We start from the raw sequence: 72,089 nt of genomic DNA, 5'->3' as shown, positions 1-72,089 counted from the left end.
CAATTGTGATCAGTTAAAAGGTAAGACTGCAAGAGCCAGCCTGGGTACACAGAAAAGTAGATTCAAGAATGGAAGCCAAGAAGAAGAGACAGGACCACTGTAAGCAGACATAGTGGAACTTAGTCAGAAACTTGATCAAGAATCTAGGCAGGAAACAGAGGAACGGCCCTGGATTTGTCTCTATATCCAAGATGAGCATATGTCAATATGAATGAAACGTGTCAGAGAGAAGCATCAGTATGTACAAGGCCTGCTTTCCAGTTTGCCTCCAATTTGCATTACAATAGCTTGAAGCATTACAATAGCTTAAAGAAGAAAACCTCTTTCATTTGTATGCTAAAGGAGTTGCTGGTTTGGCTTCTATACCCAGTTTGAGGAATGACCCCAATTGAGGCAGAGATAGCCTAAGGGATCTGCTGACAAAAGAGACAAATCTCCACTACCAGCATGGAAGGAATACTTAGAATTTGAGTAAAGTGAAGTAAAAGTTTCTGTAGTGGAATAATACTAGGGGACGGTCTGAAAAATTAGCATGCTCACAATAGCCTCAAGCAAATATATCTAATACTGAAGTGTGGCCTTCATGTGTGGATATCAAAATCTGAGGGTCAGGGCCACTTCGACACAAAGGAGGCTTTTCTGCTAACATGGGGACCCCTAGGTTTAGACTTACAGAAGAATCTGAAACCTTTTAAAAAGTATTAGGGAGTTAAAATCTCCCCCAAATGGAGGAATGTTGTCTATGCATGTGCACTCCATGCACCTATGTTCATGAATGGTTAGAACTGGGCAGGGGAGGAGCAACAGGAACTGCCATTGTTTTGGAAGCCTCCGAGCCAGTGAACTGAACAGGGAAGCAATGGATGTGGAGGGTGATCTGCCTCCTGCGAACTCTTTTGTGCCCACCACTGAGGCAGACTCAGGGCTACCATCCCCCAAATTTGGACTTGCCAGGCTCCAGGAAGCTAGCACAGCTTCCAAAGCCAATACCAGCCAATACCAGCTACAGGAAAGAGCCCACAAGAATTGACTTTTCCCTACTCCATTGTAGGTACATTGTGCAGTTCTTCTGGCCAAGGAAGCCTCTTCTTTCATTTCACTATTAAATGGAGGGGAATTCATATTCAAAGAGTACAAGGGTGATTCGTATTCAAAGATTCAGCAGCTATTCTCTGTCTCTCACCCAAATGCTACAAATGTCTAAAGCTTCCCTCACCTTCTGCCACATTCTTAAGCATCATTCATATTACTCTCCTTTTTCAGGACTGCTCGTGTAAGGGGAAACACACAGAGACACAATTTTTCTTTTCTGTAAAAGCTAAACAAAGTCCACATAGCTACTGGCACTTGCTCCTACCAACTTTTCAACTTTAAAAATAAATGACTTTGTTCATCCACTTTTCATTTAGAAAAGCAGTGGCAGGGGAGGGGGAGAAGGAGGCGCAGAAGAACAAAGGGGAAGAATTTCCCTTTGAATTTCTCACAAGTTCTCACTTGTATAGCTATAATATCCAACACTAGAATGCCTGTGTAAAGAAACAAACATTTCAAGAACCACATGTCTTGCAGAAATGTTCTTCTCTAGATGAAGAAGATGAGAAGTCAAAGTGGGAAACTAGGAAAGTAATGCAGGCACAATAAATACCTTTGACCAATGCCTCTGAACAAGGTCTGATTCTGTAGGCAGTAGCCCGAACATACAGGCAGCTGATAACCCAAAAAGTAAATAAAGAAAGGGTTAATTCCTGTGACTAATTCCTGGGAGATGCAGATGGATGGTTCAGCCACGCCAAGGGAGAACGTTGATTTCTCTTGGAAGCTGCTGTTGTCTTCAATGAGAGCAGATTAATGTGTGATCCTACCCCTTTGACTAGTTCTTGATCTGGTGTTAATGGACAGAAACTCTTTCCTGGCTCTTTCGTGACTTGCACACAGAAGCTGAACCCCACTCCTCACGATGGAAAAAGATAATGACATGCCAACCTTAAGGCTTGATGGAAACCGAAAAAACAGGTGAGATCCAGTTTCACTTTCATGACCATCATATAAAAAGAGTCCATGATGTGAGCTCAACTTCTTCCCAGTGTTATAATTTGCCTTTATTACCTACAAATTGAACACTGATTCAGGTATCAGCTTTCCCCCATGCTTCAAAAAGGGCCCCCTTTTTTGGTTTGCTAAAATACCTTTTATAATTTTATAAATCCCTTTTACCTTTTAAAAACAAGCAAACTTTTTAAAAGGGTTCAAAAGCGATTTGGAAAATAAGCTGTGATGATGTCACACACACAAGCCATTCAGGCATTGTCCTCAAAGGAGCCTGCATCATTCAAGAGTCTGCATAAAGAACAGTGATTCTGCCTGCCCTACTATCACAGTGGTATGTTTGTATACTCCATTGAGTGTAGAAATATATAGCTGTGGATTATGGCAAGCTCAAACAAATACTTGTGCCACAGAGAGAAATACATTTCACCTTAACATACCTGGTGTTAAGCGGTTGAAATGTTAGGAGTAAAAACTACCAGACCATGGCCAGAAAACCCACAACTCATTTGTTGCCATGAAAGCCTTTGACAAAGCATCAAACAAATACCATTCAATGGCATAAAATAAAACATCTCAAATGCATTAGAAAATATGGGATTTCACTGGATGGATACCACACTGAAGCTAAAAGTTTCCTTTTATTTTGTAAGTTTCTCTGTGATTCAGTGTTAAGCGCGTCATGATACAAGAAAGTTTCAGGTACGATTGTAGTCTTTCAAATGCTGGAGCAAATCCATTTTCTCCATGCAGCACGCAATATCAGTAGATGATAAATAAGGAAGACTGATAACTCTTCATAAATAATTCTTTCTTATATTTGAGTACGAAACCATTTCTATGCCATTCTGTTGGTTTAGAAATTTGTACTGCCACCACTCCCACCACCCCATAATAAACCAGCAAATATATTCCTCTTTAATTGAGTTGACCAAGGAGGTACTTCTTCCTGACTGAAATATTGTTTGCTTGTGGATCTTCCAGCTACTTGCTGTTTCTATTTTTGACAATTTATTGGAAGCTGAACATTTCATTTGCAGCATAATACTTAAAGGATGATTTGGTTCAGCTGTAAGCTTACCTCTGTCAAATGAATTTTCTGTATTTCCCAATTTAAAGGTTTATTGTTAGTATGTAAATCTGCTTTTCTAATAAATTACTATCCCAGGAACTTTACGACAAAGCAGAATTAGTTATGTTTGGAGAATCACTATCCCTTCTTTTCTAGTGTAAAACATGTTCAATGGCGTTGACCTGCTTTTCTAGGCTATTTCAGGCACACACCTTGTCCACATATTGATTCTGCTTAAAATTAACCACTGTTATACCCATAAGATATAATTATGTACTCCCACATCAATAAATATGTACAGTTCTAGAGACAGTTTGTCATATTTCTGGATCATTTTCTATGCTCAATTTGTAACTGGTTCTGGAAATAATTGCAAAAGTGGCATTTAATTAATTGAGAATGTGATTGTATTTAGTGATAATTCATTTTTTTAAAAAATAAGATGTATGCAAAATTGGTTATCTATTTTCTTTCAAGTTTAACACCCCATAAGATTGTAATGAAGAATTTAAAGTAATCACTACTGTGAATTTGCCACTGTGGATAGATTATCCAACATTCAAAGGCAGCTACATAGATTGCACCTGGGCCAGAAGGTAAATTCATGAATCAGTGGCATTCATCTTCATAAATGACTGGATTAAATTTCAGTTTTAGGACAATAATGTGAACATGCACAATACAGAATGCCCAGTTAGCACCAAAATGTTCAGCTTTGGAAACCTGGCAAACCTACTGGGCAGGACTGGGGTACAAGCAAGACAAGTCATGCAGCATTCTTGGCACAAAGTGAAGGTTAAAGGGGGGACATGATAGCTATGTTTAAATATTGGAAGGGATGTTAAGTCAAAGATGAAGGAAACTTGTTTTCTGCTGCCTCAGAGACTAGGACACGGAGTAATTGATTCAATGTGCAGGAAAAGAGATTCCATCTAAACATTAGGAAGAACTTTCTGTCAGGGCTGTTCAACAGTGGAATTCACTGCCTCAGAGAGTGGTGGAGTCCCCTTCTCTGGAGGTTTTTTTAATAGAGGCTGGATGAGAATATGTTGAGAGTGCCTTGATTGTGTCCAGCATGGCAGGGGGTTGGACTTGATGGCCTTTGTGGTCTCTTCCAACTCTATGATTCTATGAACACAATTCAAAAATGTACAATTTTTGACAAATACTTTCCCCCCCCCCCTGTCAGTTTGGTTGAATGAGTGCATGGAAGAGGGGAAGGGGACAGCTGTAAGAAATATGTGCAAGAGTAAACAAATGGAAAGCATGGATAATACTGAAGGTTCCAATTTATTTTAAGTGTTCAAAGGTATCTCTCATAGTTTGTGATCAAAATATAGATCAAATAAAGGAGTGTTCATCACTGATTGGTGCCTCAGAAGAGACTTTGATGATAATATACCATCTTCTGTACTAGTACACTGAGATAAGAGATTGCCTCAAAAATGATTAATACAATTTTTAATATTTTTCCTTCTCTTCATTAGTTGTTATTGCAGTAGATGACTAGAATATAAATATGGGCTTATCCTGACTAGCATTTACATAGATATAAAGACTGCTCATGGAGTGTGATTTTCCCAATCATGCAGGAGCTTGAAATTGAGTTCCTGGGGTGTAGAAATTGTGCTCTGGGAACAGAAGTGATTTTCTTCAGGGGAATTTATATCAGTCATCTGGAGATCAGCTGTGCTTCTGGATCTCCAGGCTCTACTAGGAGGATGGCAACCTATATTGCATCCACATACTAGGTAGATGGGATCCAGTCTATTTTGCCCAAAGAGAGAGGTAACAACTGCTTGTATTTCAAATTTAAACATGCTTTCTGATTTGCATGCAGGGCAATAGTCTTTAAACAGCCTTAGAGAATGGTATACAGCAGCAGTGTTTTGCAAGGTCAGCTTCTCTCCTAGATTCCTTTAGAAGAACATGTCATTCTATTACCATATTACATCTAAGAGCCAAAGCCTATGATAAACAGCCCCACATAATGTATCTGCAACTGGAATGCACCACCTCAGCCCACTGGTGCAGATTCAGTTGTCTGAATTCTCTCCTCTGCACATACAAATCTGTCATGGCAGGTAGAAGATTCCAACCTAGGTATCTGCGACTAAGAGGACAGTGCAGATCTGTCTAAAGCAGCATGTGTTTACATTCAGAGTGAGGCACAAAGACCTTGGAACAGAGAAGCCACCTGATTGGTTGAGATAACCCTGCACTCTGATTGGGTAAGCAATTTGATATCACAGAGCAGGAGAAGGACATCTCTATGTGGAGAACAATTTGAAGTGCTACTGGACTTTGAAGTTCCTTGTGTGAACAACTATCTGCCTTACCTATGCTCTTAACATACTATCTCTGAGGAAATTAGTGGCAGTCAGTATGTGAATCTGGCTTGCTCTACAGTCTGTGAGCTGTGTGAAAGCAATTATACACAGAATGAGAGAAGTGGTGGTGGAGTTTATTAAGGGGCCAAGCAGAAGGGATATATATATATATTTGTTATCTAGTATCTCTTTCCAATTATTTACTCTCCTAATTCATTGCAGTACAACAAAGAGCCATTTTGTTCCTCCCCTCTGTCTCTGTTCTGTCCTGTTTCTGACCTGTTGAATATAGGGAGCTGTCTCCTTACCCATCACTGCTGAGATTATTTGGGAGGTTCTGCTAGGAAATCTGGACAGGTATACCCAGGAGGTTTCAAATTTGAAGCAGATATATTTGAAGCAAATTTGAAGCAGACTGCAGCTATATTGGTAGAAAACGTGAAATGAATTAGACAGAGCATGGCACAAAGCCTGTTTGTAGTCACATCAAACATTAATGGGTGGCAAACAGAGCAATTTCCTCTACAGTCATTTTCCCCAATAGAATTTCATCAAAAGGGTTTGGGGCTTTTTTTGGCACCTAGAATGGGGATGGTAGCTCACTGGGGCATTTGCAAGATTCATTGCTGATAAAATCTCTCAGGCCCACTCTGAATGGGCCAAAAAGCATGGGTTTAGAACAGTAAAAAAAAAACATTTGGGGGGAACTTTGGACAGATCCCACCCCTAAAATGAATCTGCCCCATGTTATTTCCCCCATGGTTTTTTTTTGAGAATTGTGCTATATGGGAGTCTTTTGAAAAAACCCTGGGTTACAGCTGCTTGCAAGTGAATGGCTGTGCAGGAGGTGCTTTATCTACCTCCATTTTCCTTTTAAAAATTTTTTTACAGCTTACATCTGCCTAACAACGCAGGTGCAGATGGTTGTATCATGAGACATCAGTATGGCTGTAGGGGTTCATTTGTGCATGTCTGCATAGCTATACATCAGTAGGAAGTAAATTTTAAAAAGAGACGTGTTTCCGTGTGAAGGTGCGACAGCAACCTGCATTGTTTACATGGGCTCCAATCGCAGCCTGCACAGATGCAAATGTGAAAACAGGAAGTTGGGTTGCTTTATCCCAACTGCAACTCACTATGCATTTGCTGTGCAGAAGGGGCCTCAGATTTTCTCTGATTTTGGATCCTTTTTTTAAAATCCATTTTCTCTGATTTTGATACAATTTCAAAAAGCAAAATGATGGGCAGCCTGCTCAGCAGGTAATTCGGAGAGGTGATTTAGGGAGGTTACCCCCTTCCCCCGTATCATCATCATCATCATCATCATCATCATCATCATCATCATCATCATCATCATCATCATCATCATCATCATCATCATCATCATCATCATCATCATCATCCTTATTATTATTATTATTATTATTATTATTATTATTATTATTATTATTATTATTATTATTATTATTATTATTATTATTATTATTATTATTATTTTGCTGCCAGGTCAAATCACACTTATGGCAATTCCTAGTGGGGTTTTCATGGCAAGAGGCATTCAGAGGTGGTTTGGCACTACCTGCCTCCTTGGAGGTCTCCCACCAAAATAGTTGCAAAGGTCAACCCTGCTTAGCTTCTGAGATCTGATGAGATCAGGCAAGATGCTTTAGAGGACTCCAGTTTGTTTGTATACACTCACACTAACATGAGAGTGACTTCACAACAGTGAAATCCCATCCTATGGACAGCTGCATCTTTTTCAATGGAGAGTATAAAAGCAGCTCGGAGACAATTTTTGGTCAAAATACTGTCCAAAGCTAATAGAGTTAAGAAGTTCTGTTCCCAATGACCTTCCACAGCAGATTGCAACTTCTGTTTTGTAATTTGTTGGAACCTCTGTCATGAAATCAGCAAAGAAAAATTACTTTCAAGTGAGTAGCGTGTGTCTACTCCTTTAGCCTAAAGGATGGATTCTTGAACAATATTAGGAGACTGCTTTCAAATGGTTACGTGGAAGCCCTGCTCTGGGCAAGGATCCCTCCCCCTCTCTCTGTCTCTTTTCATTTTAATGCAGTGTGTCACAGTGGAGTTTGAATCCAATGTACCCACAGTAAATGTTTTGCTATCAAGGAAACTCAGCAGAGATCAGCGCAAATGCTAACAGAGAAGGTGGCCTCAGGAAAGTTAGAATATTTCTCTCTCTCTCTCTCTCAATATGTAGTTGCTGAAAAACTTTATGTTCTTAAATAGAAGAGAAGGAAGAGGAGGACCCTGCCTTGCTCTCTTGTAAGGAGATTCAAAGGGGTTTACAAACTCTTTTCTTTTCCTCTCCCCACAACACTTTGTGAGGTAGGCAAGGCTGAGAGAATTCTGAACAAACTGTGATTAGCCCAAGGTCACCCAGCAGGAATGGGGAAAAATCCAGTTCACCAGATAAAAGTCCACCATTCATGTATAAGAGTGGGAAATCAAACAGTGTTCTCCAGATTAGCATCCACCTGCTCTTAACCACTACACCACACTGGCTCAAACACTTTCTGAATAATCATGCAAATGACTTTTTCTATTTCACTCTGGAGAATGACACATGGATTCCAACCATATGGATAATCTGTGTGGTGTAGTGGTAAGACTGTTGAACCAGGATCTGAGGCCATTTCTGCACGGCCACGCTCAGGGGGTGCGTCGGCGTATACGATGCTAACGCACCCCCCCAGGACCGTTCGCATGGACAGTCCCAGTAAGGGCAGGGAAGACAGCACAGCGCTGCGCAGTCGCCTGAACGCCTTACCTTCCCTCCGACCTTCCGGCGCGTCATCCAGGCCAGGGGACACGCCCCCCCCACTCTGCACGACAGCTCTGGAGTGGCAGGGCAGGGGGGCGTGTCCCCAGGCCTGGACAGCACACCAGAAGGTCGGAGGGAAGGGAAGGCTTTTGGGAAAGGGGGGATGGTGCCTTCCAGCCACTGCCATTCGCACGGCAGCGGCTTCGCGCCACTGGGGGGGAGCAAGGGCAGCGCTGCTGCGATGCAGCAGCACCCCCCCATACGAACAGCTCCCTAGGGACGGTGTTTTTGCTGTCCCTAGGGCTCTGTTTTTGGCCCGTGCTGAAAGGGCCTAAGAGACCCAGTTTCAGCTCTACACTGTGGCATGGAAGCTTGCTGGACCACATTGGTCCAGTCATACTCTCTTACCCTAATCTATTTCACAAGGTTGTTGTGAGGATAAAATGGAGAGAAGACTGATGAAAGCCGGTTTGAGTCCCAACTGAAGATAAAGGTAGGGTATGAATGCAGTAAATAATATGAAAAGAGTAGCATTTTAAAGATTTATGTCTTACTACTTTGAAAGTCTTGACAATCTAAAATATCATACATATACTATTTTTAACATAATCAGGTCATTTTAAATGCCATGTTTTATGTTTTTGATAGAAAAATGTCAGAATTGTACAGAATATTTTCTCGTGAAAAGCTTCTTTTCCAAGAACAAAAATCCCTTCTTTGGTGTTGTAAATAGGCTGCTCCTCCATATCTAACCCTCAGGATATAGATAATAATAATTTTCTTGAATGATTTCAGAAAATGAAAGATTACGGAATAAAAGAGACCTGGCCTGCTCACCTTGTCCCTTTATCTTAAAGACAGCTAGGCATGCCCTGAGCTTTGACTCAGACACAGTCTCCAGACATACTTATCTTGCTCCACATCCTTGATTAGACAAAAGGCAAGTCTTATTCTGTAGGCATCAATGGACATGGTTGAAGTTTGTGTTGAGCAGCTTTTCACCTGTGGAGAAGAAGCCACCGAATTGTACATGGTCAGGTTGCTGCGTTTTCAGTTGTTGCAGTTCTGGTTGTTAGCCTTTCAACCACTTGCTGCAGTCACTGTTATTTATTTTTAAAAACCTGAATTCAGCATGAATACACTGTTATGCTATTTCTAGCATTAAGCAATGTCCCTGAAACTCTAGTGGAAAGCCACCATTAGTGCCTAGAGATGCCAGTCTTCAGATGGAAACTGGGACTCCCCAGAATTATGGCTCACCTTAAGAGATCAGTTCCCCTGGAGAAAATGGATGATTGGGAATGTAGACTGTATGGCATTGTACCTCACTGAGGTCCCTGTCCTCCTCAGGCCATGTCCTCAAATCTCCAGGAATTTCCCAGTCTGGATCTGCCAATTCCCTGCTGGTGGCCAGAGGGACCTGACAACCTACTCATATTGGTCAACCAATGGGGAAGTAGATCATAACATGCATACCCCAAGGCCAGGCAAAGATACTTGAATAGTAAGTATCAGGTTCTGCTTTTTTTGGCAGTTGAAAACTTGGATTCCTTAGATATTGCACCAAGGAGTTGATATAGTAGTTGAGGCAATTCTCAGGGATCGAAAAATTATTTTTTTCCTCTTTTTACTTCTGTGTGTTTCCCCACCAAATATGACAGTAGCAGCAAGTATAAACTAATCAGTAGCAAATTTCATCTATGTACAGTGTGGATTTCAATATAAGGCTTCAAAATCCATAGCATCAATTCTAATATATTGTGACTCTGCCATGAAATTCCATCCCACCCCTTTTCAGTGGGGGTAAAATTTCCATCTAAGGTGTAATGTTGGGTCCTTTCTGCACGGGCGAGCATGGGTGCACTGACATAGTTGCAGTCAATGCACCCCCCAGGGCCGTTCACATGCCACCCTGCAAATGGCCTCAGTGTCCCAGTGGCCTGTGAGCTGCCTTTGCGTGGGGCTCGCTGCTTTTTTCCTGCTCTTACCTTCTTTCAGCTGTCATTGCTGTAGAGAGGCCAGGGGACATGCCCCCATAGCTATGGCAACCCCTCCAGGGACAGAGGCCAGGAGGCGTGTCCCCTGGCTTCTCTACAGCGATGGCAGCCGAGAGAAGGTAAAAGCAGGAAAAAAGCGGCGTGGGGAAAACACCGCCTTCCACCCGATGCCGTTTGCTTGGCAATGGGTGGAAGGTGCTGCTTTTAAAAAAAACTCGCTCATTGAGGGAGTTTTGAAAGCAGCATTTTCACGCTGCTGGAGGGGGGCAAGCATGTCGCAGCTGCACTGCAGCAGTGGCAGCTGTGTGAACAGCGCCCCAGGGAAACAGCCACAGACAGACAGACAGACAGACAGACAGACAGACAGACAGACAGACAGACAGACAGACAGACAGACAGATAACAGAGTTGTTTAGATTAATCTTTTTTAGACGGAGACTTCAAGACTAGTCTAACATGGCATTCCCTGAGGTTTTAATTTAATGGACCATTAAACAGCACTTTCTAAATATCCTGTTTTCAAATACAATGTTTGCAACACAGAAATAAATGGAGGACATGAAAAATAACTGGGAAAAAGGATTATTAAATAACATTCAAAACTTTGATGATTCCCATAAAAATATCATGGGCTGAAGTCAGCATGCATTTACATGCAAGACTAATTGGATTCAACGGAATTTATTCCTCAGTAAGTGCATTAATTATTGGGATGTTATCTGCAGCTCATTGGTCACCTATATTTCTACGGTATGCAGCATTAGCAACAATGTTACATTAATAGCTGAGGTGTTTTTTTCTTTTTCCATCTGAGTTACTTAGCCTGAGTGTCTGTATTCTGGCACTGTTTCTAACCACGGACTAGAGATAAGAACATAAGAAAGAGTCTGCTGGAGCAGACCAGAGTCCATCCAGTCCAGCACTCTGCTACTCGCAGTGCTATTATTGAGATTGCCCACTGCAGTTGGATTATTCATCTTTGGCTCTTTTGCAGGCCTCTTGTCTGGTGTCTCTCTCTACATAAGAACAAACCTGCTGGATCAGACCAGAGTCCATCTAGTCCAGCACTCTGCTACTCGCAGTGGCCCACCAGGTGCCTTTGGGAGCTCAAATGGAGGATGTGAAATCAATGGCCTTCTACTGCTGCTGCTCCCGAGCACCTGGTCTGCTAAGGCATTTGCAATCTCAGATCAAGGAGGATTAAGATTGGTAGCCATACATCGACTTCTCCTCCATAAATCTGTCCAAGCCCTTTTTAAAGTTATCTAGGTTAGTGGCCATCACCACCTCTTGTGGCAGCATGTTCAAAACACCAATCACACGTTGCGTGAAGAAATGTTTCCTTTTATTAGTCCTAATTCTTCCCCCCAGCTTTTTCAATGGATGCCCCCTGGTTTTAGTATTGTAAGAAAGAGAGAAAAATTTATCTCTGTGAACAATGTCTATCCCATGCATAATTTTGTAGACTTCAATCATATCCCCCCTCAGACATCTCCTCTCCAAACGAAAGAGTCCCAAGCGCTGCAGCCTCTCCTCATAGGGAAGGTGCTCCAATTCCTCAATCATCCTTGTTGCCCTTCTCTGCACTTTTTCTATATCTTCAATATCCTTTTTGAGATGTGGTGACCAGAACACAGTACTCCAAGTGCGGTCGCACCACTGCTTTATATAAGAGCATGGCAATCTTTGCAGTTTTATTATTAATTCCTTTCCTAATTATTCCCAGCATAGAGTTTGCCTTTTTCACAGCTGCCATGAATTGAGCTGACATTCCCATGGAACTATCAACTAAGACACCCAAATCCCTTTCCTGGTCTGTGACTGATAGCACTGACCCCTGTAGCGTGTATGTGAAGTTTGGATGTTTTGCCCCTATGTGCATCACTTTACATTTTGCTACATTGAACTGCATTTGCCATTTCTTTGCAGAGATGCTGCAAATGGGAAATTGCTTGAGTTTTGTGGATCCATTCAGATTGCTATAGACGTGGTTCTCAACCTGTGCGTCGGGACCCCTTTGGGGGTCGAACAACCCTATCACAGGGGTTGCCTAAGACTCTCTGCATCAGTGTTCTCCATCTGTAAAATGGATAAATGTTAGGGTTGGAGGTCACTACAACACGAGGAACTGTATTAAAGGGTTGTGGCATTAGGAAGGTTGAGAACCACTGCTATAGATGAACATTCAAAAAATGAACAGCAGCCTCTATTATAAAGTAGAAGTTGGGTGAGGAAGTAATGTCTCGGGTTCACAATATCAGCAATATTTGGTTCAGGGTACAATTTAATGTGTAGAGCTCCTGTATCCTGCCTATTGCATTTCTGACAGTGTGCTTTTTGTCAGTTTTCAGCAACACTGTGAGTCAGCAAGATACATGCGGATTCAGTAGCAACCAGTTGGTGCCATGTTGTCCAAAGGATAAAAGAGGAACTAGGCCTAAATAATTGTCTGAAATAAGTGAGACGTTATGATATGTGACTATACTGCTCTGAAGGTTTTTATTTGTGTTTTTGGTTCTTTGTTCTGAATATTCCAGATAGTTTTATAAATAAATATGTTGTTGATATATACTGCGATGTCTTTGATTCATTATGCTGTTCTTCCCCTGCAGCCAGTTTGCATACATGTATCTTTGAAGGTGAAGAAATAAGAAAATCCCCACATTTACAAACACAGAAGTTGAGATAATTACTTTCTACAGGCACCCTGGGACCATTGCTGAGTTTAGTCTTTTGCTCCCTACCATGGGTTAATAAAAAATCCTGCTGGCCTGTTTCTCCAGCCAGCCTCTCTGCTGGTGAGAAAGAGAAGGACGCTTCCTTTGACTCCTCAACAAGGCTATGCTGGGGATCATAGGATCTGCATCAACAAATACCTTGTATGGTGGGGCTGTAGTAAGGAAGGTAATAAAAAGAGATTGAGCAAAGTGTGGGGGCTGGATCTCCACCTCATTCTTAAGGGAATTTACAGTACCACCTTAAGCAAGCTCAATTATTTCAGTGAACTCTGATTAGGATAGTGAGACCTGCTAGGAATTATTCAAGGGGCTTTTTGACTACAATTCAAGGGGGGGGGATGGAACCTTGGAAGTAGTGTAGGATTGCATGAACATGGATTGCTACTCTGCAATTATCATAGCCCGTGATGTGTTTTTAAATGAATATCTTACTGAAAGAACTGTGGTCCTAACAGACACCGTTGCTTTTCAGATGGGCAGTCATCTGTGAATTTAATTTGCGTTAGATTTACATCCCAGTCCTTGATCCCAGATGTGATACATATGAGCGAATGCTGCTATTAAATATGCAGCATCTTGCTCATCGGTTCAGACCTCCCTAATTGTAACAGGGTATAATTATTTAAGTCAAAAAATGTTTTGGTAAAATTCTGTGATGATAGCTTCAGAATACTTCCCTTCAGAAAATAGGGACTATGATTAACAGACCTCTAACCAAGTTTATATTTATGCCATTGATTATAGTTGGAGGTTTCTGTTTTAATTAATTTTAACCCAGTATGGATATTCATTCTAATGGTGTTGGTTTAGTGGCTAAGAGCGGCATACTCTAATTTGGGGAACCAGGTTTATTTCCCTGCCCCTTCATAAAGCCTGTTGAATGACCTTGGACTAGTCACAGTTCTCTCAGAACTCTCAGTTTTCTCTATTTCATAGTGTGCCTCTTGTGGGGAGAGGAAGGAATCGTGGTTGTAAGCTGCTTTGAGACTCCTTTGGTCATAGAAAAGCAAAGTATAAAAACAACTCTTCTTTTTCTGTGCATGTACACAAGAAATGAAATTACAGTAGTATGCCTTCTCCCTTCTGCATGGTGTTAGGAATATATAAATATACCCTAGTTCCTTTAATTTTGTTTTTATATGTTACTTTTGTGAGCCATTTGTTTTGCTGGTGTTGTCAACTCATTTATTTCTTTATGCCACTTATAAGCCATTTATCCTCTGCTAAAGCACAAATAACATTGAAAAATGTGTGCATTTTACCGAAAAAGATTTGGCAGGAAGAAACAGAATGGTGCAAAAATGAAAAATCACTGGCTCGGTTCACAGTGTGTGGAAGCAAAACTGAAATGGGGAGCTTAAGAATCAAACCAACAGGGCTGAGAAAGCATCCTGGGTTGTGCATACAATTGAAAATTTGCATAGGGCTGTGTCAAAGACCCATCCTCAGCCTTTTTTGTGGGGAGGTGGGGGGTACATTTCTGAGAAGTGTGGGCTCTTAGCCAGAAACTCCAAGATGTAAGAAAAATTAAAGATTTATTGAAATGAACTTGTCAAAATACAAAATTAAAATTACAGTGATGCATGAAAGACGCAATTAGACAAAAAATCCCAATAAAGACTAGCTTCTACATACCACACTGAACTCTTACAAGCAGAAGGTACTTAGATGTTTTGTGTATACGTGCAGAGTTCCAGTAGTGTTGTGTGCAGAGTGGAGGAGAAAGGGAAAGATAGATAAGTTACCAGCTAACACTCTAGGTACCAATTTATGGATTTTGCTGACTGCAACAGGTGACCATTGAATGACCAATGAGGGCCTACTTTAAACAGAACTTTCAAGATCTCTTTAGCTGTGAGCAAATTCCCAACTCCCATACCAAATGAAACTTCCAGTGTTTTCATAGTAACTTTTTGCAGCTGGATCCCAATTAGCAAAGATGGCACCATCAGACTGAGAGAGCACACAGTAATTTTGAATAGATAAGAACTCACATAATGAGCTAACACCTGCATTTTGAACTCTAGTAATTATCATGAGAGAAGACTTAAGATTTTTTTAATACTTTCAGCTTTCAAAATGGACTCTCTTTTGGTGGGTTATACAAACACTTTACTGTTTATATAGATAATGGGAACATGGAGGGGCTGAACCTACTATCACAACAATCCTCACATGGTTAAAGCAGGAGTGTGCAACAGACAATCCAGGGGTCCAGGCATCCTATCATCACAGCCTGCACTACCCTTTATTGTGTTGCTGGATTCCATTCCCTCAATTGGCTACAACTCTGATCAGGGTCATAGGGACCATATCACCCTGGCTTGACCTACTTATACTGACTCACAGTTTGTTTCTGGGTCCAATTAAAAATGCTAGTGTTAACCTTTTAAGCTTTGTACAACTTGGGACCAGCATGCCTTAAGGATCTCCTACTCCTATGTGCACCTATGCAAACACTTATGTTGTCTTTTGAGGCCCTGAATCAGGTGTCCCTGTCTTCTGAGGTTAGACCCAAGCAACCCAACTCGGTCATGATGCCAAAATTATGTAACTCTTTCCAGAGGGATATTTGTCTGTCTCCTTCTATCATTGACTTCCTTCAGTCATAGAAGGCTTTCTGTTTTATCTGGCATTCCTTCAGCTATCCCAAGGATGCTCTTGCTCTGTGTTTTAATTGGTGCTTTTGCATATGTATGATGATTTTGGTTTCAGTTGGTTTTATGGTGTTTTAATAGTGTTTTATGTTTAATTGTTAAAAACCCCAATCAGGCAGAAATTTGGAATATAAACCTAATAAACAAACAAGACAGACGGACGGACGGACGGACGGACGGACGGACGGACGGACGGACGGACGGACGGACGGAAGGAAGGACGGAAGGAAGGAAGGAAGGAAGGAAGGAAGGAAGGAAGGAAGGAAGGAAGGAAGGAAGGAAGGAAGGAAGGAAGGAAGGAAGGAAGGAAGGAAGGAAGGAAAGAAAGAAAGAAAGAAAGAAAGAAAGAAAGAAAGAAAGAAAGAAAGAAAGAAAGAAAGAAAGAAAGAAAGAAAGAAAGAAAGAAAGAAAGAAAGAAAGAAAAAAAGAAAAAAAGAAAAAAAGAAACTGTGTTGTCAGATCAACTGGGCACAGATAAAGTGGTGCCACGAGAGATGAATGAGAGTAGATCTTAGGTAAACTTCAGAGAGATGCAGATATCCAGGATAGTTATTCTCAAGAAATAAATGAATAGTTGTCAAGGGAACCACTCTATTGCTAACCTCTCATAAGATTTTTGATTCTCATGAGAACCAAGGAGCTCAGATGAAGCATTCACTTCTTTATGTGCTTTATTTTGGGAGGGCTGGGGTGAATTGATGAAGACACACTGCGTGTCTCCTGATATCAGAGTTAAAACAGAGAAGAAGGCAGCAATGGCAGTGATGGGCTAGGATAGTGGCATACCTAAGGAAGACATGAGGGGGCTTGAAATCTAGAAACAACTTGCCTGAGTCAAGTGGTGAATGCATTTGGCCACAAAGGCAGTCCGAGGCATCACAGTTTGTGCCTCACTGCCTGCCACCACCTTCTCCTCCTTTTCCTACTGCACCCCCCACCAGCCTCCACCCACCCTCTGCCACCACCCACTTGCTTGCTTGATCACCGTGCTCAGTGCCATCCCCACTGCTGCCTGCCCACTTGCAGGACTTATGTAACCAGGAGGGGAGGTGGGGACAACCCCTTTGCAATGCTTTTCCTCAAACGGGACATCACGTGGTGCTGCCAGTCGAATCCCAACAGCCTCTACCTGGAGATGCCTGTGGGGAGTGACTCTCTGGGCTCTAGCAAGGGCTCTGCACAAGAGGGGGGCCCTTAGGAGGTTCAGCAATCCAGACGCTCCCTTCCTCTTTGAAAAGGGTGGTTAGAAGAGGAGGGCAAGGCTTCCAGCCTCCATTTTGCCTTCCTGGAGGGGATAGATCATCCATCCAATGGTTACTTCAAAAGGGAAAGGAAGAGCAACATAAATTGCCTTGGGCTGAGGAACAGTGTTAGGCCAGCAGAATCAAGGAAGGGCACCTGGAACCTGCCCGAAGAACTTAGCAAGTTAATGCAACTTGGCAAAGTCCCAGCCTGGTTTGAAAATAGGCAAGAGGTTTCCATTTCCTCACCCTAGGAAAATTATCCATCCTTGGGTGGATGGGCTGCAGGGGAGGTAAACAGATGGCGGCAGCACCAGTGGCCCCTATCAGAATATCAGTACTTTTGCAGCTTCCCTACCTCAGGATATGCTGCTGATGGTCCTAGGAGAGATAAGCCTCTGTTAAAATTGTTCAGGGACCTGAGACTATCCAGAGGGCCAGACTGTCCAGAGGGCCAGATTCCTGGCTAATCCATGTTTGTTCTGCTTTCAAGTAATGGACTTGAAAATGCCATTTTTTTCCAAGCATCTAGATAGAGATGAACATTTTATGCACATTGCTTTGCTGTTATCTGTTGTAATTGATGTCATCAATATCATTCGTGCTTGGAAATATGAGGGCCTGTATCCTACCACTCCTCTTAGCTAAGTTTGAAGGCTTCTTCTAGCTAGCCTAATGAGGCTTTTTCCAATTTTAGTGGCTCATCCACCAGAGGAAGTTAGAGGGAGACTTCAAATTTTGCCAGGTGGCATGGTAGGGCAAAGGCTACTATCAGTAGCACTGAGGCATATGAATTGTTTCACGGACACATTAACATTCATTTTATGTGGAAAATCTCATTGCTTTAATACTGAATGGATGCACCAACGTGCTGCTCATTTGGAGTCAAAAAGTTCAAGCCTCCTCACCATCTGTTCATACCTTTTTACAAAAATGGATCTAGGCAAAACAAAGCAGTAATTAACTTGTTCTGTATTAATTAATATGAATGAATTTTTAAAATGAAAGTCCAAAAATCAGTTGGCTGCAAGAAAAAAAAGAGTTCCTTAATTCTGAGCACAGCAGGAAATGAAGAACAAGACTTTAAATTAATTAAAAGTATATATGTAAATAAATTGCTCTGAAATTATGTTTATATTTGCTGGGCTGTAACGCAACTTTTTTTTTTTTACAGATAATTCTCCTTTTAAAATTCCTGGTGATTATGGAGCATTGAACAAGAGACAGTAGAGCAAGCGCGGTATAAATAATTGGACTGGAATCACTTCCCGTGCTACTGTATTTTTTAATGTTCTGAATCACCAGCATGTCTAGTCAGATCTCTGAATGGCTAATACATTCAGATCCCCAGGGAATCAGATTCCCCATTATGCCCAAGTACTGTTCTGGACAGGAGACTAGGATGGACTGCTATGGCTAGAAGTAAAGCAGGCAAGCTTCTGGAATGGGAGGCAATGACCTTGTTCAGACAACTATGTACGCTCGAGAGGGAAAGTGGCATTGAAACTGTTGGTTTTGCCTCTATCGTTTGTTCATCGGCTTGTCTACAGCACTGATTCCCAACCTTTTAAGTATGATGACCCACAGGTCCAAATTGCCTTGGTACGGTACCCATCCAAGGCCAACCCAAGGGTTTTTTGGACACCCTGGACAAACTATAACACTTTCTACAGTGGCTAACCAGAAGTTTTTGAGAAACCACAATCATCACACAAAGAAAGGAGGCAAGGAAGTTGCCTTCTGTGAACAGAAAGCTTCACAGCAACACTAATCTGGATCCGAAATGCTATACAAAGATCCAGAGATACAGGAAGTTTGTGCTAAAAAGTCCATGCTGATAAAAGAAAATGAAAAATTAGTTATTTATTGTCCTCAAGCATTCCATTTCAACCTTATGTTGGAAAAGAATATGAATTCCAGGACAACTGAAAAACAGACAAAATTAAGCTCTTTCCAAATCCGTGCATAGCAGTGCCAGATTTAGATGAAGAAAGGCTCTAGGCTATTCCACTTGTGAAGCCCTTCCCAATTTCCCATTCTCATGCATAGAGGAAGATGGAGTCCACAAAATGGGGTCCACTACAGTGAAGTCCTGGAAAGACAAAATCAATACAGAAATCATAGTGCTGAGTTATTGTCTTAAGACAGTATTATTCTGAAATGGAGTGCAAGGAAAATTACTAAAAAGGTGTTTAGAGACTACAGTGTGTTATGACAGCATGTGTAAGAAATGCCTACGACAGTGTCAAAAACATTATACATCTTGGCTGGAGGCCCCCTAGATTTTGAGGTCCTAGGCTTCAGCCTGCCAAGCCTATAAGCAAATCCAACACTGGTGCATAATGGGTTGTCCAAGCAATGCCTCTCTCTTTACTTTCCTTCTAGATTCTCCCAACACTTGTTTGCTGGGTTACAATCCAGGTCCAATTTAAATATAATGCTTAGGGTTGGAGATTGTGGAGGGAGGGGAGGCAGGGATTTACCTTTTGGCATCAAGTCAATGCCATGATTTTCACTCTCCATTAATGCTGAATGTGAAGAAGAAACAGCCAGGCAGGATTACAAATAGCTAACATTTACATTTAGCTGACCTGGGAATGTGGGAAGAAATTATAATTTATGCCTTGATTAAATATTGTAAAATTCAGAGTTTGGGTGGAAACATTCTGACCTGTACTTTATGTAAATTCAGATATTTGAGTGAAACTGACTGTTCAAATAGGGCTAGCTATTTTGATTCCAGGTTTTCCCAGGCTAAATTTAGTTGTAAACCCAGCTAAACAAGAGATAGTAGTATTGAAATGTAGCCTTGTGGTCTAAGTAAGACAGAAGGATCTTCAGAGAAAACTGAATGTCAAGTCTATGACAGAAGAACTCAGTCGCTTCTAATAATGGAAAGTGCTGGAGAACATAAAAGGGAGGGATCCCTTTTGTTGAGTAATGGGATTGGGAATAAAGTTACCAATTCCAGTTTTGAAAAATCCCTGGAGATTGAAGGGTGGAGGGATGCCTGGGAAGGCAGAGAGGTTCAAAGAGAAGGGAGTACTTTGACAGTGATGTATGGAAACAAACATTTTTAGTCTACATATCTAGCACAGGAATGAAAAAAGGAAAATAACTGCTGGAACCCATGGTTTTGGTTCTCATTTTAATTTTGAAAGTAAATTTAAGGTTTGGGGGCTGAAAGTAAATGTAAGGTTTGTTCTATACTTTTATGTCTTCCTTTGTTGCTTCAACTAGAAACTTACTTGTACTAATATTGTTTTATCTCTGATTGATAATTTTTATGTGACAAGGAAAAGCTATGTTCTCGGTCTTTACTGTGCCCCAGTAATCATTTCATTTAATATATGCTAAGAAGGTAATTAAGGGAGTCCTTTCTGTATACACAGCCTGTATCTAAACAAGCTGGGCTACTAGGAATGTGTGTAATATTTGTGAGCTTACCCATAAAACTATTGGAATGAGGAATGCCATGGGAAGAACATGAGGAGCTATCCTGGAGAACATGAAACTACCCTTAAAAGACAGTTTATATGCTAGGAAAGCTACATTAGCAGTTTTATGCTTCCTGCCGTTATGGCAACAGAAAAGCCGTCTGGTAGCTACTGGATAGAAGCTAGGGCTCAGTTATCACCACTTTTAATGTCTCTCCTGTTATTTATGAAGTGTTGCCTTAAGCTGGAAATCTCCCACAATTACAACTGGTCCCCAGATGAGAGGAAGCAACAGCTGAGAGGAAGCAATAGTGTGAACTCTACAGCAGGAACTCTATCCTGCAGGCTCCAGGATGAAAAATGTCAGGAAATTTGAGGGGTGGGGCCTGAGAAGGGCTTAGTTTGGGAAGGGGAAGGACCTCAGCAAGGTATCATGCCATAGAGTCATCCTTCCACAGTGGCCATTTTCTCCAAGGCCCCTTCCGCACACGCAAAATAATGCGTTTTCAAACCACTTTCACAACTGTTTGCAAGTGGATTTTGCTATTCCGCACAGCTTCAAAGAGCACTGAAAGCAGTTTGAAAGTGCATTATTCTGCATGTGCGGAATGAGCCCAAGTGAACTTATCTCTGTCACCTGGAAATCAGTTGTAATCCCAGGAGATCTCCAGTCACCACATGGAGATTGGCACCCTACCTCTGAGGTATCATATCTCAGTGAGGTTCCTCCCCTCACTAAAACCCACCCAAGGCTGCACCCTCAAATATCCAAGAATTTCCCAGTCCATAGTTGGCAAACGTGGTGTTATATATAAAAATATCCTGCCATTTGAAGATTAAAAGCCCAGTCCAGGAAGGATGGTCACAAGGGAGTTGTGGAGGTAGTACAGCTCTATGCCAGCACTTACCCTGGTGGAGGGGCAAATCTGCTAGTGGGTGGCTGCCACAGCATCCTGAAACACCCCACATGGTGCTGTTAGGGCCCTAGCACTACTGCCGGCCACACTAGCATAGTTGAGTAATGGGAGCATGGCTGAGGGTGGAGCTGACATTGGTTAACTTCCACCCCAGCTTTGCCTCCAGATGCACAGAGTCTTTGGGGCTCCCCAGTTACAAATATTTGGAGATGATATTGCAAGCTACAGGTGCTAAATCTCTCCACCATGAAACTCATATGACATGAAGCTGTGTTCCTGCTCCCTGAAGGAAGTTGACTCAGTTGAGCATACATTTTTTAAATGCCATATCTATAATAAGATACGTAATGAAACAATAGTCCCTGTCCTGGCCTGCTTGTATGGAGGGAATGACAAAAGCAAATTAGACTATTTGTTATAGGGCAGGGACCACCAAATTACCAGCACTGTAGCTCAGTTTTGTACTTACTAGGCAAACTCAGGAAAAACTGGGAGGCAGCTGGGCTTAAGACTTCTTGTTGGGGCATTTTTTTCTCGCTCCTCTACTTGTTTATTAAACCTAAAAATCATCACATAGTTCTTTTAATAGTGCTATCTAATGCTGGGGAAAGTATAGCACAGAACTAAAACTGGGCAAGGTTTTATATTTTGATTCAGAACATTTGCGATTTGCAAGAGTGGCTGTTTTATTTTTGTGTGTGTACATTGTTCTAGTCATTGATTGTAAATAAAATTATATACACAGTCCTTGGGGTGGCGTAGCTGCTCCATAGAGCCCTATGGGGGGCTTTCCATTGGTGGGAGGGTTTGCTTTTCTTTTTTGCCTCCCTGCATCCCCAAAAAGTCCTCTGGAGCAGGAGGGCAGCATGCCAGCAGCACTGTCCCCATTCTCCTGGGCCTCTGGATTGGGTTGCCCCATACCTATAGCTGAGTGTCAAGGGAACAAAAACCAGATGTGCTCCAATTTTAACTTTGTGCAAATTCTCTATGACCAAACTCTGAAAACAAGCAAGATTTAGTAACTATACTTTTTAACTTGCTACCAAAAAGCTTCTAAAGTACATTGGGGGAAAAAGCTGTTTATAATAGGCAGTGCTTGAGGGGAAGCTTGAGAAAAGGATGTCTGGGGGTGTGTTTGGTTCAATTCAAGCTATACTTCAAGAATCCTTACACATTTTGTTAAACAGCTGAGGGGAAAACTTTGCTGACTTTGTTCAGTTAAAAGCTTCAAGTTATTTATAGCAGGGAACAGAACTGACACTATAGGTATTCTGACAGAACAGTCAATCATACTGGATATTATTTTATTTAAAAGGTCATAGAATTCTCTCACCCCCGCTACTAGATATAGTTTGTAAATCCACAGAAAAATTGTGATTGCATTGTGTTTGTTCCTTCTCACTGGTAAAAATGCCGTATTACTGTATAAAAACTGAAAATAATATACAATTTATATTGCATTAATGTAATAGAAAAGCCGTCTGTTCCTATTGAAAGCCTTTTGGCACACACAGCATTTCCTTTTATGAAATGAATATGCTTTGTAACTTTGCAGATAAATGCTCTAGCAAAGCAAATATTTTAATATAGCAAACTACGTTTTAATATGAGAAATTGCCTCTTCTTTGAAATATACTTTGTCAAAATGCTACGATTTCTTTTTAATTTTATAATGATTCACTGTAGAGAGATGAAAGTTCATTTTGTGGGATATTTTGAAACAGGAAAAAATTACGTTTGATGGGAGAATCTGTTCTGTTTTATAATCTCTGTTGTAAAGCTTGTCAAAATGTTTGCCTATCTTGTAATGATAGCTAAGTTTCTCTTGCAAGCTATCTCATCTTACAAATGTGAATTTGGAGGCTCTGATGTGAACCTTTGTGTAATGCCTGTAAGAAAGCTAATTATTCTTTTGACACATTTTATGACTTCTAGCCACATACTTCCAAACTGAGCACTTGAGTGCATACCTCCAGGTTCTTATCTGAAATTTGCCACCTGTTTCCAGGCCAGCAACAAGTGAAAACTTTTAATTAAAACTCTAATACAGCTTTTGTATTAAAACAAAACCAAAAAAAAACCTCAGAAGCTAAATAGTGCTAGAAGTCAGAGCTAATACTAATGTCAGTATTTTCTTTTATTTTAACCACTGCAACCAGATTGTGATGCTATTTTTAAAATTTTCCTGAAGGGAGAAATACCTTAGAATACAGGAATATATAACAGAATGAACAGTCATAGACCTTTGGGGATTACCAATGTGGCTTGCTTTTCTCCAGGAGCGTACCCTGTCACATTTAGCCCAAATAAAGTCTCACAAAGGAGGCACAGATAGATCCCTGCTGGTATGTCTACTTACACAATGTCACACATTTTGTTAGAAGATGGTAAAATGCAGCCTTGGAATGATATGGATTATGAAGAACAGCATCCATTTGGGAGAATGTGGGAATTTTTCAGAATTGGTACCTTGATAAACTGTGAAATGTAATCCTAGATTAAATTTCACCAGTCTCTCTCTCTCTCTGTGTGTGTGTGTGTGTGTGTGTGTGTGTGGTTTTTTTTTTTTAATAAAGAGCAATATTCCATTCCATAATCTCCATTCCATAACCTCTCCTTGGGGACCAAGGAGACAGATCATAAGCCTGGATGTGTATTATATTTTTTAACCAAACCACTCCTGATTTGTACATTCTTTTGTGGTTGTATTACTAAGAAAATTCTTATGAAGTTTCTGACTTTCAACCATCCAATCTTTTTCTCATTATCTGAGGGAGAAGACAGTCACAAGCCTTTATTGGCATAAAATAAACATACAAAATCAGCATACAAAATTTGCCCATTATTGCTCACAATTATAGACACTGGCACTAAAATACTAAATACTAAAATATATACATGGTCCTTCTGTAACTATAGGACATTCCTTCAGCTAAGTTAACTCACTTAAACGTCATCGGATACTGACAGAAGCTAGAAAAATTACTGAGGGAGAAGAGAAGCAGCATGGTATAGTGGTTAAGAGCAGTGGACTCTAATCTGGTTTGTTTCCCCTCTCTCACACATGAAGCCTGCTGGGTAACTTTGGGTTAGTCACTGATCTCTCAGAACTCTCTCAGCCCTACGTACCTCACAAGGCATCTGTTGTGGGGTGAGGAAAGGAAGGCATTTGTAAGCTCCTTTGAGGCTCCATACAGTTGAGAAAAGCAGGGTATAAATTCAAACACTTCTTCTGGTAATTCACCTTCAGAGGGTGTTTCTTGGGCAAAACAATAGCAGATTTCCTAGCCTTGAGAAAGTGTGTACTTCGGGAGCAATCCTCAGCAGGTCTACTTAGAAGTAAGTCCCCAGGGCTTATGGCCCAATCCAGACAGGGCTGGTGGGTTGGGATGGTGCCGCTCTGGCACCACCCCATCCACTTTATGAAAACATATTTTTTTCTTTTAAAAAAGGCCTGAAAATCCCCCATGGGGAGGAGTAGAGATACGCCACGACAATCATGGTGTATCTCTGCCAGTGACTCCACTGGCACAAGGGGCCCAGCCAGGCAGTGGAGACTGACTAAGGTCTGTCCTTCCTCCAGCCTGTGTCAGCCCTGCCAGTACAGCATTTTGCACTGGCGGGCCTAGGCTGAGATAGAGGCTTCTGGGTTGGGCACTGCAGAGCTGTGCAGCACCACCTGCTCAGGTAACCTGCCCTGCATTGGTGCATTTGCCCCTTGCACTAGGGGAATGGGCACCCAAGCTGATGCAGGGCTGCACAGGCTCCAGAGTGCCCCCTCCCTCTGGATTGGGCTGCTAGTCTCAGGAAAATGTTTTTAAGGTTGCAGACTTAGTAACAAAAACATCTTCAAAATGTGAAATGCTTAATACCCTCTGCTATTGCAATACCTGGCAAATCCTTCACTATTTCTGCTTCTAGAAGCCTGAACCTGTTTATGGGAAACATTGTTTGAAGGTTTAACACTGATTGCTTTTGATTTGCTTGTTTCTATCTAACGTTTGGCTCTGCACCGGGATGAAGTAAGAGTTGAGGAGAATACTAGTCACGGGGCAATACTTGTTATTAGTTGTTTCAGTCTGGCTTCCTATCACCCATTTTGAATAGCATATAGAATTTGAAAGATAGTGGTACATTATTTTAATGGCCTTTCTCCTTTTTGAAATCTCATAAGCCCTACAAAAGAGATAATTAGGCTGGAAACATGACTCAGTTAATTGTTTTTATTAACTGAGGGAAACATTTGTTGAAACGCCTGTTGTCAGAGCTTTCTTGGAATTCTATATTCAGAATTCATAGCAAAATTATAAACTTGATTTTCAGGCACTCAGAGTCTGAATCTGGGTGTCTCCCAGCAGCATCCATTGTTTCTTTTGCCAGAGAACATTGTTTGAATCCCACCACTGCCTCTATCATCTCTCATTGCAAATGCATGCAGAAGCAAAATGAAAAACACAATGACAATTGCTCTCAAACAACCCCCAAACCAAGGAACAGCTCCCCTTTTCAGACCCCTCTCAGGGCCTTAGCCAGTCTGGCTGCCAAGTTCCAGGCTCAAGCTCCCCAGAATATGCACCATCCAATCAAGTTGTGTTAACACTTAAAGAACTAGCATGTTTCCCCTTTAGGTTGTAAATGATTCTTATTTGGAGAGATGCATTGATTCTCATACTCTGCCTCTCACAAAGATGTAGGTCTCCCTTTCCATTATAATGGTCACAGCATATCTTGCCTATTTGCCCCTCATCCCACAATAGAGGCATTGTTACCTCCCCTGGACCCACTCAACCATTCTCAATGGAACAGATTAGGGATGCTCAAACATTCAATGGTTGGCCTTACCAGCTGTTCACTGGTTGCAAATAGGGGACTGATTGTTATCCAGTCATTTAGTGTACAACAGTGCAACGCAGTGTAGTCAGCCATGTTTTATGCATACGCATTCTCAAAGAGCCCAATGGCAGTCCTACTTTACTCTTCTTCCTCTCCTACAGACCTACTGTCTGTCACTGCTTCCTCCTCAGTATCAACAGTGAGCAAATCGGTCAGACAGACAGTGAATATAAAGAAACACTAGATTTTTTAAAAGTCTTACCTTATTCTTGAAGTCCTTGCTGCTGGAAGCCTGTTATTCATTCATATACTTTTTCACACTGTCTTATGGAGCATGTAGTTCCCTCACTCACAGTGCATAAATGACCTGACCTCGAGGAGAAATTATGTCACTACTCATGTGCAAAAGCCCCGGCAAGGCATGGACATGAAAACCTGCAAGGAAACAAAACTCCTCCACCATGATTAGAGAACAGCCCCAAAGCCATCGGAGGTGGTCAACTGGCTGACTAGCCGATCAGTCATTCAGCTCATTGGTGACTGTGGGTTTGCCACAATATTTGCAGCATCTCTAGGCTAGATATTATCCACTGCAAAGGCTCTCAGTCCAACCTAGACACACTCTTGGCAGCTTTTTCTGCTTCATCAGCTCTCATCAGCTGAAAGGCCTCTGTATGAGTAGGACCAACAGCATTCTGAAACTGGACCAGTCATGGCATCTGTGAGCAAGGTTGTACAGCAAATCTTCCAGTAAGTGATGTTAAGGGGAGAAGCAATCTTAAATGTGGTGCTTTGTGGAGGGGCCCCCAATGGGCAGCCGCTGTGATGCTGGATGAAGAGTTCATTTATAATATGCTCAATTTCGTTTTCTGCTTTCATCAGAGCTGAGAATAATTCATCATTTTCTCTCATGCCTCCCCCACACATACACCTTTTCCAATTTATGGGTGTGTTTTTTCCATCTTCATCTTATAAATATTTAATGACATTATTCTGAGCTTCACTGAATTAATCTCAAAAATATAATTGTTTCATGTCTCAGTTAAATAATCATCTGTGCAGTGAGTAGGGATTTAATAGATTGGCTGCCATGAAGTGATGTGTTCTAGGCAGGGGTGGGATTCAAAAATTTTAACAACAGGTTCCGATGGTGGTGGGGTCAATGGGGCCGGGTGAGGCATGACGCGATGGGGGCGTGGTCTGGGCATTCCAGAGCTGGGTGGGCAGTGCTGCGGCAGGGGCTCAGGGTCTGCGCGCCCCAGGTGCAGTTCCCCCTCGCTGGGGGGGGGGACGATTTTGCATCCCCCGCTTGACGAGATTTGTTGTACCCAGGGACAGAGATTACCCCCTTGTCCCTAGTGGAGTTAATCATTAACAACCGGTTCTCCGAACTGAGAAAATTTTAGTAACCGGTTCTACCGAATGGGTGCGAATAGGCTGCATCCCACCTCTGGTTCTAGGTAAGCTGAGCAGGAAACTTGTCTAAAGCTAATGACATTAGGAACCAAAGAGTTTTTCCTGCATTCTCTAGCTTTGAGCCAGCTCCCCCTGCTACTGTTCTGGCCCTTCCTCTTTCCTCTTCAAGCTCTGAAGCAGGGCTTGCATAGGAGGCCTACAACAGTATGCTGTTCTATTCACTGCTTTCTCAAGCTTCACCTGAAAGGAAAGAAAACCATTACAGGCATTTTCCTGCTGAATCTACCATTAATATGACCTTTAGCGGAAAGTTAAAGGATCCTCTACTTTACACCTTCTTTCTTTCTAATCTCAAAATATTGCTTTCTGTTCTCAAAATATTTAAATATTCACAATATCCCAGGAAATGAAGGGAGTGAGAGTCAGTTAGTTTGGTGTAATAATGGTATCATCCAGCTAAGGCTGAGGGGGGCAGGGGTGGGGGTGGGGAGCTGAGTTTTAATGCACGTGAAGGGTCTAACCATATCATTTCTTGCACGTGAAGGGTCTAACCATATCATTTCTTTTCTTGATTGTTTCTTGGGGTAAGGTTGCTAAATGTGTGCTGGAGATCCAAGTATCTCACATCTCTGGGGTCTAATTTAAACTGGGACTAGAATTCATGGAGAAACGGTTGTTTCAGCTTCCTCCTGCACCACTTTCCTGTCCTGAATTGATTCTGGGTATATGAGTCCCATCAGGGGCTACACATGTGTTCATAGGATACCCATGTTTTCCAACACAGTAAATATTCCCACTTGGAGCTATTTCAGGTCAAGAAAAGTGTATCGGAAGAAGAAGAAGAAGAAGAAGAAGAAGAAGAAGAAGAAGAAGAAGAAGAAGAAGAAGAAGAAGAAGAAGAAGAAGAAGAAGAAGAAGAAGAAGAGTTTGAATTTATATCCCCCCTTTCTCTCCTACAGGAGACTCAAAGGGGCTTACAATCTCCTTGCCCTTCCCTCCTCACAACAAACACCCTGTGAGGTGAGTGGGGCTGAGAGAGCTCCGAGAAGCTGTGACTAGCCCAAGGTCACCCAGCTGGCGTGTGTGGGAGTGCACAGGCTAATCTGAATTCCCCAGAGAAGCCTCCACAGCTCAGGCGGCAGAGCTGGGAATCAAACCCGGTTCCTCCAGATTAGATACACGAGCTCTTAACCTCCTACGCCACTGCTGCTCCTAGGAAGACACTGTTCCTTGCCCACTAAGGTCTTCCTGATATCAGTAGGGTCCCTGTGTGTCTGAAAAGTAAGTTTCCAGATGAGAACTCACAGTGCATGTCTGATTGACAATCCTCATGGTGGACTAGGATACAACCCAGAAACAATTTACTGTGTAGGTAGATCCTAAGTCATGAAGTTCACTTCAGATCAGTTCACCGAGATCAGTTCACCAATTATACCTGCAAGTTATTTTTGTCTTTATTCCCTTTTTTCAATAATAGCCTATTCAAGATCAGCACAAAGCGCAACAAGGTGAAGGAGGGGGAATGACATTGGTATTGATTTTGCTATGACTGGAAGAAAAACTAATAGTTTCATGAGTAACATGGTTTTCCCACTCCATTAATGTCTGCTTGGAAGGCAGCCATTGATTTTATAAGGATTTTTTAAACCATTAGACTCTTCCATAATGTTTATAGCTGCTTTGGAAACAAAACTGGATTTATCATATGAAATCATAGCAGATATGTTGCTGAAAGATGCTAAGAGGGCAAACATCCTGAAGTTCTCTGTGCAGATGAGCCTTCACAGATTGAAAAATAATCCTCCTCCATTCTCCCGGGTAATGAAAATCAGACGGGGGTGCAGTATTTCCTTCCAACTCCAGATAGCAATGAGAGAGATAACATCCACATACCAAATGTTAGTGTGTGTGTGTGGGGGGGGGGGGTTCACAAGGCGCGATTCTCTCTCCAAAACTATTTAATATCTACATGCAGCCTTTTGCCAGGTTTATCCAGAGTTTCAGCCTTGGGTGTCATCAATATTCTGATGATACTCAGCCATATCTGTTAATGGGCAATCATCTGAATACCGCCCCAGGGGTTCTAGCCAGTTAGTAGAATGTGGAGGTTTACCCTCACAGTTTTGCAGGGCACAGCTTCATGGCTAGATTATTTCTAAAGAACATCTATATGTTTCGTTCCTAAATTATAAAACTGTAATTTCTATGTGTTATTAAACTGTGATCACAGCAAATACTCTTAGATCTTGTGGGTGGGGGGGCTGGGGGAGGTATTTACAATTTTATTTCCAAGAGAGTCTAGAACAAGTTGGGAATCTTACATCTCCTTTACTGAATGCACATGAAAACATTGGTCTACAAAGTCACATGAAAACATTGGTCTAATAAAGTCAGTCCTAGAATCATAGAGTTGGAAAAGACCACAAGGATCATCCAGTCCAAACCCCCGGCATGCAAGAACAAACAATCGAAGCACTCCTGACAGATGGCCATCCAGGGTCTGTTCAAAACCCCCAAATAAGGAGGCTACACCACCCTCCTAGGCATCATATTCCACTGCTGAACAGCTCCTACTATCAGGAAGTTCTTCCTAATGTTTAAGTGTAATCTCTTTTCCCATAATTTGAATCCATTACTCCTTGTTCTAGCCTTTAGAGCAGCAGCAAAAAAGCTTGCTTCATCTTCAACATCACATCTCTTCAAATATTTTAACATGGCTATTATACCCCTTAACTTTCTCTTTTCCTGACTAAACATACTCTGCTCCCTATGTCTCTCCCCATAGGGTATGGATTTCAGACCTTTTACCATTAAAAAAGGCCTGGGACCAGACTACTTGAGGGAGCTCCTTCTGCCAGGGACGTAGGTATAGATTTTTTTTGTATGGGGGGCAGGGGGCATGCCCCCAAGCCCCACCCTGGCCTCAGTGCTTATAAAATTAGCTCTCCGAGGCCAGCGACAGCAGACTCCCCTGCCCCATCTGCCCTGCCCCTCCCCCTACTGGCTGGGCTCCCAGCCAGCAGTCCCTTCTGCCCTCCCCTCCGAGCAGAGGCATAGCTAGGGAAAATGGAGCCCGGTGCAAAATCTGAGTTTTGTGGGGGGGCCCCAATGCGCAGTCGCTGTGATGCTGGAATCCACCCCCAAACAGCATCACTTTCAATGGTGTTTAAACTAGGGAGCGCAAATTCTCCTTTTAAATTCACCTTAAAGGGAGAATCTGGGGTCCCCAGTTAAAACAACATTGAAAGTGATGCTGTTTTGGGGTGGATTATCCCCCACCCTGAAATAGCATCATTGTCAATGGCCCCTTCCGCACACGCAAAATAACGCGTTTTCATACCATTTTCACAACTGTTTGCAAGTGGATTTTGCTATTCCGCACAGCTTCAAAGAGCACTGAAAGCAGTTTGAAAGTGCATTATTCTGCATGCGCGGAATGAGCCAATGTTTAAACTGGGGACCTCAGATTCTCCCTTTAAATCAATTCCGAAGGGGGTGGATTTAAAAGGAGAATGTGGGAAATTTGGGAGGTGCCTGCTGTCAGGGGTATATTTCAGAGTATCTTTAGGAGACTCTCCTGATGATACCACCCAGGTATGGTGAAGTTTGGCTCAGGGGGTCCAAAGTTATGGACCCTCAAATGTGTAGTCCTCATCTGCTATTAGCTCCCATTGGAAACAATGGGGATGGGGCACCCCCTTTGGGAGCCCATAACTTTGGACCCCCTTGACAAAACTTTACCAAACCTGGCTGGTATCAGCATGAGAGTCTCCTGAAGATACCCTGAAGATTTGGTGTTTCTAGCCTAGAAATTGTGCCTCCTGCAGGCCACAAATGGAAATAACCCTAGAAAAAATACAAACGGGGTGGAGCTTTGGACATGTAATGGGGGGCGGTTTGAATCCAAGAAACCCCCCCCTTACCTACGTCCTTGCCTTCTGCCATATACCCCCCACATTATGGAATGTCCTCTCATTAAAAGTTTATGCCATCTACCTCCAGACCACTGGCCTTTTTGTAAATTGTCTTCCATTTGCACCTGGAGGGATTGGGGGGGGAGTGGGTTTATTGGGTATTGGTTGAATTACTCTTAGGTTTGTTCTAAGCAGGGGAGTAGCTAATGGGGGTACAAGGGGAGCAACTGCTCCCCTGAGCTCATTTTTGAAAAGTAGCACCTAATTCAACAATTTTTTAAAAACTCTTTAGCTCACTCTTGGCATTATTCACTATCCTCCCTATTTAATCATTTCCTTCCTCTTAGTCACCTGTTCCTTTCTTCCCTTTTTGTAAGTTACTAAGCAAACTTTTGCAGTTATGAGCACTATGGGCCATGCAAGTGGCACGGAATAATGACGGGTAACACAGCGCAAGTGGGTTTTGTCATGTTGAAGCTCCATAGGAAGGCATTCAGTGCCTGACCCAGACTGGGACTGGATGAATGTTTTCCCCTTCCAGCCCAAGCCTCACCCCTGGGCCCTGGCTCTTCCTCCTCAGCCCAGACTCTGGCGCATTTCCTTAGCTCCATCAGCTTCAGGTATGTGTCGTGACACCTTTTTTAATGTGCTCACTCCCCTAGCTTTAGAACCTGGCTATGCCCTGGTTATAAGGATGTTTTTATTGTAATGTTCGGATGTATTTTAATATGGTGTAACCTGACCTTGGATATATTTAAAGGGTAGAATAGAAATCTACTAAATAAATAAATGCATTTTGGTCAACCTCCTCTGGACATTTGTCAGCTTGTTAATATCCTTCTTGAACTGTGGTGACGAGAACTGTACACAGCATTCCAGGTGAGGTCTCACCAGCACAGAATATAGTACTATTATACCACTATATAGTACTATATGAACCCTACCACTCACTCTTACTTCCTGCCCTTCGTGACTCCAAGGATACTCACTCCAACGCTGCTGGTAGGAAACTCATTCACTTGGCCATCAAGCACAACAAACTTTGGCTTAACGGCTTAAAGTGCTACACCCACGCTCAAGATTATAGCTTCGTTTCTCCTCATGGCTGCAGTGTCATTGACTATCTCCTCATTTCTCCAGAGTTGAGATCATCTGTTTTATCCTTCCAGATTTGAGATCTTCTGTTGGGTGATCACCTTCCCCTTAGACTTGTTTTATCACATCAAGAGGCCAGACATGCAGCTCCTTCACCCCCAAATGAACCGCCCCCCAGACTAGTTTGGACACCCAAACTGGCCTTAGCCACTCAAAACTTACTCATTTCCCCCAGTTTAACCAGCCTCAAATCCTCTGTTCTCACTGCAGATTCCCCCCAGGAGACTATTACCAGCTTCGAAGATCTTCTTAAACAAATTGTGGTTGGTCTTTCCATGTCCAACGTGGGGAATCCCAGCAAAAACAGAAAGAGAACACCTTGGTTTTATAGAGAATGCATGGAGCACAATAGTCAAATTCGCTCCTTATATTGGAACTTTAGGGCTTCAGGAGACCAGGACCTCCTCGCCCTACTAATAAATCGTAGAAACAACTTCCGTCAGCTAATTAGGAAGAACCATATGGAACATGTCAACACTCAATGGGAACATCTCCACTCTGCAGTAACTTCCAACAATTCGAAGCTACTCTGGGCTGTCCTGAATAATTTTAACCGAAGCAAGCCTCCTACCCCTACCTGTATTACCCCTGATATTTGGCATGACTATTTTAGCAAACTTTTTAATGATGATATTTTAAGCAACGGATCTCTTTCACCCATCCCTTTTGATTTGTCAAGTCAGCCTCCTGTCTCATCTCAAGAAGTAGTTGAGCTGTTAGAGGACCTCAAAGGAAGGAAAGCCCCTGGCCCCGATTCTATAATTCCAGAGATTCTGAAATTTCATACTGATTGGTGGGCCCCTATCCTGGCCACTCTTTTTACCCAAGTAAACAGTTCAGGTATTCTACCCAAGTCTTGGCTGTCTGCAACTGTGTTTCCCATCCATAAAAAAGGAAGTCACTCAGAGCCTGCCAACTTTCGCCCCATCAGCCTCCTCTCAGTGATAGGGAAGATTTATGCCAAATTGCTACTGAAGAAACTTCAGCTGTGGCTTTCCCACTCTGGTGCAGTGGGGGCTGAACAAATAGGTTTTCGCAAGGGGAAATCTCCTCTGGACCACGCCTTGGTGCTATTACACCTAGCCAGTAAATATTCAATCAATGCAGATAACAAACTCTATGCTGCCTTTATTGATTTAAAGGCCGCCTTTGACTCTGTGCCGAGAGAACTTCTCTGGACAAAACTGGCTGCCCTTAACATTGATGCCAGACTCTTGTTCTTAATTAGGCAACTGCACACAAATACCAGTTGCAGGATCAAGTGTTCCCACGAAGGCCTTTTGACAGACAGTATTCCAATTACCAAAGGGGTCAAACAGGGCTGTGTCCTGGCCCCCACTCTCTTCAATCTTTTCTTAAGTGACCTCCCCTCTGCCCTCTCAGCAGTGAACAGCCATGCCCCCAAACTGGGTACATCCCATGTATCAATTCTGCTCTATGCAGATGATGCTGTCCTTCTCTCTAGATCCAGAGTTGGCCTCAGATGCTTAATGAAGCACTGTGTGGATTACTGTGAATCCAACAGACTGACAATAAATTATGAAAAAACCAAGGTATTGGTCTTCTCTAGGTGCTTTAAGAAGCTCACATGGGCAATGAAAAGCACCCAAATCGAACAGGTTAAGTGCTATAAATACCTTGGCCTCTCATTCTCCTTTAACCTTTCATGGGCAACCCAGAGGAAGGCCGCTCTCCTAGCTACATCTAATAGTATGTCAGCACTACTACGTTTCTTTTACAGCAGTGGCCACTCCTTTATCCCTCCTGCCCTCAAATTTTTCAATGCCAAAGTCGCCTCGAGATTGCTTTACGGAGTCCCAATTTGGATTCAAGCTATTAACTACTCCTTGAATTCTCTTCAATCCAAATTTTTGCGTGCCCTATGCAGCCCTTTGTCTGGAGGTAGGTCAAAACTCCTTGGAATCAGCTGCTTGGCTGAGGACTTTTAGATTCTGGCTGCGAATTCATTTTCTCTCGGACTGTAACTCCCTGGTCCACCGTCTGCTCTCTGACACCCATTCCAACCCCTGGTTTTCCATAATTGAAAAAAAAATGCCTCTATTGGACTGTCAGTGGATTCACTTTGCCCTTTGTCCTATTCAGAAGCTTATAGGAAATTAAAAGGTCAACTATTGGATAGAGAGTTCTCCACCTTAATCACCGCAGCCAAGAAAACGTGCTCCCCCCTGTATTTTTCTCTCCCATTTGAACGGGGCCACTTGGCACACTACCTGTATTGCTTAATAAACCCTGTTCAAAGGAGAGCCATAATGCTCGCCAGGTTCAATGTTATGCCTTCTGCCTTGTTACATGGCAGATTTAATAAGCAAGAAAAGGCTAAAAGATTGTGCCCATGTAACGATGGCTCAGTCGAATCTCTGGCCCACCAATTACTTCACTGTCTCAGATTCAAGGAAATCAGATCCAAGTATGTGAATCTCACTCCCTTACATTTACCCGACCTCCCCGATTTATTTAGATTACACTACTTGTTGAACAACCCTGATCCTTCTCTCTGTATGATAGTGGCAGACTTTCTCCTGGAAATTACTAAATGCCAGTAGATTTCCTTCGTTCTAACATGTATATCCTATGTTGTATATGCTTTTTAATCTGCTTTTATTGTTGTACTGATGTTTATGCCAATAAAGGCTTGCTACTATTTTTTACATAGTACTATTATACTACACAGAATATACTACTATTACAATATAGAATATAGTATGGACATCACCAGGAGCACAAGCCAAAAGGCTCTTTGGTCTTAGTCAAAAGTCACCCCAATAGATACCAAAACCAGTCTAGACCTGTGCAGAATGTTTTGTCTTTTGTCTGTTTCTTCCCACTGTTTGCTTTGTTCCAAATTATGTAAATGGCATTAGTATTTTCAGTTAGATGCATTTGATTCCTGTTTGCGAGAAAAGTGAGATAAAAAAACACTAACTAAATAATGAAACTGACAGATCTTGAGCAGAAGTGCATCATAGTATGTTTGTTAATTTCTGGTTTTCATTACTATATCTCCTGATGGCCATAGCTGGAAAAACAGTAACAAGGTTGTGTGCTGTAAAGTAATTGGAGAATTTCTTTTTGTAATGTTTCTGTCTCGCATACAAGTGGAGAAGCTGCAATTGCAGTTGAGAACGATGACTGCAGGCAGCACTGGGTTATGATTTCAAGTTGCTTGAAGTCTTATATTCCCAGATGGAGAAGTCTAGGAAAACCAAGTAGCTAATGATTGCCTGAAGTAATACAGCATATGTAATTAAGCATCAAAGTGCTAATCACACTAGATATCTTGGTTAAATGTGCCAAGCCTGTTCTAGCCAGCCTTTTTAGAGGGCAAAAGTGTACCTATTAGCATTGGCCGTGCTGCAGGGGCGTTTGTTTTTGAACATATACACAAGAAACTGCTTTATACCAGGTCAGAGTGTTGGTCTATCAATTACAGCAGCACATACTATCAATACTAGGTGACAATATTGTCTCCTATGACTTTCAGCAGTCATTCAAAATTTTGGGTAAAGGTATCCATCCTTTTCTGGTAGAGATCTTTCATATCTCCCTCTGCTTGATCCTCTTGATTGTACATGCTGGGGATTGAACCAGGACTTTTTGCATGCGACACAGATACTTCACCACTGAACCACAGCCCTGGCCCTCCTTTTTAAAGGTGTCCATTATATATGAGAGTGCCTCAGTTTTTAGGCAACTGTTTGCAGACATCACATAGTTCGTGTCCAAAAGACTAGCAAACACATTGCAGTGGTGTTATACTCTTGTTGTGCATGTGATACTGTTGTGCAGATATTGCTAGCCACTCCACTCATTCTCTATGTCATTTCTCAAATAACTCTATTTGTACTTGGGCGCTCAAAGCTGAGTGCAATATACATGTTTTTGTCCAGTATAATGGAGACATTTGAACAAAGTATGGGTTTCCTTGGAAAGTTAAAGAGGAGCAGCTATGAAATGACTTACATTGCTTTTACAGATATATGCCTAATTCTATTGCCATGGCTTCCAGATCTGGAAATGGAGACACCTGTCTCCAGTGCTGGGTGAAAATTAGAAGAACTGCATAAAATAGTTGGTTAATAGCCATTCTGCTGATCCAACCCAGTTCAACTATCTGAACAGTACCTGCATTTTGCTTTGTCTATTATTCCTTGCACATCTGCAGGTGATCTATAGAAGGTCCCCTAGCATCATCAGCCTCGTCAGTTTGGAGGACACTGAGGCAGAGCAGCTAAACAGGAGTTCCCCATAGTAGGTCCTCTTTAGTGGAGAGCTGGATCTGAATAGCTGTCGTTCACCAGACTGATGCCTCAGAGTCCTCACTGTTATATTAATAAACTGCAGCTGAATAGAGCAGCCACCCCCACCCCCCCATCTCATTCCGTGTTTCAAAAATTCCTGATCAGGTTCTTAAAAAGCAAACCAGTTAGTCTTGTGGTGCAACAGAGAATGGTGTGGGCAGGCTGATTGGCACAGCTGCTCAAATAAACCAAGAAGAGAGAAGTCTACCTTACTATAGTGCACCCAGATTATTATTCTGAAAATTACAAGGCTCACCCATGTCTTGCAGGTAAAGGGGCGAGATCTTTGCTGAATGTTTCACATCTGGTATTTTATGATGGCATTTAATACTTAACAGACATTGAGTTTTACTATCAGGTTTGCTGTATCCAGTAATTTAGGAAGAGGATGAGAATGAGTGAAGGGACTGGTGGAGGAAAGGAAGAGGAATTACGGCAGCACATACTAGTTCAGCCCCAAGGGATCCAATTTCCTAATTGCACATTAGAGTTAATGTTCCCTTAATTAAGCCAGCTTTTAGTAAGGAAGTAAGCATGGTTTAATGTCACAACCATTATCTTGAAGTGTTTTTAATGACCCAGGTCTGCTAGGACTCTTTGTATACCTTGGACCATGCCCAAGATTTTTTTAAACAAATGTAAAGTTTACAGGGGAAGGAAAGCAGTACAGTATAGCCTGCTCTCTTCAGATATCGGCAGCTAAGCAGGGTTGGGCCACTGTGAATAGCAGAGAGCTGGACTAGATGGACTCTGGTCTGATCCAGCTGGCTTGTTCTTATGTTCTTATGTTGGTACTTGGAAGGGAGACTACCAAGGAAGTCTATGCCGAAGAAGGCAATGGTGAACCACCTCTGCTTCTCTCTCGCCTTGAAAGTGTTGGCGATTCCAAGTGCCAGCCCCCTTAGTCATGAAAGAGGCAACTTGCTATTTGTTTGCTTGCTGTAACCAGATCAATTAGATTACCTTGCAGCAAACAAGGCCTTGAGTGTTAGAGTGTAGGTGTCTCCTGAATAATTAGCAACAAACTTGTTTGACCATTGGATATCAGTGAAGATATGTCTTAAGTCACATATGCAAGAAGGGGGAGTTTTGAATAAAACTTCATTGTTTTTATTCCCTCATTCTGTTTCTCCTTTACCTTCTTACTGTCTAGCCACAATGAAACTAAGATGCAGCTTCAATAGTTAGAAAGTTGCTTTATTGTTTTCAGCCATGTATAACCTTCTTATCTAGTGCTATTAAGCAAAGTCTTCTTATATAAGCTCACTCACAGTGTGTCTCCTCTGTCTGTTGCACATACATTACTCTGCTAAATATGAATTATTACTAATATTTTGCACTTACAGAAAATCCCTTGTTGGGGTTTCCATAACTCAGTTGCAACTTGACGGTACTTACATATATATGTCAAATTCACAGTTATGGACACTGAAAACAAACTGTAGAGGCATATTAGAATGTTTGCCAAAGCGAAAGCTCTTCTTAAAAAAAGACAGATGGTTCACACATTAATTTCCATTCCTCACGGACTAACACCAAGCTTTACTGAATGCTTGGATGACAGATCTTTCATAACACCCAATGTCAAATCAGACCACACTTGCCAATGAAGACAATTTACACGTTTGACAAAGAGTCCTACAGTAAGTAAGGAGTGAGCAAAGTGATGTGCTAACTCTGGGTTAGATAATGTCCTAAAACACATTCACAGAGTCGATACCCAAAAGAGAAAGCAAATTAAAATTGGAAACAAGTTCCCATTTTTTTTGCTGAGGTAATTTCTTTTTCCCAGTGAGTACAATCATTGTAATCACCAGTTCCTAGCCTCAAGCTATTTTTAACTTCACACTGATCTGAAAGAGTGAGGAAAGCCTTTACCAGTGCATTTCTGTATGGATAGATATCGTATCATGGATAGATGTTACATCTCCAGGTACTTGCTATATATGTGCATGCATTCATTACATTCACACCAGTTTGTTATGACTAATAACATGGACCAAACATGGCTAGTTTGTCTTTGGCATATTTAATTTGCAAGTAGAAATTCTGTTTCAAATGTCACTAGTCTTGTAGTTCTTAATACACAGATTGAAACAAGCAAGTATTTGCCAGCTTTCTAGCTCAAGGCAGCTGCCTGTCGCCTCTTGGGTTTTCTTACTGTAACTGTTCCAAATAAAAATGTTAATAAACAGCTGGCTTGGCATAGAATGACACAGCCATTTTGGTTCCACAGAATGCCACACAAGAAATGGGTGAGGGGATCACTTTTATCCTTTACCAGTTCTTGTTGGTAGAAAATGATGTACATTTTTCATGAGATCAGAAAATTCTCCAAAAGACCAGAAAAGCTCATTTATTAAGGCAAATGCCTTCTGTTACTTCTCTCATAGATTGTGACTGGGTCCATTTTTTCACAATGAAATTGTATCTATGTTAGCACATGGAATATCCTAGTGCAGCCTGGAATTCTTCACAGTCCTTGAAGCTGCACTGGGTCTGCCCCTGCGTTCCACCACCATTTTTCCTTTTCCTCGCGGCTTTCAAAACCCGCCAAATTGGACGCTCTTTTGAAATGCCGGTGTGACTCCGCTTGCCTCTGTGTGCTTCTGCTGCCATGAAAACACCACAGCAGCAGAACCAGGGCCATTTTTCCCACCTCACTACTCTGGCCTGCCCCACCAATCAACAGGCAGAATTGGTACCCTCCACCACCACCCCACCACCCGTTTAAAGTCCAAGTGCATTTGAGAGAATCGCTCCCTTCCTGTTCGGAGCACTTTCAACCCACCCCCATTTAAAATCCATGTGTGTTTGAGAGAATTGCTCCCCTCCCATTCAGGGGACTTTCAAACCACCCATCTGCATAAAATCCATGATTTCTCCCTCACACCCCAGGGTTGTGCAGAAACAGCAGGGACATTATGTGCGGGCCTCGCCTCGACTCCCAGGAAGAACCGGGGAGCTGTGCAGAGTAAACAACGGGGGGGGGGAGCACCGTGGCATGTAAGATCCCCAGGGTATTATGATGACTGAGAAATACATTCAAATCTACAAATGATTCCATCCTTATATGTTATGGCTTTGTTCAGAAAGAAACAATCTCCAGCTATTTAAAAATGTTACAAATGCATTTAAGCTGTGCAGCTTTTTTAGTGCAATGAAGGAAACAAAGCAACTACAAAAAAGTAAAAATTTCTGCCTCATACAGCAATTTTTTGGTGCCTTCAAGTCATGAATGACTTATGACAACCCCATATATTAGAGTCTATGAGATGGTTGAAGGTGGTTTGCCATTGCCTGCTTCCGCATCACAACCCTGGTATTCCATGTTGGTTGTCCATCCAAATTCTAACCTGCTTAGCTTAGCTGAGATCTGATGAGATCAGGCTAGCTTGGGGCTTTCCACCTCGGCTGTAGTGGCACATAAATCCTCTGTAGCCATGTGCACAGCAGGTTGTACAGCAGGTCTAGCTTCTTCTTCCATCACAGGGCTGACATGGAGGAAGAGTAACAAACAACTCATGCCTTCACCCTTCTTAAAAGCCCCAAAGGCTCTTTGTCATGTGGAATCCCATTGCTGTAAGCCTGCCCATAAGGAAATGTATTGTAGCAGAAGAGGAGCCCAACAAGGGAAACCACATATTGGTTTAAAATATCCAGCCAAATCTTTGCGTGCATGCCCCTGGCACACTGAAATTTCAGGAAGTAAATTAAATTTACCCATCCAATGCTCAGCATTTGTTTAACTGTAAAAAATATTTGCAAAGATGTTGAACAGTGCCAAGGAAAGTCATATTGGCCAACACCCCTCCCCACCCGCCCACCCGCCCGCCCACCTGCTGCATCCCCGTTGTTGGAAAGTCATATTGGCCAACACCCCTCCCCACCCGCCCACCCGCCCACCCACCTGCTGCATCCCCGTTGTTGCTTTAAACTGATACTTTTGCAAGAGTGACACTGGACAATCAAAATGGTTTAATTCTGTAGAAGGGAAGAAGACTGCCAGGCTGCTCCTTTCTCTCTCTTCCCCCTTTCTCCCAGAATGGAATATACACTACTAAGTAATAGTGTGTGAGAACAAGATCTTGGAGTAAGGGTGGACAATGTTAAATATGATGAGCAGTCAGTGAAAAGAAAAGGCTAATGCGATCTTGGGATGCATCAATAGGGGCAAAACATAACATCCAGATTGCAAGAGGCTGAGGGAGTGAAGGTTGAGAGCTTGTCCTGCTTGCCATTTTTTGTAGGAATTCTCAAGGAGTTGTGGGATGCATCTCACTTGCCCTCATATAGCCCTCTCGACATTGTTCCCTTTGCCCATGTCCTCTCTCCTTTTCCTTCCTCAATCTTGCCTTCTCAGCCATTCACCATCAATAACCTACTTTTTATTTGCCTCTCTGCTTCAGCTATATTTATCATTTATTTACTTCATTTATACTCCATCTTTCACCCCAGGTTTATAAAGCTTCCAATGGTTATTGGGGGGGGCGGGGTTGCATTAACATTTTTCTGTAAACCTGAGGCTTTTTTCTGGTCCCTAGAAGTATCTACTGTGCCTATTCAAAGCTTCAGTCACTAGATTTAGGTATCCTCAGATTTTGCTGACATTGCTAATTAGTGTATAGATTCCTGATACTGTTCACTTTGGACTATACTGTGAGCTCTTTGTAGGGACTTTTATTTTTAAATGTATTTTTTAAAGAGAACATAGGACACAAACTAGCTACAGCAGCACCAGTGACATGCCAATGTCACAGTGCTTAAGATGAAGCAACCTCCCTAGTTTCAAACCATACAGTTGTCTGATGCTTACTCTTGTTTGTTACAGTTTGTTTTGCTTTGCTTTGTCTTCTTAAAAACAAAACGAATATACTCAAGTCATGCCTAAATGTTTCCTAGTAAAGCTTTCAGTATGACAATAACCTGGAGGATTTTTTTTTTGAAGTGATACATGGTGTACTGAAGCATACATTTGTTTGGGATAAAGAGCTGTCATCACTTCTCTCTGAGTGACATTACAAATCACTCCATTTATTTTAGATAGCACCTTTAATATCAGAGTGTGTCTCAGTGATAGACGAATACCAACATCAAATGTAAACAAACAGAAGTACTTAAAAGACAGTGTTAAGAATGTGGATTCCCCACCGCCTTGATGCATGAAAGAGCAAGCTGTTCATCCATTTTGTTAAAACCAGAACGGTAAGCTCAATAGAATATCCCAGTATTTTTTATTTCAATCCTTCTTAACAAGTACTGGGCCAAACTCCTTTTGCTAGCTTCCAAAGGGAAGGGTTTCCACAACCTCTCTAAGCACCTTTTTCCCTTTCTGACATATGAAAGTATAGGAGAATACTGCAGCAGCTATGTTTTTGAACATTTTGGTTGACGACTCCTGTCAATAGGAGCTTTGTGCCCATGAAATTGGATGTCAGCCATGTTGACAGTTAGAAGCAATTGGAAAAGCAAGTTATTGTTGAAAAGATACTTGGCAACTTCAAATAGGGAACATTCAGGCATAGAACTATGTCTACCTTAAAGGGAAAACGAATATTCAGCTGCTCCCGCCAAAACAAGCAACCCCATAATGTTTATGTACATGAAAATCTTATCAAGAGGAACCAACTGGGTGCAAACCTAGCAATCAGCAACACTTAATTCAAATACCTCTGCTTGTTATTTGCATCAATGATTTACCATTAAATACAGGGCTGTCTTTGCTGGAAGAATATCACAGAGTAACACTAGAATAAGCAAACAGGAAAAAAAATGGTTAAAAAGCTGCTTATTTTCCAGAACTGACTTTTTTTAGTTTCATACTTCCTGGTTTGTCATGGTTTTTCAATAGACCTACATCAAATGCTATAAATATCATTATTGCTTGGTTGCCTCTTACCAAATCAGTCCACTGATGAGAGAGACAGGAATCTTTCAGTTTTCTTTAACAATAACACGAGTTGGTTCCAAAATCATGAAACTACCTGGAAACCCCAAATGTAACGAAAGAAGTATACAGCAGATAGAGTCTGTATTATTACCCTGACTCAATTGTTGCTGTGGTAGTGTAGATTGAGAAAATAAAAAAGGCATAGAACATCCGGAAGCAGAACCGAGGAAGATATCAGAAGTCTCATTGCCACCTCCAGGAGAAACTGAGAGGATCATGGATTTAAAAAGAAAAATGTGGAAAATGTCCATCCCAAATCCCCTGTTACCTACTTCTGCTTCCAAAAGTCTCAACGAAGTGGCATGCTTCTCTGTATTAAAGACTACAAATGAATCCATTTGGAGCAACAGGGAGGCATGGCTTTTGTCTACATTCAGATGAAAGTTGTTAACAAAAGTCATCGTGGCTGTCTCTGTCCCATAGCTGAGCCAAAAGTCAGACTGAAATGAGTCCAGAGCAGATGAGTTATCCAAGGGCCTTTCCCCACTTTTCCCTCTACCACAGTCGCTGCATGCAACTCACTGCACGCGTCATTTCTGGCGCGTGCCCTGGCTTCCCCACGACCCCGCACTCTGCGCAGGGTCATCAAAAGGCGCCGTTTTCTCCAGCGCCAGGAATGACGCGCGCTGAGGGGGTGCGACAGCGGTAGCGTCGGGCCGCCCCTGTAGTGGGGAGTGCCCTGGGACCCCGCGCTACTTGGCCCGAGTAGCGCACAGCAGAAGGTAAGTGGGGAAAGGCCCCAAGAAGACCTGGAGCTGGTCTGTCTGCTACTGTCCTCTCAATTGCTTTGCACAGAAAGGACATAGTGATATAAAACCTCTGGGCCAAAGCAGCCTGCATCTTTCCTTCAGCTGTCAAGTGTCCAAAGTTTACTACACTCTGAAAGTTCTCATTCTACCAATAAACACTCAATCCAAAGAGATGAACACAATATGTGTTAGCCCAGGTGTTATAAAACTGTTGTATAGAAAACACGATGTATCTTTGCAAAGAAATGGCTTCATTGGATTACTATATTGATATTTAGTCAGGCTCAGAAATGGAATATAGACAGTATGTTAATTGGTTTTGGTTCATCAATATTTTTTCATCCACAACATTTCACAAACATATATAGATAGCCAGACAGACTAATTATACACCTTGGACAGGAGTTACATCATATAATATATTGTATATGTTACTTAGCTAATTTTATTACATCTACCTCTTAGAACTCTGGCACTTTTGACACTTATTTGAACCTAATGACACCCCTGTTTATTCATCAGCAAATTATTCTAGAATTGGAAAGTTGTTGCTGAGCAACGTAGTTGTTCACACTGAATAATTATTTCCTGCCTGAGAAATGGAATATCGTACTACATGCAGCCTGACTCTAGCCAGAAAAAAGTGCTCAGTCCTAAACCAATGAAATCAATGGTCTTTAAGAATGCCGAAATTACTTTCAGAAGCCTAAATTACTTTCAAGTAAGTAAATGTGGAATCTGCAGTTATCACTCTCCTCCATACTGCTTTTCTCCAATAATAATTTCTGTGACTTAAATCATTGTATTTGCAGAAGCAAAAGCAAATGGTAATTCACATACAACAATAGCTAATATTAACTTTTCAGCCTTACCTGTTAGCCCACATCACCATTTGGTGAAATTGCCCTCACAAAGTTTCCAAGGAATTCAGCCTCTAAAAATAGTCTGTCATATAGGTGATGCAACAAAAGGGCTTCTTTCTTATGGTAGAGAGAGGAATAAATATCTTTTTTGTAGGGAGGGGGGAGATATACAAAAGGGGTAGCAATTATTTATCTTATTTATAGTCTGCCTTTCTTACTTGGACTTAAGGCAGATTACATATAGTGAGTTAGTCAAAACAATCAGCAAGTTGGCACATTCAGTAAACAGTGAAATGAGAGTTGGGTTGTCGAACCTACCAGAAGTCTAACAGAACTGAAGTTATTTGCTAATATGAAATTAATATTACATGGCTTTTGTGCATTAATGCTAATAAAGAGGATGATACTCCATAGGAGCATTATTTTATTTATTTATTTATGGGATTTCTATACCGCCCAATCCCCAAAGGGCTCTGGGCGGTGTACAACATGGATTCCACATACGGTATATAAACAAAACCCCATTAAATTAAAATGTAAGTTTAAAAGTTTAAATATTTAAAACGCAGCAGTAATTCAGTAAAATGGCGTCAGCAATACCCCAGATTAAACCCTCCCAAAAAGGGGGGAACAAGACAGCAACAAAAGTGGGTCCCCTAGATGACAGGGGGACTCCGAAAACCAGAGGAATAGAGTAGAAGGGGCACCTAATCAGCGGCTGGGCACTCCAAAAGCCCAGTGGAACAACTCAGTCTTAAAGGCCCTGCAGAATTCACCAAGATCCCGCAGGGCCCGGACAGCTGGAGGGAGAGTGTTCCACCAGGCAGGGGCCAAGGCTGAAAAAGCCCTGGCCCGAGTGGAGGCCAGCCGCATCATTGAGGGGCCAGGAACCACCAGTAAATTGGCCTGTTTAAGGCACAAAATTACTCTGTTTAAGTGGTGAGGGTTTCATCACAGCTAAGCAGGGTCAGTCTTGTTTAATGCTGGGATGCCAGACTACCATCCTGATTTGTTATGTAGAGGCAGGCAACCTCTGAATAGCTCTTGCCTTGGGAACCCTGTGTCATAGCCATATGTCCAATGCAACTTGAGGGCACTTTTCACCACTTTCAGAATTAAACCCTGCAAATTGTTGTCAGTGATGACATTCATCACTAAAGAATTATTAAGGTGAGATCTTTTTTAATGTCGGGGCCCACCAGGTATTGACTCTACCCAAAATTCACTAAGTTGCAGTTTTAATCACAAAATCTGGCATTTTGATTCTACACATTCATATGGCAAATAGGGTCACAGTAAGACCAGCAGCATTTAAGAAATGAATCTTCTATTGAAAAGGTATCTGACTTTCTCAGTGTTGTCAAAAAGAAACAAGAATAAAAAGGCAGGAGGTGGGAGGAGAAAAACATCTTTTGAAAATTCTGGGGGATTCTTTCGTGGGAAGTGAAATCTTTTCATAGTTTCCTACAAATAGGTTTGCGGGGTCCCCACCCCCACCCCCGGCCACTGCTGGGGGATAGAGCCCACATATTGCTCAGCTCAGGAGGGGGTGTGCTTGGGAGAATTTGTACTCAAAATGGAATATGAAGCACAACTATGCACAAATCTTAAACTGTGAAACAGTAATAAATTGTTAATGAATAATTATAAATCAATAATTAACAAGTAATATATTGTGACAAGCAGAGGAACCATAAAGACTACCTACTATCAGCAGGGGAGTGGGGGCGTGTGTGTGTGCAATGAGACAATTTGGAAATCATCTCTAGTTCTGGATTATATAAATTTTGAGACTTGCACAAGGCTGATTTTCCCTTCCTCTTCCCCCCCTCCCACCCCTTCAACTGGCTTTCAGTTGCACTCAATATTCTGGGCTTCTGCGCCTTAGTTACTCCTCATCAGATCACTTTTAATTGGGAAGGGAAAATGATTAATTTACAAAGCTATATTTTTCTGCATACTTGAAAAGTCTCCAAGTGTGTGCAAACCCTTACCTTTTCTGTGGGTGGCCTAGTATTATTTTCTAGGCTTCTGTGCCTTAGTTACTCCTCATCAGACCACTTTTTGTTGGGGAGGGGAAATGGTTAATTTACAAAGCTGTATTTTTCTACATACCTGGAAAGTGTCCAAGTGTGTGGAAACCCTAGCCTTTTCTGTGAGTGGCCTAGCATCATTTTGTCCTTGTGATACTCCTATAAAGAGGTTAGATTGAGAATGTGTCCCTGGTCCATGTCACCTAGCAAGCTTCTGTGGCAGAGTGGCAATTTGCACTTACCGGTAGGTCCCTCAGATCCTAGGGCAACACTCTAACTTCTACACAAAAGTGGCTCTATGCTTTCATGCTTGGCATATAAAGCCACACTCTGTCATAGCATAGCACAGTCCTAAATGAACTTGGCTTCAGCTGCCTTTTAAAGATCAAAAGTGAGGGGGCCATTTTAATGGAGTTGAAGGAAAAGCCAGAAACAAAAGCCAAATTTTTACATCTTTCTTTTCAAATCCATGATATTGGTAGGGAGCTAGGGAGAGTTTTGGGGATAGAGCCACCAAATTGGCCATATACCTGCAGGTGGCTGTTTACAAGAACCCTCAAGTTTGATAAGGTTTGGTTCAGGGGAAGGTTGGGTTCAGGGGTAAGGTTGGGTTGAGTGTTATGGGCTCTGAAAGGAGATGTCTCCATCTGTCCTCCATAGGAAAGAATGAAAGAAAAATTGGAGCCCATTCTGGCCCAATCTTCACAAAACTTGGGAGTTCTTTTAAACAGAGTCACCTACAGCTACATTGTAAATTTGGTGATTCTAACTCAAAAAACCACCCCTCGCACATATACTGAACTTGAAAAAGCTGAAAAAGATAAATTAGGGTTGTTTCTGCTTTGCCTTTTCAGCTATATTAAATAGTGCCTCATTTTTATTTTTTAAATTATTTTTAAATTTATAATAACTACAAAGATGGTAGACCGATCACCCTTCATAGAAAAAGAAACAATTAAGAAATACATAGTGTCAACTTTTGCCCCAAACATAACTAATAACCCATGTAATGACATTTCATAAGATAATAAATTGAAATAAAAGAATAGAGAATACACAGAGAAATAAAAAAACTAATTGACCCCATCTTGCTTTCACCTTATGTATAGCAATTCTAACAAAAACTAATCTCATTTACTTTTATACCAGCTTTTCCTATTATTTTTCCTGTCTTTCTAATGTTAGCCCCACTTTAGACATTTAATTCATAGAAACCCACACTCAGGCATGCAACATATATATATGCTTAATACCCACTTGCACTGGCTTGGAGCTAGGTAAGATGAACTTTAATGTCACTGTGCACACACAACGAAAATACAAGCAGCTGTTTCTCAGGCTAATAACCTACCTCATAGGGTTGGTGTGAGGACAAAATTAGGAAAGAGAGTTGGTGGGAAGAGAGCCATGTATGTTTTGCTGGGGGTAGCGGGTGATTTGTGAGAGATGATGCTGACATTTGTTTGGTAAATGTTTTGCTGGGGTGATTTGTGAGAGATTTACATGATTAATGCCCACTTGCACTGGCTTGGAGCTGTTTCTCAGGCTAATAACCTACCTCATAGGGTTGGTGTGAAATTAGGAAAGAGTTGGTGGGGAGAGAACCATGTATGTTTTGCTGGGGGTGGGAGGTGTTTTGTGAGCTGGTGCAAAAAATCATTGTTTGGTCATGGTGGGGGAGGGTGGCCACCCATATGGGGGGGGCAAACTCAGGTTTTGTCCCCGGGCTCCACTTTACCTAGATACGCCTCTGCCTCCTCAAGAGCTGTGCTGGCATAACAGTCGTTGCTAGTGAAGCTAGGGGTGGGCTGGGGCATTCCTGGGGATGGAGCCAACTTTAGCTGGTTTTCACTTGGCTTTCAGTCCAGGAATACCCCCAGCCGCCAACTTACAAAAGTGTGGCATGAGTTCTTTTTGTCTGATGGTGCTTTTCAGGCAGACGGGGTCGTTTCCCCACTCACCTTTCGCTGCTCAGTAGTTGCGGCAAATAAACCGGGGGCCTGCTGCATTCCCCACTACCTGAGCAGCAGCAATGCAGCGACCCCGACTCTGCCGCTCTCTGTCCTCCTCAGTGCGGGTCATGTCGACCCCTGGATGGTTGAGCAACATTTCTGAAAATCCCACCGTGACCGTGGGGGAGAGCGAGGCAGTGGGGAAGCCGGGGGTCACTGCGGATTTGAATTTCCCGCCGCACATCGTGACGTGGACCAATCAGGGCACTGCAGGGCGAGCGCGATGCGCACGCAGCCTTTCCTTCCACCATTTTTCACCAAGAAATCACCCATCTGCACCCATTGAGTGCACACGGACTCAACTAATTTGTTAATTGTGACTGAAGAATCATCGTTTGTCCGCTGGGATTCTCAATGAAATGGAGGGGAAGAGAAAGCGGGCACTTTCCGCGTTCTTCACCCTTGGTTTCACATAAAAATGGAAGAGAAGAGAAAGCGGGCACTTTCGTGTTCTGAGAAATTTCGCGCCGCATCACGACAGCCAATCAGAGACAATTTTTTAAATAAAGGAAAGAAAGCATTGGTCCAATTTGCAATGATGACTGTGCATGTCGACGTTTCGGCGATGATTGCAGGGTTGTTTTTTTTACAAAGTTCCGCCCACAAAACAACACTCCAGACTATCAGGACAGAGAAGCTCCCTGCCAATGACCACTGAACGCACGGGTGTGGGGAGTGTTGTATGACTGAACTCGCGGCTGCCAAGTTCAGGTTTCCTACAGGGACAAGCTGCAGTGGGGAGTCAGACCTCGCGCTCAAAAGCCCTGGGTCACTATCCACTTACCTCGCCGAACTGCAACGCCGCAGCGACCCCGCACTGAAAAGCCTCCGTGGCTTATGACCACGGAGGCATTTGTTCCCCACACATTTTCCATTCAGCAAATAGCGCAGGCAGCAAAGAGCTGGAGCGCCGTTGCAATGAGGGGATTCCAGCGCTCCTATTGGCGGTCAAACGTGTGCGTCATGAGTCACGTGAAAGTGGCGACCAGCCGAGGGCGGGTCTCCTGTGTGATTGGCTGGGACGTTCCTTTTTTTTAATTGGTTCGCACGTGCGTGAGTGCAAGCGTCATCAAAGAGACACTAGCCCCTTCTCTAAAGACGTCGGCACATGCTGACGTCAGCAGAGAATCGCTGCGCTTTCTGTGGTTGAGACACGTCATCAACAGTCGCCTGGAAAAAGCGAAAACCACTACTATTCCATTCATTCGCTAGTTTGCTCACTCGGCCCGGCTGCGCCGATTCGTTTGGCCTTTTTCCCCATAATTAAGACGTCTCCACAAGACGTCGTTGGGCGATCTTGCTAGGCCCTTGCTTCAGTCGCTGCGAGAACACGTCATCAGCAAGCGCGTTCGGAAGTGAAAGCGGAAGCCTGCTCGCACGCATGCCTCTTGTACTTCTTCGCTCGCCGCCGACATTGCTCTGCACTCGGGTTCCCTGCTCCCAAATAAATTCAACCAGTGGTTTTTCTGCAGGGCAATGCCATTCCCCGCAAGCATTCCCCCACCCCCGCCCGCACACGAAAATGGATCATTTCTGCGCAGCGCGTGCGGAATCTTCCACAACGGAACTTCCATGGTTCGCATGTTGACACGTCTACATAACTCGATGTATTGTTGTCATTTCGGAATCATAACGTACGAACGTCACGACGTCCGATCCTGGCGGTTTTTCAAACGGACAAACGCACATGTGCACTTCCATCCCCCGACCGTTTTCTCGTGGCGCCGAAAACGATTGAAAATGTCGCGTGCGGCTGCTGCCACAGGTGTCCCTGCCCTTAGGCGCAAAGGGGCATTCTGGAAGGCGCAGGAAGTGATGGTGATGTTGGGGGCCGTGAAGGAGGCTGGCATCAGTCCTCTCCTCATGGGGGCTACAAAGCTCCCCAACAAGAAGGAATTTGGGTCCGTGGTGCGCGCCCTGAAGGCCAGGGGTTATCAGAGGACCATTGCACAGGCACGCACGAAGTGGAAAAATCTGAAAAAGGATTTTTACGACTCGAGGAGAAGGTGGCAGGGGAGACCACCCCCACAAGAAAGGCCACACTTCTACCTCGAGTTCGAGGAGCTGTGGCACCTGGCTGGAGAGCCCTCGGAGGAGGAGAGGTACGCAGAACGTAAGTACTCCACGTACCCACACCCAACTTTTCCCCTCCTGCCACACTTGGCAGCCCCATTTCCCAAAAATTTATAATCTTGACTGTTCCAGCAGTAACTTTGGATTTTTAGTGACATTTGCCCACGTGTGTCTGGAAATTGCCCCTGAAGTTCATTTTCAAGTAACCACTGCCATCCTTGTCTCCTGTTGTCACTGCACAGGCCAACCATCGGCGACCGAGGCTGCCCAGTCCTCCGAGGAGGAGGAGGCGGAGCAGGAGGAAACCAGCTTGGTGGCTGGCGAAGGTGGGTTTTTTTTTCCCTTGTGTATAGTATGCACTCAAGACTGGAACTCAGCACAATGGCGTTATGACCATTGGGCAAGGTGGCCATTTCCCCGGGGCATCACCTTGTGTGGGGCATTCAAATGCTGGGCTCATTTTTGGGGTTTTAAAGTGGGTATCCATTCTTGGCCTGCAGGGGGTGCAGTTTTTAGGCAAGTGGCACCAAAATTCTAGTATATCATCAGGAGACTGTCCTTTTGCAACCTCCAATGTTTGCTTGGGTTTGGTTAAGGGAGTTAAAAGTCATGGAAACCCAAAGTCAGTTCCCCCATCCCCCAATCTTTCAAATGAGAGCGAGTAGGGGATGGTGGCCACAGGTTTGACTGTCCATAACTTCAGCCCACCTTAACCAGAATGCACCACAACTGGGAGGTATCATCTGGGCGCTCTCCTGATGAGACAATGAAAGTTTTGAAAATGTGCATTCAGAGATGTGCCCACCTCAGCCTGCAACCGCAATGCAGAAAACTTACAGCAGAACTAAGGCAACTTTCGTGATGTTCTTGCAGGAAGTGCATTCTTGGATGTATCAGCACCAAATTTTCAGGGTTTCATCTGGAGACGATGGCACCCCCAAGCCTTGGTGCAGTTTGGTTCAGGGGGTCCAAAGTTATGGGCCCTCCAAACAGGTTCCCCCTTCTCAGCAAAGAATGTGTGATGGGTTGCCAACTTTAGAAATATAAAGGCTGCAAATATAAAGGCTGTAAATATTTTAATGATGCCTGTGAGGCGTGGTTGTACTGTATCTGTTCACAATTTCGTGCACAATGGAATGGTTGAACAATTTTAAATACATATATTATCTCCGTGAAATGAGTGTTATTCAAGAATGTGCAATAAGGCGGAAAGTGTAACTATTTTAAATTTAGTAAGGTTGTGCATTCACCCTTGTGTGTCGTATGCAAGTAAGGGTGTATTGTGATTGTGATGCTGCAGCTTACGCACGTCGCCCTTCTTTTCAGGAACATCTGCGGCAACCGCTGGACCCGCTCCCACATACACCACGCCACCAAGGCCTGCAGGGTCCCTTGAGGGAATATCTCCTGCCAACATGGTTCTCATGAGTAAGTCACCCCTTCTTTTGCATTCTTCTCCCGCAAATAAGGCAAGTTACTCGATGAAGGTTACCCACTTGAGTTAAATGGCTAGCTCTGGTTTCTAGGCTAATTCCAGACCAAAATCTAAACACGGAACTGGTAACAATTTTCTCCCAACCATGCTCCCAGGGTGTCGCCAACAGCCCACAACCACTCTGTAGCAGAGCGTGTGAAGCACCTTCGTTCCCATTTCTGGCATTCACCCCAGTAGATCCCGTGTGATAGCAATGGTAATTTTATGAAAAGCTGCAGTTTGCCATCAATGTCCACGCTGCCCTCTGACTGCCTGACAATTGGCCTTCTGAGCAAACAGTGATGGAGCTTCGCTTTCTGCAGATTGTCTCTTGTCAGTGCCACGATGGAGCCCGTGCATGCCATGTCACTCTCACGTAGTGCTGCGTAGAACACAGAGCTCTCTGTTTGCATACCCATGCTCACATTCTCCCGCCTCTTTCCCTGCCTCCCACATGTGATGACGTAACTTGTGGGAGTGGCAGGATATGCTGCACGGGAAAAGACATTGGCGACAATAAAACCAGCTCTCCCATTTGTACTAGTGGAATTTGAGAGCACCCTTTTTCCCAGTGGTTTGCAAAGGGAGTTTAAAGAGAAAGACCAGATCACCAGTAGTGCTTGCATTGGTATTACTCACGACTCTTATAATGAATAGTAATCCTTGGATGGCATGTATCTGGAGAAACAGAATGAATACATCAAATGGTGGTTTCTGCAAAGGCGTGTCCCAACCATGCCAGTTTGTAACATGTGGCAACATGGTGACATCGAGTTGTGAACATACCCCTTCCTTTTCAATTACCTATAGAGAGCAATGCGCGCACCGTTCTGTTGTTAATCGCATGACAGACAGAAAATTTCACTTGACTGATGCGCTTTGCCTTGTTCCCGGCCACCATCTGTAACTTGGGAGCATTCTGCCTGGTGGAAAGCAGGAGCTGACCCTCATATCAACAACTAACCTGTCCCATGTTGTCCTTTTTCTCCCAGTTCGAGATCTACAACGCCGTGTTCGCACCCTCGAGGAGGCCAACCTGAAGCAGGCGGCAGACCAGCACACCCTCCGGCAGACAGTCAAGGAGTTGGAGGCGACCGTCGAGCGGCTCATGGTGCTCATGGAGCAGGGAAATTAAATAATGAACATGGACCTCCTTTTGGGGTAGGGGGTGGGTGGGGTGTTAACGTTTAAAGTTTAATGTTTAATGTTAAAAATAAAGCTGTTGTTTACTTAGAAATTCCATCGCGTGTTATTTTAGTTTTCTGCATTAGGGAGCCTATGGAACACATTACATGTTATAGCAAATCCAGTGGTGGTGAACCTATGGCATGGTTGCCAGAGGTGGCACCCAGAGTCATCTCTGTGGGCACCCACAAACATAGCCCCCACCTACACCAACGTCCGGCCTTGCCTGAGACAATGAGCTTGGTTATCAGCACTGAACACAAGACATAGTTTCGGGGAAGCTGGGTAGGCAAGCCGGGTATGCGCATTTAGCCACACTGATTGTCACGTGAAGAACAAAATCATCATCTGTTACATCGCAGTAAGTCTGGTTGCTGGCAATGACTAAACCCTCCTGTGATTAAGCTCTAAGAAGAAGGGAGAGTTGCGCAGTAGATTCAAGTCAAAGCCACACACTAACAGAAATCTTTGTCCCAATTAACGCATGCTTTTGAGCCATCAGAAGTAAAACTTCAGCGATCATGCTAAATTCCGGCATTCGCCCTGTGCGATAGATTTGTGCGTTTTGTGTTGAAATTTGGGCAATCGGTCTCAAAAAGGGTCAACATTATTGATCTAATCAGTCAGTTTGTTGCTGTTTGCCAAGGGAGAGACTGAGAGGGGGGGGAAAGGCCCAAAGCTTGCATGGAACGACAGGAGAAGGGGTAATGTGCCATGGGCAGGGGAAAGGTCATGACTCAGAGAAGGGGAGATAGTGGAAAAAATGTATGCACCGGGGAGAGAAGGGACAGGGAAGGATGGTGTCGAAGCCTCCAAACGCTCATGCCTCCCCCCACCCTGTTTGGGAAAGTGACGGAGACAGTCCCTCAACTCTGCGTGGCCTCCTGTTGCGATTAAGCATGGATTGCTTGTAGAGTCAACTCCTGTCCCAGTGAGACCGCTGCTCACATGATGAGGTTTTAGCCAGACAAGTGTGACACACTGCCAACCGCAACCTCATTTAAACAATCTCCCGTTTGAGCTTTTTCTCCCCACCACCCATTAATGCCGCATGGCGATAGGAACACAGAACGGTTTGCTTAGATGCAATTAGGGTCACATTTATTCACAGGTGACAGACATGGAAAGGTTCTCCACAAGCTTTGGAGAGTTAAAAAAAAATGAACAATGAACCGTGAACAGAAAACAACTAACTTGTTGAACAACCTCGACAGTGCCACATCAGAGGTCCAATTTCTGTTTCTGCTTGCGTGTCCGGACAATGGCCCCCCTCCCAAATTCCCTTCCCTGTACATTCCCGGCTGATGACTGCTCCATCTGCTCCCGCAGACACTGACGTTTGGCTGGCAAGCCATTCCCACTCTTCCCTAGCACATGGCTCTCGCGTTGGTTCACCTTGCCTTGGATAGGAGAGGTCTCATGGGAAGCAGTGAAATGGAGGGAGCGTGACAGAGGTGGTCTATTCTCCCTTTCATTCTGAGTTGAGTTGGCACGACCGTGTGAGCCACACGCACTCACGCAGGGAGTGGCAGGAGCAAGATCGGGTGGTGTTTGGCAGTCATTTGAACCAACACGCGATGGAAAACCGAAGGTTCTGACCTTCTCCCCTTGACACTCCCTGTGCACATTTTGGAAATGGTGTGGTGAGGCAGCTGGGAGGTGTCGATCAGGTGAGGGCGTGACGGTTGCGCACCCCGGAGAGCGAGGATGCTGTTCTCCCGCAGCCACACCACTCAGCACATGGTTCACCAGAGTCTCCAATATATTTTCGACCCGCTCTGGTCTGCCAAATCGCTGGCGAAAGATGTCCACCATGCTCTCCATCGCGCTGTTCCCCCTACGTATTTCTGTCATCAGGGAGTCAAATCTCTCACGGGATTCAGTTCTGTCCTCCTGCCGTGACTCCCATCGCTCCTGGGCCTCGGCCTCTCCCTGCTCCACTATGGCACGCGCGAAGTCTGCCAGAATCCCCACGCGTCGAAGCCTTATCCTTTGCCTTGTTGCCCTTTGCTCCGCCTCCAGGGCCGCAGAGGGTTGTCCTGCGTTGTGAGACAGAGCACATATTAGAATGTGAACACATGATGGGAGGATTTTATGCAGCACAAATGGCACAGCGTGCCTTTCAGGCTGACTGGCGCGTAGGGCCACATTCACGCCATGACCGGGGAAGAAAGAGGATTTACAAAAGATCAAGTTCAGCCCTACCTGTGTTGGCTGCTGGTGGGAGCACGTCCTCCCCAGGAGGCTGGTGTTCTTCCTGGTCCGCCATTGCTGTCACCAATTCACCGGCAGCATCATCTGTGCGTGGACATGAGGAGAGGCAGGGGAAAAAGCGTGTAGAAGTATGAATGTGCAGGAGACTGAATGATTGTTAAGAAAGAGCTGGCTGGCAGCGGCCCATGCAGCCTCGCAGAGACAGGAACTGTCAGTCTCATAAATTAACAGTGCAGAGATCATGGGGTGTCATGATGAGGGTTAGGGTCAAGGCGCTGCAATGCAGCCTACCTTCTGCGTCACCCACCTCTCAGGGCTGCCTCCTCGAGAAGGGCCTCTTGATCTATCATGGTGGCATCCAGATCCTCTCCTGCAGTAAAGAATGGGAGAGTGAATGTATGATGTCGTCTCAACAACCCCATGACATCGGTATTCAGCAAGTGGAAAAACTAGTTGAGAAGTGCGTGCGTGTAATAATCGTGCTGTTCTCTGACAACTCACCACCAGCCAAACATCCTCCTAGCGTGTGTCTGGACTGGCGTAATGCACAATGGCCAAGGTGGGCAGCTGCCCAGTGCATTAACCTTGGGTGGGGGGGGTACCCCAGAGCCGGTTATTGTTTTGTGAATTTTAGTGGTTTTCGGTTTGCGGCCTGCATGGTGCGCTGTTTCCCCTTTCTATGCCCCAACACTGCCCCCTTTGTACAGCTGCAACACACAAGGGCTTCCAGCGCTTCCTGGCCCAGCTACACTGATGCTTTCACTGCCACAAGAGGCAGGCCACAGTGCCAGGACGTATCCCTTTGGGCAGTAACCCATACACTATTACCCAGCATTAGGGGGCGAGGGGCACAGAAATCTCAGCATATCATCAGGAGACCGTCCTTATGCAACCCCCCATGTTTGCTGAATTTTTTTTTTCCCGAGAGTCCAAAGTTATGGACTCCCAAAGGGGGTGCCCCCATCCCCCATTGTTTCCAGTCGCAGCTAATGGGAGATGGGTCCATAAATTTGGCCCACATGGAGTAAAACTGCCAGAAACCTGGGGTGGTCTCTTCAGGGCAGTCTCCCGGTGAAACCCTTGAAAGTTTTGTGCCTGTGCCTTCAGAAAGCCCCCCCCCCCTGCCAGAAGCCAACAATGACAGCAATGCAGAACACTGAATTCAGAACAGAGATCTGTTGTGCATATTGTGCATATTTCTATGATGTCCCTTCAGGGGGTGCATCTTTGGATGTGTTGGCACCCAAATTCTATTGAATCGTTTGAGGATGATGGCAACCCCCAAGTTTGGCAAAGTGTGGTACACGGTGTTCAAAGGTTTGGACAAAGAAAGGCTAGCCCCCATCTCCTCAGCAAAGAATGGGTGATGTGTCACCACCTTTGAGGATCCATAACTTTGGCACCCCTGAACAAGACTGCACCAAACTTCGGGGGTTCCATTAGGACATGTACCAGATGTTGCCCTGAACTCTCTGTGCCGGTACATCAAAAAATGGGCCCCCCGGCAGGGGGCCGTAGGCGGGGGGGGGAATTCTGAAGGCACAGTCGCAAAACTTTCAGTGTCTCAACAGGAAACTGCCCTGTTGAAACCACGCCAGGTTTTGTCCTTTTTTTTTCAGGGGGGCCAAAGTTACGGACACTCAAAGCTGTAGCACAAATCTACAGCGGGGCGGCCTCCTGATGAGACACTGAATGTTTTCAGACTGCACCCTACAGAGAGCAAAAGCCAAAGCTGGATGCGGCAGCCCGCAATGGCCACCCCCGCCCAACCTGCTGCCCAAGGTGCTCCCGATGAAGTTCCATAGTCGTTGAAGATTCAAATGTGTAGCACATTTCATGGCTGTGGGAAAAAACAATTGTCTCTCAACAGCACCACGCTGATCACTCACCCATTCTCAAGTTCCGCAGCTGATGTTCCTGGCTGTGACTGCCCGCACCTGTGATCAAGGATAAAGACGGCTTTTTTAAAGGCCGTAGTGGGGAGAAATTGGCCATTCAGCGGCAGCCGAGAGCAACAGACCATGCCAGCGCAGTTCTGAACGGGCAAGGAATTCTCAGAATCAGAAGTTTGGAAAAAATGCCTTGCGGCGGTGGATTGTGGCTAGAAGCATTAACATTTTGCTGACTGGGCGCCCCTTTACCGATAGTTGGAGACCGTTGACAAGGGAGGGTTTGTCTGACTGAGAATCTTTCGTTTCAGGATGATTGTGCACTGCATGCCCGGCATCCATTCCTTTGGTTTTTTTGCCAATGCAGTGCACAAAGCCTGTGCTTCAGCGGCCTTCTTATCTCCTTTCTGGGAGGCCACGTCAGCTCCTGCAACACGCACTCACCTTGAGCATCTCTCGCCAACGTGTTTGCAGAATCCCTAATGGAGATATCAGAAATAAACCCAGAAAATAAACACCAACACTAAAAAAAAAAGCACCTGTCAGACTTCACTCACCGGATTCCAGCAAAGATGGACTTTGTGGGCGAATGTCCATCTCATTTATTGTCATCAAAGTCCTGCGTGAGCTTTGCGTTGCCACCACATCCGTTCTCTGTGTGGCCCCCAGTGATGCATGCGATGTTTCTGCAGCAGAAGGAGCTCTGCGGCTGACATAAACGCACTCCGCCGCTCTATAGGGATCATCGTTATTAACGGACTTATCATTAGCAAAAATGCGGTCCAGTTCACTGTAGAAAGGGATGGTTTTCCTGGCATTCCCAGAGATGGAATTGTGTTGCTTGCATTTTTTAAGATCTCTCTTCAAGCCCTTGGCTTTCGTTCTGCACTCCACCGCCGACCTATTGTGGCCCATGCCACGCATCTGCGAGGCCACCGACACGAAAACATCCATATTCTTGTGCGTTTTTTGCAATGCACTCTGGACCGCCTCCTCCCCCCAGATACTGATGAGATCCCTAGTTTCCGCTTCGCGCCACGCCACACCGCGCCCACCCGTCTGCTTATCTGAATTGGCTGATGTGGCAACGGAGGCTCCCCCGGAATTCTGCATAATTCACGCACGTCGAGAAGTTTTCTCAAAGCCTCGTAGACACGTGCGTCCGAGCTGCAATGGCGGAAAACAGAAATGAAAATTCACGCATGCGCAGCGCGCGAGATCGAAATGAAAGCAAATATGTCGGCCAGGAAAATGAAAGAAAAACGAAACGAAAAACGCACTCCGTTAGAACCGGCTGCGTCTTGAATGGGCACTGCAAACCCGCACAACCGTGGAGCTCGAGCAAGAAAAAAGAAATGTTGAGACGTCTTGTTGTGCACACTTCTCAGTTTCCGCGAAAGTGCAATGGGTGTCGATACGTGCCCACGTCATCACTACGCGCACTTAGACGGGGACACCCCCACTTAACAAGATGGCGCTCCCTGTTCCCTGATTGGCCGTGAGCTGCGCGTCACAGCGAATCAGCCGCGCGCAAACAGCCGAGGTTCCCCACAACCCCGCGGCACCCGCGGGGTTTTTAAAAAAGTTGCTCTGTTTAGAGGAGCTAATTTGCCGCGCGGCCAGGAGGCGGGAGAGAGGTAAATCCCTGGCAGCCGCGCAGTGAGCGCCGGAGATGTGGGGAGCGTCCAGGACCCCCGTGGCTTTTAAAGAGGTGACCCCGCGGCTTATGGTGAGTGGATAGTGACCCCCTGTATCAAAGGAGCGCGGTTTGCCTTGACGTTATTTTATAAAGTGGGGAAACGAACGGGGAGTTCTTTTTTATTTTATTACCTTCCCACGCTCCTTGAAAGCCTTTTGGGGCCAATGTGGCATTGCAGCACCCCCTAGATTGAGCTGTTAAAAGGCTAGAAAAACTGTTTTTAAAATTTAAAGCTGAGTACTCAGAGGTGGAGAGTAACACATTTCAGGACATGGCCATTGTTACCAAATATAGCTGCAAGAGGAGGCAAAGGAATGAATGTTTACCGCATTTTCCTCATCGGACTGCAGTTGCAAATCTGGTATTGGGTCTTTGGGAGGGTAATGTGCCTTCTCAAACACCCAAATTTTGACTTTCAGTTTAGTTGTGGCAGATACATTAAATCCAAGGACTAAGAACAATGTCTGCCTCTTCAAGATGCATGCACGAAGCTTCTCTTGCCCTTCCCCATCTGCCACCCAAGGGCCATATAAAAAGTTGTAGGCCAAACCATTGATTACCACCAGGAATAATAATAATCTCCTGGAATAGCAACTAGCTACAAGCCTCAGAGGTCAATTCCCCTGGAGAAAATGGCTGCTTTGGAAGCGAGATGCTACGATATTATTCCCTTCCCTGCTCAAACCCTGCCTTCCATGAACGCTGCCCTTTAATCTCCAGGAATGTCCCAATCCAAAATTGGCAACCCTAGGAGCCCCATTTCATGGGCAGAGTTTACATTATCTATCCATGTCTTAAGATACGTTTTCAAACTCTGCACATTTACAGTGGTTCTTCTTGTCTGCAATTCCTTTTGCGATTAGCAAGACAGCGATTAGTTATATTTGGAACTGCAATTACACACATTAAAAGAACAGGCATTTCAAAGAGCTAATGAGAGTGCTGGTGATTAGCATAAAGAAATCCTATTAACCTGGACAGCGCTATATAGTTTGATGTACAGGGGTGTAAAGTAATTACATGGCATTTTCTGTAAAAATGGAATTACTGCACACACTTCTCACATATAACAACAGTACTGTATAAAAATAAATATCTCTCATTCATTTCCCTGCTAAAGTGTCTGCAAGGAAATGGCTAGCTTTGTGGAGGTGACAATAATCTTCCTTAGGAAATCTTCCCTGAAAATTTGTTAATGAAATATTCTTGGGCCAGTTTATCTCTTCTCCTTATATTACAGGATTTGTCACCAGTAATGGGAACCACTGCATCCCAACATTTCTCGTGTGAAGTTCAAACTGAGAGGAACATGTGTATAATTATTATTATTTGTTAAATAAGTACATTGACTACCATTGTTCATATTTGTTATAGGTTACAACCCTGACAAAAAAAAAAAAATTGTTCTATTATACAATAAAGTTCAAGCGCAGCTCTAGCCTTTAAAACTTTAAAACAGTTTGGACCATTTGTATTTAAGAGAGCTCCTCCAAATGGCCTCCTGATCTTCATCTTCTTTATATTGTCGAAGGCTTTCACAGCCAGATTCAACTAGTTGTGGGTTTTCCAGGCTGTGTGGCTGTGGTCTGGTAGATCTTGTTCCTAATGTTTCGCCTGCATCTGTGGCTGGCATCTTCAGAGGTGTATCTCAGAGGGAAGTCTGTTACACACTGTTAGGAACAAGATCTACCAGACCAGGCCACACAGCTTCATCTTCTCTGATCAAACCGCCACTGGTATGGTGCTCTGACTTCTATAGTGTCGTGTGGACAAATGCAGAATCAGCCCTGGTTGGTATTTGGATCGGAGACCTCCAAGGAATACCTGGGTGGTGACGTGGAAGTAAGCAATGGCAAACCAGTGTTGAACATCTCTTGCCTTGAAAACCCCACAGAGTCGCCATAGGTCAGCTGTGACTGGATGGGGGAAAATGTAGTGCCTGTTCTCTTCCCCCTGCAATCTGGAAACCCCTGCTGCACACACTCTCTCCCTCTCTCTCTGGTTATAGAATATGATAGTTGCTTATTTCGATTGTGTGAAAACACCTTTGCCTGCAGTTCTCAGTTGATCACTATGGAGTAGCAGGGCCTGTCTTTTTATAGAGGAATTTTCGAACTCCCTCATTGAAATTAACCAGACACCTCAAATATTAGGAAAACTATCAGTTGTAGCTTTTGGGTGTACATTTTCCTTTGGCACAAATGTGACTTTTTTTCCCCTCAAAGGGATTTTGAATTTCCTCATTTGTGTTGTTACAATTAGCCTGCATGGTATAATTAATCCATTAGATTTGCAACCAAATGTTTTCAGGATTTAACAGTTTCAGCATTTGCACAGCTATTGGGCATATATTTTACATAGGAAAGTTCAACAAACTTTCCCCATTTTCATGCTAAGAAAAGCACACCTGCTAGACATAGATGAACCTTGCTAAGGAGAAAGTTGCCAAGTATAAATATAATCCCAGGACATTCCACTGTCTATGCCTGTGAGGAGATACAATCAGGAGTCAATTGAAAAGGAATAATTTAAGATGACACCTCCTCATTTTATTCAGTACATTCCGCAAATGTTAAAGACAGTGTCATTTTCTCTGTACATCAAAAATACATTTGCTAGACTGAAGAACACAGAACATACCACTCTTAGGTTACTTCGTAGAAAATCTTCCAGGGTCAAAACCCTACCTCAGTTTTATTAATATGTTTAGAATGTGTATAGGATTTTTAAACAAGAGAGAGAGAAAGATGAGAGAAGTTATCAAAGGGGGCATTATACTGAGGTCTGGATGCATTGGAAGGTTTATTTTGCTTCATTTATAGTCCTCTATTCTTGCTAAGACTCAAGGTGGATTACACAAGTAAAAACTATGCCATAAAAAGTAACATTTATATAACAAAGCAATTTACCTCCCATTACACAATTGTGGAATATACAAGAAAAACTATATAGTACATGCAATAAAGTGAGATTGCAGAACAGGCAAACAATGCAATAAAACTATGGATGGTATAAAATGCATTCCATGTTTGAAGATAAACTATTTGAAATAGATAAATGACTAAAACAGCATATCTTCTCCTTAAACTTCTTAGTAACATGACTGTAGATGTTGAGCTTCTGTGGAACTAGTTTGTTGGAATTAAGAATTTTCTTCTAAAATATCAGAGACGTGCTGCAGTATAAATAACGGCACTAGAATCAGCTAGGCCGTAATTGCGACAGGGGGCAGGGCACATTGTGAGCTCTGGAGCAGTGAGCACGCGTGCCCTGGGCCAGCTGGGTGGCCAAGCCACACCCGCCCTGATCGCGTGATATGCGTGAGTTGAAGGGGTGGAGCACGCTCCCTATATATTAGGCAGCACATGATTGCTCCGGCCTTCTTCGACGCCTGGAGCAAACTGACTGACCCACCCTCCCTATTTGGGCAGGGTTTTTTGCTGCTTACTTTGTTGCAGCCTTGGCGGTTTGGGCAGAGGAGTGCATCCTTATGGGGACGCTGAGCTTGCACACCGGACCTCCCCACATTGGAGGCCTCCATAAGAGGTTTGGGGTAGGGTGGGCTCATGGCGCATGCCATGGAGGCCTCTGCAATCGAGTCCGACACCCCAGCAGTAAGGGGGCCACAAAGGGCAGGTGCCCCAGTGGCCAAGTACCATTCTGTCCTCCCCAATATGGATTGGGGTTGGTGCCGGGGTCAGCTAGGGGTGCTGACCGGCTGCCAGATCTGCTCCTCTTGCTTGCCCAGCTTCTGCCTCAATAAAAAGGGCTGTGGCACATTTTAATTCCAAGACGTGTCCTGTGGTTATTCACCAGATGGAACCTCTGCACTTCTGGGCACAATAAAATATTTCATTTCTTTGATCTGGTATGTGATTTATATTTTTCATTGGCAGTACTTTTCAGTATATACTCAAGTCAAGAAAGTGGCCTTTAAAAAGATTTGCATGCATTGGTGTGTCAATGGTTTGATTTAACTTGATGCCAAACTCCTGCTGAGCTCTCTCCGGCCTCAGAAAGAAAGGGTTAGAAAGTCCAATTTCAAAATTTCTATCTTCTTCTGTTAGATTTTTGTTAGAAAGGTTATGAATCAGGGCCTTTTTTATGGTAGCACTCACCACTACTGACTCTTTCAGGAGGCTCACCCAAATCCTAAGGGGTGAATCAGTGGGAATTGGTACAACCTTGTATATAAGTACTACCACCTTAAAAACAGCACTGTTGTGACCTGCAGGAGATAAAAATTAAGAAAAGATATAGATGCCAGCTTTCAGGATGTCCAAGAACAAGCTGATGAGATACATGAAGAGATTTTTTAAACAAAAGTTCCATCACAGGTTTGTATGAGTAAAGTGCCATGAAATCATAGCAGACTTATGGTGACCCCCTCAGGGTTTTCAAAGTGAATGAGAAGAGGTGGATGATTTTTATTTTATTGTATTAAATTTGCTATCCTACCCTTTCCCAACCAAAGGCCAAGCTCAGGTTTGCTGACATACATAATTAAAAATTACAAGAAATCCATATCAAAATCAAATTCAACAATAACTATCAACCACAATAAACATTTGCCATTGTCTTCCATTGTCTTCCTCTACAATATCTTCTTCAATGGTCTCCCATCCAAGTACCAACCCTACCCATCTTCCAAGACCTGATGACATAGGGCTGTATTAAGCTATTCTACATTCCCCTGTCAAACTGCTTTTATTGCTGTATTTATATTTTTGCTACATTGGGAACATTTATAAGAATGAGCAGCTTTTGGAGAACAACAGGAACTTCTAAGTGCCTGTAAGCTTTCCATGTAAAACAATCTTGAAAAAGTATGCTGAGTCAAGTTGCTTTTCTGTGCTAAATTCTTTAATCCAGTAACTCTAATAAATATTATCATTAGGACCACACAACATAGACTGGGGTGAAATTAATTTAAGAGCAGTTTGCACTTTGCAGTGGCTGAGAATCTGTTTTATTATTTTAGAAACCTCTTCCCATTCACAACCAAAAATATTTCTGTGTTCAAGATAACACAGAATCATAACCAATACCTTTCCTTACCAATCTAAATAAAGATGCACATGGTATAACACATTAATTTCTCCACAGTTCATCAGAGTTAACCTGTAAAGGTTTAGGATTGGCTGGAACCTTTTCTTCTGATCCATTGCAATTTTTCCAGGTTTGAAAAAGTAAAAATTCCCTGTGTAAGCACCAGATTATTACTAACCCATGGAGTAACATCAAGAATGGTCAATAATGGCAAATATATTAAAGCTGTTCATTTTTTGGATTTGCACTTAATAATCTACTTTTTATAAGAGCAAAATGATCACACAAACACCCACCTCCTGTTTGTGCACTGCCAACTTTGAGGAAATGAAGTAGTGGTTGTAGACATGAAACTTACTGGTGTCCACTTGGGAGATGGAAACCTCCCATTATTCTATCCATGGAGTTTATCCTTTCCATGTAAGCTCCATATATTTTATTTTATTCATGGAATCTCATATATGAGGGTAGCTTGATTCTATGACATAAAAAGTACTGTCATGTGAATTGGCTCACAAACGTCTATCATCTTCTCAAAATGGTCCATACTGGGGTGGATCCAACAGGTTTTTCTGTTGTTGAAAGAGGGAGGAGGATCTCATTTTGTCCCCATGAGGATTGCATGATAAAACTGTTGATGGAGCTGTAGTGACAAGGGGAATCAAACAAATGGTCTCTCCTTGTTATAGCAGAAAAACTGGTGGGATCTAGCCCACTGCAAATTTTTTCCACATGATGGTAAGCTGAGATTCTTATATAAATCTATTGAAGAAAACTGCAGGAATTGATGTGATAAATGTTCATTCTATCCATCTGAGCTCTATTTATTTTATTTTATCTATGGAATCTCATATCTAGGAGGACCTTGACTCTATAACAAAAACAATTGCCATGTGAACTGGTTTGCATTCCTTATTAAACTATAGGCAACTGTGCTATGGCCCTCAGTTTCAAAAGTAATATGTCACTTGGTATGGGGAATGGAGAGGGGCTGTGGCTCTGTGATAAAGTGTCTGCTTTGCATTCAGAAGGTCCCTGGTTCAAACCCAAACATCTCCTCTTAAAAGGATCCATTAAAAGGTGATGTGGAAAACCTCAGCCTGAGACAATGGACAGCTGCTGGTGGTCAGAATAGCCTGGTCTTGATAGACCTAGGGTTTGATTCAGTTTAAGACAGCTTCATGTTTTCATGTAATGTAAAAAAAATGAATGGAGAACCAATTTGGACCTGCAGAGCTAATTATATGGCCTTTTGGATCCTGACCTATGCTTTTTATGTGCAGCCATAAAGGTGTTTTACATGTATACACACAGAAAGAAATGTGATGCACACAGCTAGAAATCATATTTGTAAATGTATTTATTATACCAGTACCTGTGCCAACCTGGAATTAAATGCAATTGCTTACTACAAACAAGATTCTACAGCTGTATAACAAATACAGTGATGCTAAGTTTAATTGTAAACCCAGAACGAATCATATCAATAATTCACAAAGCTGTTTACCTTGGATTGAGTCAGGATGGTTTTAAGCAGTATGTCATATGTGGAGACCAGACATAAACAAGTGTCATAGTAGAAACTCTATGAACGGAAAAGAGTGATGCTACCTCACTTTATACTTGGCTTCATATCTTGAACTTTTCTTTCTGAATCCACAACAAACTTCACTGTTTTCCAATTTGAAGCTTATTTTTATTTTATTTTAGTAATTGAAATGATGAGGGGAAAGTGAAAGGTGTAATTATAATTAAGGAGCTTTCTTTTGCTGAAGTCTCATGCATCACCTTGAAAATATGTAAATTTCAAGCACAATCATGCATTAAGCGCTAATATTTATGTGCATTTTTAGGCTATGGAACACATTTACTGATAAATGGTGTCTGCCCAGGCTAAAGTTGCCAGAGAGTGAATGGGGAACAGATTGGATGCACTTGGTTGAGTCTGCAAGCCACACAGTGCCAAACTCAGCATGCACCATATTCAAACCAATGGACCTGTAAGCCTGAGCAGTATAGACCACATAGTGGAAGAAGTTATATCAGCATGGGACTCTAATTTAAATTGGGCCTGCTTGTTTGCTGTGTCCCAATGTCCAAATGCCTTTGATAATAATTTCAGCACCCAGAGACATCATCAGATGTGGCTCATTTCCAGGAATACCAAAGGTACCATCTGCCCCAGGGATTGAGGGAAAACACAACAGAGGAAAAAGGGACACAGAGAAAGATAACATTTCCAGTCTCTGTTTCTAAGGATTCCAGGGTTCACACTCCTCATGGGGAAACCAGAATTCACAGTTCAGTCATTTCATTGCCTGCCTGATTATTCTTACTCCTTTATAAACTCCTAGGTCCATGGTGGCGAACCTTTGGCACTCCAGATGTTATGGACTACAATTCCCATCAGGCCCTTCCAGCATGGCTAATTGGCTATGCGGGCAGGGGCTGATGGGAATTGTAGTCCATAACATCTGGAGTGCCAAAGGTTCACCACCACTGTCCTAGGTCAAAAGGCAGGAGGGGTATTTTGGCTCTGGATTCCATCTAGGGGTGCTAGAATACAACATTTCCTGCCACATCACAGACTTCCCTGGTAGCAATCAAGTTGTCTCCATTAAAGGCCAAATTGCACGATATGTTGTTAAAGGAAGCAAGTCAGCTTTTCCTGCCCTGACTTGCTTTCCCTGCAGCCACATAAAAGCTGTGGGGAATTTACTTCCTCAAGTGCTATGAGGCCCAGTTTGGATTGTGAGCATGGCCTGAGGGAACAGGGTCTATGTCACTTCCGCCCCCCCCCACACACAAACACACAGACCATTTCCCAGCGTGGTGTAGTGTCTAAGTGTGGTGGACTCTAACCTGGAAGACTGTGTTTGATTCCTCACTGCCTCACTCCACATGAGAGGCAAACTCTTCTGTGGTGACCCAGGTTTGTTTTTCCCACTCCTCTACATGCAGCCAGCTAGGTGACCTGCACTGGCGTTCCTGCCTAGGGACATGGGGTACCCCTTGTCCCTGGGCGCATCGATTAAGGTCACGTGGGGGGGCGCCAAAACATCCTCCTACACAGTGAGGGATTGAGCAAGCCCTAGAAAGCAGGCACTGAAGCAGCAGACTGCTCCCAGTGCCTGTCGTAGCCCCGCCCACTCTGTACGGTGGCCTGGAGTGTCCAGGGGGCAGGGGAGAAGTCCCACTGGGCTCCCAGGAGCAGGACTGGGGAGCTCCGCTTCCCCTCCCTCTAACCCAGCATGCCTTATTCGCCTTAAATTAAGTGTGGCATTACTCAGAAGCCTGCTCCCCGGGCGCCGGCAGGCACAGGAAAAGGCAAGCTGAGCAGGGAGCCCAGAAGCAGCAGCAGAACTGAAGATGATGCTGACGTTTGCTTGGTAAACCTTCAGATGGGGGGTGACTTGTGAGAGATTTACATGCTTAAAAGTTAATTCCCACTTGCACTGGCTTGGAGCTGTTTCTCAGGCTAGCAGCCTACCTCACAGGGTTGGTGTGAGGACACAATTAGGAAAGTGGTGGGGAGGGAGCCATGTATGTTTTGTTGGGGGTAGGAGGTGATTTGTGAGAGATGATGCTGATGTTTGCTTGGTAAACCTTCAGATGGGGGGGTGACTTGTGAGAGATTTACATGCTTAAAAGTTAATTCCCACTTGCACTGGCTTGGAGCTGTTTCTCAGGCTAGCAGCCTACCTCACAGGGTTGGTGTGAGGACACAATTAGGAAAGTGGTGGGGAGAGAGCCATGCCTGTTTTGCTGTGGGTAGGAGGTGATTTGTGAGAGATGATGCTGATGTTTGCTTAGTAAACCTTCAGATGGGGGGTGACTTGTGAGAGATTTACATGCTTAAAAGTTAATTCCCACTTGCACTGGCTTGGAGCTCTTTCTGAGGCTAACAACCTACCTCACAGGGTTGGTGTGAGGACACAATTAGGAAAGAGAGTTGGTGGGGAGAAAGCCATGTATGTTTTGCTGGTGGTGGGAGGTGTTATGTGAGCTGGTGCAAAAAATCATTGTTTGGTCGTTGTGGGGGAGGGTGGTCGTCCATACCTGGGGTGGGGGTGGGGGGGCACCAAACTCAGATTTTGTCCCTGGGCGCCAGTTTGCCTAGATTCGCCCCTGGTGACCTGTGCTTGTCAAAGTTCTCTCAGAACTCTTTTAGCTCCACCTAAGTGTCTGTTGTGGGGTGGGGGAATGATTGCAAGTCACTTTGAGATTCTTTAAAGGTAGAGAAAAGTGAGGTGTAAAAATCAACTTTTCTTTTATTTCTTCATGTACCTGAGGTTGCTTTTTGCCCAGTTGCAGGACCTGCACATGCACTGACTGTGCCCCAACTCAAAAACTTTAAAAATTGTGTAATTTGGACCCAGGGGACAAAGCCTGAGGGCACTGAGCAGGCCCAGGCCCCTTCCACACATGCAGAATAATGCACTTTCAATCCACTTTCACAATTGTTTGCAAGTGGATTTTTCTATTCTGCACAATAAAATCCAGCTGCAAAGTGCACTGAAAGTGGATTGAAAGTGCATTATTCTGCAGGCGCAGAAGGGGCCTTAGTCTTTAAAATATATAGGTGCTCATTTGAGGTCAGTTGCCTTTGGAGCAACATTTATCTTGCTTAAGGAGAGGAGCTCTCCCAGGTACTGCAGATCTCAACTTATTTCTAGAGATGTTCACAGATATTTTAATCAGGTTCAGCTCATTTCATTCATTTTTTTTAAATGGATTGTTTGACATGACTGTGTCATAAGTCCTGGGTTACTGGTTATTCAGTAATGGTTCTGTTGGTTTTACCGAGAAATACATATTTTACCAGGGATGTTAAATCACCTCTCAAAACAAGTGTGAACAGCACCTTTGAAGCACAGTTCATTTTGGGGGAAACATTTGAGATTGAATTGCAAATGCTCTGTATACATGCATTCTCACACTGTTTCTCATCCCAGATCCTTATCTGTCATCTTTGTTATAGAGTGAAATGCAAAAACACAAAAAGAGGTCTTGTGATCTTGACTCTTTAATAACTGTTTTGCAAACAGTTGAATCATCCCTAATTCTCCTCCATAACCCCCCCCCCCCCATTGGTGATGAACCTAGAGATGGAATTCCTGATCCAACAGAGATTCTCCTCCAGATATCTGGACAGTAAGAGAAAACTTCCACATTTAAAAAGGTAATTAAAGGTACAATTCATTTTTGTTCTAATTTTGCCCCATCCAAAAAACCTACCAGCTATAATGGAGAAAAATGTTAACCCCTTTCTCTGTTTAAGAAAGTCTGGAGTAGAAATTGGCATGCATCCTACAACCCTAGGTTTTCATTGTAACCAACAGTTAACAATAATAATTTTTATTCTATTTTCTATTCCTTTATTTGACTGCTGTTTTGTTTGGGCTTAAGGCTAGGCCAAGAACCAGCTTAATTTGAAACAAGGTTCAAAACTATCTTAAAAAGGTACACACCACTTTCTCCCTATTCTCTGGCTCATTCTGCATATGCAGAATAATGCACTTCCAAACTGCTTTCAGTGCTCTTTGAAGCTGTGCGGAATGGCAAAATCCACTTGCAAACAGTTGTGAAAGTGGTTTGAAAACACATTATTTTGCGTGTGCGGAAGGGGCCTCTGTTAATTCCTAAAGCTATAAAAAGGTCAGCTGCTCAGCAAAAAAAAGAGGAAATTTACTATGTTTATATATTTGGTTTCTTTACCTTCCAAATTTTTATAACTTTCTGTCTTATTTAATCTGACAATTGATCATGGTGAAAAGCATCAGTATAACTGGATATCCCTTCCCCCATGCACACACCATTAAGTATTTCAGACCCTCCAATTAAATAACTTCTTATTGTTTCCCCTACCACATTTTTTCCTGTCAAGTGAATGCACTTATCCCTTTCTATCACCTTTATTACACATTGTGCTGCCGTTTATATTGAATTTTGGAACGTTAAAAGCAATCTAAATTCACTTCGCATTGTTTCATTATTTTCTAACCCAGTGGTTTATTTGGCTTTCTAGGAAAAAATGCCTGAGGCATGATTGCAAATCTGACTTGTGGTAATTAGCTGTGCCACTATCCATAAAGCCACAGATCTATATGGCTTGGGAAAAGCACATGTTTTCTGTTGCTGTCACTGAGAAAGGAAAGCTTTTTCATTCTTTCACATTTCAAGTTTGTAATAAATGGAAATGATAGGCTAGCAGAATGCACAAATTGATAATTTTTTTGATCTGCATTAACATTGGCAGAGCTCTGAATGAAGAGCTCTAAATCAGTGGTGTGCCCAAGCTATTGGTGAGCCCAATGGTGTGGTGTGCCCAAGCTTTGGGTTCAGTCAGGCCCTTTCCACATATGCAGAATAATACACTTTCAATACACTTTCAATGTACTTTGCAGCTGTGTGGAATAGCAAAATCCACTTATAAACAATTGTGAAAGTGGATTGAAAGTGCATTATTCTGCATGTGCGGAAGGGGCCTTGGTCAATCAATTATAAATCCACCTAGCAGTAGCATTATCTAGCCCCCATCTTACTAGCGTTTTTGCAAGAATATCATGGGCAACCTTGTCAAAGGTCTTACTGAAATCAAGCTGTGCTACATCCACAGCATTTCCTTCATTTACCAAGCTTATTATGCTATCAAAAAAAGAGATAAGTTCAGTCTGGCATGACCTGTTTTTGAGAAACCCATGTTGACTTTTAATGATTATGGTATTCCCTATTAAGTGCTACAACATTTAGTCTCCTCCCATCTGCTGGGACTTCTCCCAATCTCCAAGAATTCTCAAAGATTATTGCCAGTGGCTCTGAAATTACTTCTGCCAGTTCTTTTAATACCCTGGGATGTAATTCATCAGGCTTTGAAGACTTGAATTCATTTAAAATAGCCAGGAATTCCAGTACTAACTTTTTATTCTGTACTGGATTTCCCTACTACATCATGTCTTCCATTTTCCCAAGCTTGAGCACTGTTTTCCTTTTGGGAGAAGATGAAGACAACGAAGGCATTGAGTAGCTCTGCCTTTTCTCCATCCGCTGTTAGCATTTTGCAATCTTCTCCACACAGTGATCCAACCTTTTCCTTGTTCTTCCTTTTGCTACAGACATAATCAAAAAATCTCTTTTTATTGTTTTTAACTTCTCTAGCAAGCTTGAGCTCACAACTGTTTTTGCCATTCCGCACAGCTTCAAAGAGCCCTGAAAGCAGCTTGAAAGTGCATTATTCTGCATGTGCGGAATGAGCCTAACTGTCTTTCTACAAGTGCTGGCTATTTGTTTGAATTCCTCTTTGTGATTTCTCCCTTTTGCTATTTCTTGTACATGTCCCTTTTAAATCTTAAGTCAGTAGAAAGCTCTTTCGACATCCATCCTTGTTTCTTTAAACATCTCCCATTTTTATTCCTCATTGGAACTGTTTGAAATTGTATCTTCAATATCTCACTTTTAATAAACTCCCATCCATCATGCACTCCCTTCTGTTTTAGTATTCTTAAACATCAGATCACACTGAGTAATTCCCTAGGCTTACTGAAATAATCTTTCTTAAAATCTAGAATGCATGTCTGACTGTGCCTAGCTTTAACTTTCTGCTGTATGACAAACTCCAGGAGAATATGGTCCCTCCCACCTAAGGATCCCACCCCTTCCATTCCATTAACCACAGGTAATCACAGTTGGTTAGGATCAAATCTAAAATAACTGATCTCCTTGTTGCCTCTTCCACCATCTGGACAATGAAACTGTTTGCAAAGGAAGTGAGGAATCTGTTGGACTTTATATTCTTGGCAGATTTTGACTTCCAACAAATATCAGGATAATTGAAATCCCCCATTACTACTACACCTGTCCTTTCTGAAAGTTTGGTCCTCTGTTCCAGGAAGGCATCATCCAAGTCTTCCCTCTGGCTTGCGGATCTGTAATAGACCCCCACAATAACATCACTGTTGTTTCTTCCCCTTAATTTTTACCCAGGTGCTTTCAATTTGGCTTCCAGAATTGAAGTCATGGACCTCCTCATAGATATAATCATT

The 72,089-nt window shown here is 43.2% G+C and overlaps 2 protein-coding genes across 2 annotated transcripts; one reads left to right on the top strand and one right to left on the bottom strand.

Annotated features, from left to right (window-relative positions):
• The first annotated feature begins 49,235 nt into the window (after window positions 1-49,235).
• On the top strand, window positions 49,236-53,159 carry LOC125438153. Its single transcript, XM_048506383.1, has 4 exons — window positions 49,236-50,577; window positions 50,780-50,863; window positions 51,864-51,965; window positions 53,004-53,159. Exons 1-4 carry the CDS (start codon window positions 49,941-49,943, stop codon window positions 53,144-53,146), a joined length of 966 nt encoding a protein of 321 aa, XP_048362340.1. The 5' UTR covers window positions 49,236-49,940; the 3' UTR covers window positions 53,147-53,159.
• A 1,116-nt stretch (window positions 53,160-54,275) lies between these two features.
• On the bottom strand, window positions 54,276-58,780 carry LOC125438079. Its single transcript, XM_048506254.1, has 5 exons — window positions 57,857-58,780; window positions 57,300-57,347; window positions 55,718-55,780; window positions 55,402-55,494; window positions 54,276-55,235 (listed from the first exon to the last, which is right to left on the bottom strand). The coding sequence occupies exons 1-5, from the start codon at window positions 58,410-58,412 to the stop codon at window positions 54,418-54,420; spliced, it is 1,578 nt and encodes a 525-aa protein (XP_048362211.1). The 5' UTR covers window positions 58,413-58,780; the 3' UTR covers window positions 54,276-54,417.
• Window positions 58,781-72,089: the final 13,309 nt, after the last annotated feature.

The sequence above is a fragment of the Sphaerodactylus townsendi genome, linkage group LG08 (genome assembly GCF_021028975.2).
Source record: "Sphaerodactylus townsendi isolate TG3544 linkage group LG08, MPM_Stown_v2.3, whole genome shotgun sequence".
Lineage (NCBI taxonomy): Eukaryota > Metazoa > Chordata > Lepidosauria > Squamata > Sphaerodactylidae > Sphaerodactylus > Sphaerodactylus townsendi.
This window is presented reverse-complemented; position numbering and strand designations above follow the sequence as displayed.

Bases quoted from the DNA above. Each gene is read 5' to 3' on its own strand.
- LOC125438153 (XM_048506383.1), top strand. From the start codon at position 49,941: ATGCCATTCCCCGCAAGCATTCCCCCACCCCCGCCCGCACACGAAAAT. The intron at 50,578-50,779 runs GTAAGTACTCCA...GTCACTGCACAG, and splicing joins GGAGGAGAGGTACGCAGAAC to GCCAACCATCGGCGACCGAG. The intron at 51,966-53,003 runs GTAAGTCACCCC...TTTTTCTCCCAG, and splicing joins TGCCAACATGGTTCTCATGA to TTCGAGATCTACAACGCCGT.
- LOC125438079 (XM_048506254.1), bottom strand. From the start codon at position 58,412: ATGCAGAATTCCGGGGGAGCCTCCGTTGCCACATCAGCCAATTCAGAT. The intron at 57,348-57,856 runs GTGAGTGAAGTC...CCTTGATCACAG, and splicing joins TCCATCTTTGCTGGAATCCG to GTGCGGGCAGTCACAGCCAG. The intron at 55,781-57,299 runs GTGAGTGATCAG...TCTTTACTGCAG, and splicing joins GCTGCGGAACTTGAGAATGG to GAGAGGATCTGGATGCCACC.